The sequence below is a fragment of the Diuraphis noxia genome, unplaced genomic scaffold (assembly GCF_037042655.1).
Source record: "Diuraphis noxia isolate RWA-SAM2 unplaced genomic scaffold, SU_Dnox_SAM2 contig0003, whole genome shotgun sequence".
In the NCBI taxonomy this organism is placed as follows: domain Eukaryota; kingdom Metazoa; phylum Arthropoda; class Insecta; order Hemiptera; family Aphididae; genus Diuraphis; species Diuraphis noxia.
In genome coordinates this window covers 24,417,271-24,482,518 of record NW_028301713.1, presented here as the reverse complement: position 1 = coordinate 24,482,518, position 65,248 = coordinate 24,417,271, and the positions used below count along the sequence as shown (strand labels likewise).

Genomic DNA, 65,248 nt, shown 5'->3' with positions numbered 1-65,248 from the left:
CCATGAATTTAGTTAAAACTATATTTGCAATTACTACTCCAGTTTCTAATTACCTTCAATCTAAATCAATTGATTTTATAGAAGCAATTAATCTTGTTGATGTTGCTAAGAACCGTTTAATTGATCTTAGAGATGATGATAAATGTCAAAATCTGATAAATGAAGCAAAAAGTTTCGCAAAAGACCAAAACTTAACAGAAAAGAACTTTAAAGAAGTAAGGTTGCGTAAAAAAAAAATTATGCCTGGAGAATTGTCTAGAGATGAAATTTCTTCTACTGCTCAAGATGTATTTAGAAGTGATGTGTATTTTAAAGTGTTGGATGTAATTATAAATTCTATTGAATTTCGGTTTAAAGACTCTAGAGAGATAATGAAAGACCTGTGTCTACTTTCACCTGAACGACTTCTGTCTTATAGTAAAAAGAGTAGTAAAAAATTGCCTGAAGATGCTTTTGACCAATTAGCAAAATGGATACATGGTATAAATTTACAAGATTTAAGAGTAGAGTATTTAACTTTCAGTAGTAGCTTACATGAATTGGTAGTAGGACTTGAACCAAAACAATTACATGAGAATGTTAAGTGTATACAAAGTTCTGAAGATAGTGATTCTAGTATCACTAGTTATGAAGATGACAGACAAGTAGTTGAAAAAAAGTTAGTGTAGAAAGAATTCTTCATATTTTGTCAAGTTACAACTTGATATCAGCGTTTCCCAATTTGTACAAAGCTTATAAGTCACTTGGTACAATACCTGCTTCTTCTGCTTCAGCTGAACGTAGCTTTTCAAAGGTAATACTAATTTATTAGTTTATAAATATAAATTATATAAATATAATTATAATATACCTAATATTAATATATTATATTATATTATAATTACATAAATTCTGTATTGTACATACAATATGTGTAAATTTATGTAGACATGAATTTTGTACTAGTATAAGTTAACAACAATTAACAAATACATTTTTAGAACTAAAAAATTTTGTTTTAGGTAAAATTAATTAAAACTCGCCTACGTTCCACAACTGGACAAGACCGACTTGAAAGCTTATTGATTTTGAGCATGGAAAAGGATATTGAAATCAATTTCAATGAAGCCATAGATACGTTTGCCATGACTTCAGATGTTTTAAAAAAACAGTTGATATTTAAATAATTAATTTCATATTTTTAAATTTGTTGTAAGTTATTAAATACATATTATTATATACATAATCTAGATTGCTGTAAAATATGTTAATAAGTATAACATTATAAGAATAAAGGAACTGTCTCTCATCTCCTAGAATGCAATTATTTTATAATGATAGGTACCTACATTTTATTATTATGTTTTATTTTCTTTAGTTTCTTCAAAAACAAAAAAAAATAATATTACAATACCTACCTAATTATAATATGAACCTACTATTATACAGTATAATATACTATTTATTCTATAAGTAACCTACCTAAATTTATTGGTAAAAATATATATTAATATATATATATTAATTGAACATAAAAATATTTTAAATATATAATAGGTACCTATAGCCGGTAAGTGGGTGGGTGGGTGTGTAAATTGTAAGTTTGCTTATCGGTTATTTTAGGTTCGTTTCGCCACTGGTCCGCATAAAGTAGATATTATCTTATAACATGTTGATTAACAATTATCAGTCATACTAGTCACGGAAAACTAAAATTTTGAATAAATACACTATTATGGTATGTTATTCAAAACTTACCAATTTTTACCCGAACAGGTTTTGAGCTATCTTTTTGATGCTATTTTATTTAAGGTGACTGATAACACATTTCACCTAACACGATTATGACAGTAATTTAGAGTATTTAGACATACTCTATTTCCAACATATTGATTGAAGCAAGATTATAAAAACTTAATAGGTAGGAAATTTCTGAATATTCACTGATAATATGATACGCTAAAATCTGATCTATATTACTAATATAATATTAATTAGTGTATAACTTCTTTTTAATTCTCGAAATACTATTTCTTTTTTCAAATGGATTTTCCTTGTGATATTTGTAATAAAACCTTCACTACGAAATACTCACTAGACATAAAAAAAAGTCCACAAATAGTAGAAAATATTATTCTTGAAAAATCATATTTTTCAAAATGTAATAGTTGCATTAATCTTAATTTTAAAAAGAAAACTCTATTTATTGATCATCAATTCTGAGAATGGCATGTCGATCAATAAGGACATTTTACAATTTAATAATATTACAGGTATATTTTTAAGTTTTTTCACTACGATAATATTTGTTTAAGTCAGATTTCTATTCATATTTCAAAGTAATTATCATTTCATATATTAAGAGTAATTAATGGATTTAAGATTCTTGGTTGAGCGATGAATGTATTGGTTTTTTTTTATTTTTAATACAGTAAAAATGCTTAGATTTTCTTCAGCATCTTTTCTGATAGGGAAGTCCGAAAGTGAATGTAATTGGTACTTTTGGGTGGTCAAAAGCAAAACCACATCCGCTCAAAATCTTTTTTCGGATATAGTCTGTACCAAATAAGAGCGCACCGGGCGGCGCACGAAAACCGGTCGAATTTCGCGCATGACAGAGAACGCTACCGCCGCGCGTTCCAGCGCCGCCAGGGTCAACTGTTTATACAGAGTGTTGTATAATGTCACACCATTTTAACGGTACTAAGCGGTAACACGTCTTTTTGTTTTTGATCGTATTCGCTGTTTACGTTTGATTATGGTTATATTAGACTTTATGATACATTGACTACACAACTGACAACTGACTTAGTCATATTTTTTATTGTTTTTTTACACAATTGACATATATATTATATACACATTATTATCATATTTATATACATTTAATAATTTTTTTTTCAAGCTTGCGTGTTCAATAATATGTTTAAAAAAAAATTAATAAAAAAAACAAAAAAAAATATGGTCTATTATTAATATACGCGGTAGCGCAATGTAATATGGTATTGTAATACGCGGTAACGCATTGTTACTACAACTCCCTGTATGCACGGCGGCGTCGCCGACGGCGGCAACTTCGTTGACGACGCCGATCACCGCCACCAATCACAGAGCAAATAGATCCGGCCAGGGGGGTCCGGACGTCGCTCTGCGATTCATCTGGATGCGCCATCGCGGTGTGCTCTTATTTGGTACAGACTATAGGTACCATTGATATTATATCATTGAACTCGAGTTAAATTGACTATAAATTTATGAAATTTTATAACTGTAAAATGATGCACGAATTGGAAAAAAAAGGTAAATATGTAAATTAATAATAAGTATAACATCACAGACTCTTAACTCTTATCAGTCACTAATTGTTGCGTGCGCGATACGTTATGTTAATGACACGATTATAAATAATAATTATTATTATAATTATTATAATTATTCTTTATAATCGTGGTTAGTGATAACGTCATTATCGTCATTCCAAAGACATTGTAACAACTCGAAACCCAAACAAACATTTAACTTATAAAAAATATACAGTGAATAATTTGGACATAAATAAATAAATTAAAATATGTATATTTTGGCCACAATTTTAAGTGCATAATGTTAATCGTAGACAGGGGAATTATAAGGTTAATTTATTCAAACTTAGTTCTTATATAATTTTAAATTTACTAAAGAAATTAATTTGGCGGTAAAAAGTTGATTTCATGGCATAATATTATCACGTATATTTTTAATATTATGATGTTCATTATTGATTATACTGCAATTTATACATTGTAAACTGAATTTTGCATGTTATTAAATTATTTCTAGTTTTCGAAAATCATTAGATTATTTTAGACAATTAAACATTCCTCAACTATTATCTTAAAGCATTTTCATTTTTACTAACTGTTATAATTACCTATTTTTTATTCAAAAATAACTTATTATATGTTCTACAATGAACATTATGCACTTAATATTGTGGCCAAAATATACATATTTTAATTAATTAATTAATGTCCAAATTATTCACTGTATATTTCTCATAGGTGAAATGCTTGCTTGGGTTTCGAGTTGTTACTATGTCTTTGGAATGACGGTAATGACGTTATCACTAACATCGAGTATACGCATGCGCATCATGAGCGGTGCATTCCTGTATTTAAACGCTCCTTGCCATAGACGATACTACGATATCCCCATGCCACCAATTTACAATACCTATGTCCCATTCGGGTCATTCTCATTCAGCATTCCCATTTTCCACGGAGCCATTGAACGGTTGAATGTTATTGTTCTGTACTTGCGTGTAACTATTTAGCATTTCACGTCTTCGCACTAGTTACTACTTACTAGTATAAATATTGTGGTATTGTACTGTTTAATTGTTGAACGTTGTTCCGTGAGTCAATCAGTCCGTACAGTACTTTAATGGTATTTTGAGTCTTGTATCTTTTGTGCTAGTGTACCTATCTATATTTGTAAAATTGCCTACTGCTAATATACTCAACTTCTTCTTCGATAAGCAATTTTATCATTTTATGTGATTATCCACAATTTTTTAATTATATTATACATAATATTTTGTATAAATAAAATTTATTGTAATCAGACAAATAGTAAGATATACCTACTTAGTAATCTTTTTTTTTTATGTTATATTAAATGAATAGGTACCTCGATTAATGTACAAAGCTACCTACCTAATATAAATATTAAGTTTTTATTAAACTAATAACATTAATACATACCTATAACTGAATAGCATTTAACATTAACCGTCAGTAAGTAAATATGTTCATATATTCTTCCGAGTAGTATACATGTGGTTATATAATAAATATTATATTGTAATAAAGTGAGCTGTATACATATCATGTGTAGGTAATATATAATATAATAATATGTATAATTTATTTAAACATTCCATTCAAAATACCTACCTATTTTATAATTAAATATAGCTCATATATTTTCACTGGATCGCCTAAATATTAAATAGATACATAAGTTAAATATAAGAAGAGGTAGGCACTTTCATTTTTATTAAATTTTAGATTAATTGTAGTAGTATGATTTTTATTTTTAAATATATAAAATGTTTATATATATACTGAGTTATCCATTTAACATATGACATTCATTATTTCAAAAACTAAAAATGTTTTTGTAAATATTTATTTTACAAAATTTCAAGGTGTTCCATGAGAACATTTTTTTTTAAACTATTATTATCTCATGTTAAATGGGTTATTCTGTGAGTTAGTAAGAAAACCCAGGAACTTAGATGAAGTAAATAGATGGAAATCAACAGAATTTTGTATGTTTTTATTATATTATGGCATAATAGTTACTAAATCATCATTGAAATATCAACACTGGAATATTTTTTTTCATTTAAGTATATCTATGATTATTTTATTAAGTCCTGATCATGCTAAATATATAAATTTTACACGTCAATTATTAAACAGTTTTGTGAAAGATTTTGAGATTATTTATGGCCGTGACCTCATTTATCATAACATTCATGGCTTAACACACTTATGTGATGGTTATGACGAATTTGGGTCACTAGATAATTGTTCAGTCTTCCCTTTTGAAAACTATACATGGGTAGCTTAAAGATAATGTTAAGGAAACCACATAAACCTTTGGAGATAGTTATCAAAAGATATAGTGAAATTTGTTCACTTAAGTCTAACACTAAAACTAAAAATTGTACACCATATTTTTCTGGACTTCATATTCATAGTCCTACATTGTCAAGTTCAGTAAAAGGAAAAAGAGTTTTCCTCTTTGATATTAAATAGCATGACTATTCAAACACATCTGGAAAGAGATTCATACTTTTTAACTCAAGAAAAAAGTAGTAAAAATTATCAACATAATTAAGAAAGAAAATTCAGTAGATGTAATCTTTATTTGTAAAATATTTGACAAAAAAATGAGTTATTTATCAAACCTATAAAATCTAGTGAATTTAATATTTATGCTGTTAACAATTTAAGTAAAAATGTTCATGGGTTTAATATCTAAAGATATTTAAAAAAAAAATGATTCTATTACCATGTAATAATGACTTGATTGTAATACCTATTATTCATTCAACCATTCATATTTAGAAACCTTGTAAAAATGTTTCATGCTCACTATTATATAGTATCAAATTATATCCTGAGTACTAATTATGCCATTTATTATAAAAAATATATTTAAAATCAAGCCCATTTATCAAAATGTTATCAATGTGTGTACTTATTTAATTAATATTACTGCCTATAATACATAATACATAATACATGTTTATTAATGTTTGTTTTCTGATTATAATAAAGAATAATATGTCTAAATAGTAAATACTTAGTTTATAATTTTCATCTAAAATAGATTATTTTTATTTTTTATAAGTGCTTAATGTATTATAATTACTAAAAATTGTATTTAATTATAGTTTTGCCTTCAGTTTCAGTTTTAATCATATATATTTGTGAATACATTTGGTAGGTATTTGAAATGTGGTCTGTAATGGAGTTCATTGATGATGAGTCAATTGAAGTGCTGGTACCACTACTGGCTAAACAAAAACATTTGTGTTTGGCCAAAAAAAAATTTAAAAAAACCAAACCAAATGCAATTGAGTTTGATTTTTTAAAGGCTCGTAAATTGGGAAAAGCTAGAGGTATGTACTTTATTTATAACTGATCATTATTGAGATAATTCATTATATAATTTATATTTTTTGAAGTCCAGATGATTATTATGTACTTATATATCTAATATATTTATTCAGAGAAATAATATATTTATTTTTATTTAGATAGTTATACTTTAGCTAGGAAAAAAGCTAAAAAGGCCGAGTATACATCTGACTTATCAACAACACCAACCAAGTACGAATTCAATAATATGAAACCTACATTAAAAACTAAAAAAAAAGGTAAATGTCAACAAAAAGAAAATAGTGTTTTATGGAATCCATCTTCAAGTGATTGTATTGGTTAGTTAATTTATGTTATTGCTACATTTAAGAAATTTAATTTTTCTCTAGTTGAATTATAAAAGTATAAAAATATATTTTTAGTTGATGACAAATATAATACCAATCGAGATTCAAATGTTAGTCTTATGGCAGAAAGTATTCTAGTATTATCTGGTAAGTAGTAATTGATAAAGTAAGGTATTTTATAACTAAAATATTATTAATCACTGACTATAATAATTAACCATTAATTTAAATATAGAATAAACAATTAAAACAATTACAATTCATTTTTACCTTATTTCTATTTCAAATAAAAAATGACAACATACTAAAATAATAAATATCAGATGATATTAATATGTATGATGTTAATTACATATTTAAAAACAATAATAATTAGTATATATGATACTTATTCTATAAAAAAAATTGTATTTTAAATTATATGAAAATATGAACTTGATTGTAACGGAATAAACCATTAATACTTTAATTTAATTTTTTTGTATGGCTTTTAACACAAAGACTTTAATAAAGTATAATGAATAATAGTATTTTAAAAAATGTATAGTTTAAAAAATTGTTTTCAATATAGGCACTCCAAGTTCTCCAGCTATACTGCTATTCCCTACAAGTGTTCCTTCAAATATATCTAACAGTATTGTCAAAGTACTGTTTTTGCTATAAAAAAAAAATTAAATTTCAATAAATCAAGTCATATAATAAATTGATTTATAATCAATCATATACAATATGTTTTATATTATTTATAATATATTATTTATTTTATGTTACCTACTCACTTTGTTAATTTTAGTTTTAATTGTTCGTCTATCATATTTATATAATAAGTTGCTTGACATGAAAAAAAATTGTATTAATATTTGAATAACAAATCTCAAGTACAACAGTTAATTCCCTCAGATTCACATATTTTTAATTTAATTTATTGTTGCAAGGTCTAGAGGGGATTACACATGTTAATGATGAATGTTTCATTGGTGTAATCAACACGTTGTCATCACCGTTTAAGATTTCTCATGCATGGATACACAGCAGTCCAATGAATCGCAAATATCTGCACCAGATGAAATATTTGGTAAGTAGTATATAAATTAATTTAAATTATAAGGTTAAATTTATAAATGTATAAGTATAATTTATTTTTAATCCTGTGACACTTTATAGAATTCCTTCAAAAAATTAATCGAACCATATGCAATATAAAATATGATATTAATTCATTAAATGAGAAGGTTGACAAATGTATGATATTATATTATTGGAACCAAGTTACTTTGAACATTCATCAACTGAAAAAAATGCTGAAGATATATTCCAAATGGAACTATCAAATCTGCCATTGGAAACAAAAGATGAGCTGGAGGATTTTGAAAAAAAAGTTACATCCAATAAAGAATTTAGAATTAAACTGGTAAGAATAAACTTCTGAATAATATGCTATGTACTTAGATTAATATTCATATAAATTATTGGTTGTCTACAGGTTGCTGAACTCAAACGTTTTTTGCGTAGCACATTGCCGAGTACTGTGCACATTATTATGAGAAAAATGTTTAAAGATGCATTGCTTGAAAAGTTCAGCTACAAGGTTTTGAAAAAAAGAAAGTATTCTATACCTTGGCTACATGAAAAGTCATTTTTTGTGAGAATTTCTTTAGTTTAATATAAGATTTCAAATTATTCTTCATGATTGATTAAACTATAATAAAAATAAAATAGAAACTCTTGATACAATTATTTGCTATAATTATACTATAGCATATTAAAATTATTTTTATTTTTTTAAGCAATAATAAATAATTAAAGTACAATTATATTAGGGTACTAGGATAACTGTTTTTAATGTTTTTATTCACATGTATAAAAAAAAAGTTTAAAAGTGAAACAAACAACCAAAATATAGTATAATAGTGATGGTTCTTAACATCAGATGAGGTACTGAGTATAAATCTACTGTGCCACTGTCAGGCCAAATAATTAAGTATAATAATCAAAAAATTTTCCTATACCAGTATTGCCATATTGTGTATTATTACTTTTATTAATTTTTTACTTGGTGATGATATTTTATAGTTATATAATATAAATACAATTTGCTTTGTAGCAAATAAATATATAATGAAAAAAAAACAATATAATGATATAATGTATTTAAAAAGTTTATATGGTTAATTTAGTTTTTTAACTAAATTTCATGATTTTCAGATGCAATAAAACAAATGAAAAAATTCATATTAAGCGATGCTGTGGACATTGAAACTCTTATTAGGACATTCATTTCTGGAACTAAATTCCGTGAATCAAAGAAAAATTTACTTATTATCTCTAATAATTAACTTATCATCTTAATATTATTATTTATTATTATGTAATAACTATTGAAGTATAATGTTGTTTTTTGTTTAAATACTATTATATGTCTTAATATTCAGGTCAAGGGTACCAGTATTAATATATTTATATCTGTTTTAAATTCTTATAAATAAAATCCTTGTAACTTAAAATAATAATATATACTGTTAATCATTCATCATGAAAATATGGATCTACAATTCTTGTTATTTAAGTTTTCATTTCTTTCCTATATATATATCATAGCAATAATCATTGGAATCCATTTAAATACAATAATAATTAATTGAATAAATAAATAAATAAATCATATACAGGGGTACAATTTCAATGAAAAAATTAATACAAGTCATTTATCATTTCAGTTACCTACATAGTCTTAAATTATGATCATGGAATACATGATAAGGAACTCTCCCATACCATCAGTAAATATTCACATATTTTATGTTTTTTTTTTTATTTTAATAACAAAATATGAGAATTATTAATATTAATAACAAACTATAATGATATTATAAGGGTGCCCCCTCCAACTGCGTTCATTAATATTTATATAATATATACATATATTAACTATAAATTTTAAATGTTTATAAAAAAAAAAGAATATTTACATATGGTAAACTGTTATTTGATTATTGTTTGATATATATAATTAATAGAATGTTAGGAGAATAATACTTTTAAAATAATTAAATTGTATGGTTATATAATTATTTTCAAAATAATAATATATTGATGTTATATTTTTGATATTAATTTAAATTCAAACTGGTGGCCACTAAACTACAACATAATATAAACATTAATATTTAATCAAAATAATATGATGGAATTCAAATGATTAAATAATGTCAAAAACATCATTAAAAAATTAATAACATAATATAAACAATCAAAAAATATTATCTTGCTATACATATTATATAGACAATCTCCAATCACTTGTTTGGAAAATTTTAACACATTTGATGATGAATTTAAGCAAATAAAATTAACTAAAATTGATATTTATGATGCACTGGTGAGTTTTAAATTTATGTGATGTTATAATCATAATTGTTAAAATAATTATAGATCTGATGTTACATTTATGTTATTAAATCATACACATTCAAAGGCTAGGAACAGATTAACGGAGGAAGATTTGGCAGCATGTATTGCCTTGCAATCAACATCATATCAACCAGATATAAAAAACCATTCAACCAATATGAAGCAAAAGATTTCTAACAAACAATAATAATTTAATATTTTTTTCACATTATTTCCAGTTTTACATAATTTTCTACATTATAATCATAAATTTTTCATTTATATTTTGTATTTGTATTTTGCTGTGTTAATAAAAATAATGGCACGGCTGAAAATTTTTTTTGAATTATGTCATAAATTGGCACGTAGAAAAAATCCTATTTGCCATCCCTGGTTTAAGCTAACCCAAGTCACCTTGTTGTGATCCCACCAGCACTATAATACTAATGCTATTAATGCTATTGTTCCCACAATAGTTTCAACCTACAAACTATAACAATTAGATATAGAGAATTTACGTGAAACAAAATATTGGTAGACTGACCAAAAATAGAAATTTGTATGTAATTGATTTATTAAACCACTTTCTAAGCTTTCCTGATTCCTTTAAGAACAATTATAAATTTTCAAAAATTCGATCTAGTGGCTTTTGAGTAATTAAGCTATTCAGCTCTTATATTTGTTTTAGGACATAATTTCTTATCAGCCATAAAATCTTCTAGGCTTTTACCTAATCTACCCAAACAACTAACGGCAACCATTTCAACAGGTTACAAAATAATACTAATTTATTTATATTATGATTTTTATAATCCAATGGCGACCAATGACAATCATTGATAAACTAAAAAAATTTCAATTTCCATCGTAAATTTCAATTTCACTTTCAAAAATATGAATTTTAGAAAATCTATTCTTAGTGCACCCCAATATGATTATATGAAGGTACTATGAAAAGTTCAAGTCTCCATCTGCCATCGTTTAGGTTCTGCATTGATTAGTCATTCAAATTAGAACTTTCCATTTTCCTCAAATTTTCTCCAATCGTTCGGGTTACGTTTCCGAACTTAAAAACTTTTTAAACCGTATTCATACTATTACGAACATTTACTAAACAATGAGTCAAATTAGTCCAACTGTTCTCAAGTCTTGTGATTAAAATACAGTTATGTTGAATTAATCCGCCAATAATTGAACTTGTTTTGGGAACTTTAAAACATTTGACAAATAACACATTATTTCAATGACAATGTATACACATTAAATATAAGCTAGTATGCTATACTGCTAAAGTATTTTTAAATTATAGCTAAAGTCTTAAAGTTAGGTTCTATTATTATAGGACTATTTTACCATAAATTATATCTATTAGATAACATTAAATCACTTAATTATAATTTGTCGTGCTTTCATTTTTTTTTTTGTGAATTTTGTATTCTCGTTGCTTTATGTGATGTTGGTGTAAATTTTAAGGCACTTTTTAATACTGGACTAACATATTAATATTAAAAGATTCGGGTAAGTATATGTCGCTCTGCTGTACAATAGGTTACAAAGTCTATAAGGTTCTATAATGAATTGTATACATTTGATTTGATTTAACAATTTAACATCATTGTATACGATAAACAAGTCTGAACGGAGAAGATTTGTCTGAGAGATTTATTATATTAACCGAATAATTCAGTCATTTATAGTATATACATTATACTATAAATTATTAATATAAATCATTAACTACATTAACTATTACAATAATTATAATATAAACTATAAAGTATACTCTAGAAATTTTTTAAGTACCGACAAAAAATATTTTTAAATTACAACAATATAACTAAAAAATATTACTCTTGATAATTTAATATGTGATTTCATCCAAATTTAAATTTAAAATAACTAAAAAAAAAAAACTGTGTTCATATAAATTTTAATTTTTTTTTTGTCGCAGAATTAACTATATTCATGTGAAATCTTGTATTTAATTTTCAATCCTTAGCTTGCTATTAATTTTTCTAGAAAACCACACGACTACTTTTGGATCTACACCTAAAATGATTTTACACAAATATTTTGACAAAGGTATACTTGAGAGTTGAGAATACATTTAGTTACATTTGTATTTCATCTGGTTCACAATTTAAGTATAATCTTACTTCTAATTAAGTGGAGAAATACATTTGTTTCTTTATCAAAATCAATAGAATTATGTTTTTTGATAAGTAGTAAATAATATATAGTTTTATATTTTGTATCTTATTGGTACATATTGGTTTGTATGAACTATACGAGAATTTATTATTAGAACAGATGATTCTCCTCAATGAGATCAATATTATTATTAAATTAAAAATATTTTATTTAGTTAAATTTAAATGTACTACTAATAATTAATTATTTACATTAGTAGTTGATATAAAATTTACTCCTAGGTGATTATATAAATTATCGTTATCAATTCCTGAACTTAATTTTAAATTTCATTTTTTAATTTGGTACTCAAAGTTGATTAACTATTCAATTGGACAAATAAAAAGTTTCCTTTATTTCAGGTATAATTTCATTAAATTCTATATTATTTAAAACCTGTATAGAAATTTAGTTTATTTGTACTCGATCAACTATGTTTATATTATGAACCAAATATAGTATCACTGGTATAATTAAACAATAGAATATCTATACAATCTATACAATAATATTAATCTATTTCAAAATAAATAATTTGTAAAAACGACTTAAGTATCATATATACAATTCCCAATAGTATGTGTATTTTATACTTTTGTAAAACGATTTTTAAGGACTATTTTCTTTACTACAAAGAAACATTTTAATAACTAGAAAACTATTAGATTTAAATTTTGATTTCAATACATTAAAATTATCAAAAATTATCTATTCAATAATTTACAGTAAAAAGGGGAAGTTTTCATTTGAAAAACAAAAGTTTGACATGTTGATGAAAGTAAATAATTGTATAATAGGAAAGGAGATTTAGAAAACATTTTTTTTTTATTTAAAAGAAAACATTTTAATCAAATATGTATAATAGGTAAGGTATAGTACATAACTAAATAAAACAGCATCAATTATAGAAAGGGTTTTATTGAATTTAGGAAATAAACTAAAAACAATAATTTGTTAAAATAAAATAATAATGGTTTGAAGAATTACCTAAAATAATCAAAACTTATAATAACACTTAACACTGTACAATTAAAATGAAACCATCCAAAGTGAATAAAAACAATGAAAATTGATTTTCTTACAAATATTTATAATCACAATATTACAAATTTTAAACCTAAATTTGAAATTAATAATTGAGTTAAGTTATCTTCAGTCATAGATGTATATAGAAATTAGAAGTAAACTAAAAATTAATTGGATTAAATAAATATTTACAATAATTAAAATTATTAAATTAAATCTTGGTTGTTATAAGTTACAAGATATGGAAGTATTTATGAAGATGATTTATAAAACTCTTTATAACTGTTTTCAATTTATTATCATTTGGTTTATTATAATAACTTCTATAGGGCTTGTTGAGGCCTAATATATGATACCTATACGTACATATTCACCTAGTTCATTCTTCCAATCTCCTAACATTGTTCCTGTTTAAACTTTATTGATAGAATCAGTATCAAAATAAACTACATCTCTGCTTAATATATCTAACATTATATAATCTCAATCTTACAATAGAAGTTACGCATACATAAAGCTACCTATTAAAATATTTGTATGATGACAATTTTCAACATAATAGTATTTAAAATACAGCACATTTATAACACAAAGGAAATAATAATACTTTTATTTCGATATTCTCACTTTAATAGTAAGTAAGTACAGATTTTTTGGAGGTAAAATTGAAATAAATAAAATCTTTATCATCTTGTAGGTGCTTATAATTATATTTTATAATATATAAGAGCACAGCAATTTCACACCAGAGTGTCCGGTCGTGTTACAAAAGTAGTACACATGGCATTTATATATTGTAATTTATTAGCCAATTTTTTTTTTCTAAAGTAGGTAATAATAATAAAAATATATATCAATGCTTTTCAGGCCGTAATAATATTATTAGGCATTAGCTAGAGACTAGGTCCGTCGGACAAGGTAGGCACCCATATATTTTCGACGACTTCCTGACGCCACTGTCGTATTTTTTTTTTACAATTATTTCTTGGAATGGCAGAGGAGCAGTGTCGGCGTCTCTCACTTATTATTTGATACACGCCGCTGATAATATACTGTTAAACACATTACACGTCGACCATTAAACAAATATATATTTCTAACTATATAGACGATCCATGTACAGTCCTTGTCAGATGAACGGCAGCGGCGATGCGATAACGAAAAACCAGGAGTTCTCCGTACTTGACCGTCAGCCGAGTCATATATTTTTATACAATTATTATAATGAACAAATTGTTGAGGGTTGAAACACATCACTAGTTTGGGCTACACCTGCCGAACAGCGCCGTCTCGTCGCCGCCGTCTCAATTTATCTGGCGACGAATTGTTATTATGTTTGAACAATCACAATCCAAGGTTACTCCCCTCTGCCATGTACACGCATCACACCTCCGTCTACCGACCGGCGGCCAGTTTTAATAAAAATTTCCGTGCACGTTTCTGATCCAAACACAGGACACATGTTATGTAGCTGCTCGAGCCTCGTATATTCGTATGCCAGTGGCGAAAGTAATAAAATAATATTATATCTCCACCACCACCACCCCCAACACCACATCACAATGAATGCCCTTCGTTACGAGGTATTTTTTTCATGGATGGACGGAGAAGCAGCTGTGGCAAAGCAGTGAAACGCGTAAACGACAAAAAAATATATCCCTACCTATATAGAAAACTCATAATATAATAATATTATTATAATGCTTTACCGGTCACATTCCAAGGTTACTCCCCTCTGTCCCCGAACAAGCACCACAGTACAACACTAAAATGCCGACCAGCGACCGCCGACCGGTCTTGATAAACATTTCTACGCGCCTTTGATTCACACGCATTATTTACTGCAGCTGCCCACAGTAGCAAGCGTACATACCTAACAAAATAGTATTTCTACAAATGCACGATAATGCTCTTTGTCCTGGTAGAAGATTTATAATATTATTATATAGGTAGCTACCTACTTGGATATTTTTTCTCTTTCGTATAGTATTCTTCTCTTATCGTTTGTATACTGTTCAAACTGCAATGGTGATTTAAAATAATTACAGTCCAAAGTGTTGTTTCGTTTTATGATGAGAGTAGAGACTTACTTAGAAAAGATTTTTCTAAATTTGGGTTTTAAAGAAATCCTCAAACAAGGTTTTTGAGATTCGCAGTACAAATCGAAATCATTTTTTTTTTTTTTTTTGTTAATAAATGGTTGCCATTGATTATTCTAAGGTATTTAAAGTAAAATACGTCACGAAACCTTATAAATTTATAAAAGAGTAACCAGAAAATTATTATTATAACGCAATATAAAAAAATATAATATAATATCGTATTTCAAAAATACTTTGTGTAAAGCAGTAGAATTTCCGCGATTCAAAAGTTATAATATGTTACATTGTGCTGTTAAAATACGATATTGAAGCACATATATATATATTTAATAAATATAAATACTTTTTTTTATGTTAAATGTTAAATGTTCCACTAAATGCTACAAAACAATAACATGTAACAACAACTAACAAGTAATAACTAAAACATTTGTAACCTATTCTTTTTATTCATTTTTTATATGTCGGATTATTACATCTAATTATTATAGTAATAACTAGGGCTCGGATGTCGTTGCACTAAAAATTTTATAAAATTGATTGCATTATGTCAAAATTGCACTTAAAAATTGCAATAAAAAATATTTTGTACCCAAAAAAAAAAAATATATATTAACATATTATTTTATGAAATGGATTAAGTCATTTTATTAAGTAATATTATAAAGTTTTATAAGATAGGTTTTGAACGAGTATATAATAAAAAAGATTCAAATTCAAATTCTTGTCAGTTGTCATTAAAAATCTGGTAAATTGTGCAGTCTTCTTATTTTTTTAGAAATCTACAAATAATTTTATCAAAATTTAAAACTTTTTATTTAAACTATTAGATTCTGAGCGGGGCGATGAATGTATTGATTTTACTATGATGTGTTTTTTTTTGTCTGTCATCACGTTTTGGGGCAGTAAAAGTGCTTCGATTTTCGACTTCAGCACCTCGATTGATTAGCAAGTGAATGTGGTTGGTACTTCGGAGGGTCGAAAGTAAAAAATTCTAAATACTTTTCTAAATAATCGAGAAAAACAAACTAAAAATTAAGGGAAAACGGGAAATTTTACGCACACTCTTTTTTCAACAAAATTGATTTTGGTTTTTGATGTAACTTTAAAACAAATGACCATAGATCCATGAAATTTTCACCGAATGTTTATATAAGTATATTCTATTTACCACGAAATTTTCAAAGAATTTCCACTTAAGTTCAACTATTTATAGGCATATGCAATTTTCGATCATTATTAGTTTTTTTTAAAATTAATATAGATACAAATTTATTTGTTAGGTAGAAAAGCTTGAAAATTTAATACAAGCCTCTTAACATATTGTTTCAATAGCAGTTGATAAATAAAAGAAATTCATAGTCACTATCTTTTTTTATAAACATTCAAAGTTTGAATTATGACAAAATACGTAAAAATCACAAAAATTCACAATTATTTTAAGCTAGAAATTAATAAATTTTCTTTTTAAATCTAAGATTTGAAAATTTTTAATAATCTATAATATATCCTAGACAGATAAACCGTCTTCGCTCAGAATCGTTTTTCGTATACAATGATAATATTATAATATCATTGGATTTAAATTGAATTCCATCCATTACAGTAGGTAACCAACTTGTAACCTACTGTACAGCAGAGCGACATCCACGACTTACCCGCCTTTTTTTACGCTTACCAATACATATAGACAATCCATATAATACATAATTATGCACCTACTATGTTTTTGATTTGTTTTTTTAAAAAAAAACCTTACCTTACCTTAAAAATTATTGCACTATATAATCTAACCAAAAAAAGTGAAAACATAAAAAAATATATAAAATTGTATTGAAAATGACGACAATCAACAAAATTGCAATAAATTGAAAAAAGGTCAAAAATTGCAAAAAGTTGCACTTAAAATGTTTATATATTAGTTGGTACTCGTTTAAAATAAATTACTTATTACCCATATATATTTAGAATTTAAGCTTTAAAACAATAGGACCGACGAACACGAGATTAAACATATTTCATATACCTCAGTGTTTTACATATTAATAAATAATAAATAGTTTTTTTTTATACAAAATTGCAATAAATAATTAATAGAAAATATAATAAAATTTTTAAAATAATACAAAATGCTTAATTTTTATTATTTGACTGACTTAAAATAGGCATTTAGTTAAATGCCTAGTTATTTTATTAAATTGTATCTATTACCGAAAACCCATTTATACTCAGAACAAAATTTAAAATTCTCCGTGTTTTCAAAAATGTTTGGGAAAACAACAAAAACGTTTTAGAAACAGGAATATTTCAAAATCGGTTATCGACAAACCTAGAAGTTAGATTTGTTTTTTTAGTCTAACTCAAAACAAAAATAAAACTATAGATAAGCGATTTCGGCAATGAATATTTTTATTATCATTTTATAAACACATGATAAAAATAGGTATTCAAAGTATTTTTATTTTTTTTATTTAAGTTTATACCTACTTGTAATTAAAATATTACAGTTTCCAGTTTTCCACTTTCACTGTATGCTGTACCTATAATATTATTCTTATTCAACAACCTATAAATACTGTACCATATACGGGTTTCTGCCCGTCATATTTATTAAATAAAATAAAATATTATATTGAACTTTTTTTTAAAGTGGTTTTATATCAATAAGAACTTCTTAAGATTATATTGAATTATTTTATGAAAAAAAATTGATTTGAATGACAAGAGACAACTTACAAGTCATAATATAAGATTTATGACTGATTAATGATTATTATTTATCATATTATATTTATCTATAATATAGTGATGATATCGCGTACTATCATAGTATCTTCATTTTTTAGTATCATACAATATTTGAATAACATTTAAGTGGACGTTATACCCGCATATGTTGTCTCTGTCTTACAAGTGCGTAACATGATAAATTGTATGCTCAGATCACATTTAGCTCCGTGAGTTTAAAATTTAGAATAAATTGATCTGTTATAAAAATTAAATGTGACATTATTTTCGAGGCCTTCTCATTGGCTTTTTATTATATTTTAATTTTAAAGCGAGCTATGAGTATTTTAAGATATACAAACAATTTACAATTTTTAATTCGCTTTGAAATTAAAATATAATAAGAGGCCCACGAGAATCTAGGTATAAATAGGTTCTCAGTAACAGATACAATTTAATAAAATAACTAGGCATTTAACTAAATGCCTATTTCGAGTCAGTCAAATAATAAAAATTAAGCAGTTTGTATTATTTAAAAAATTGTATTATATTTTCTATTAATTATTTATTGCTATTTTATATAAAAAAAACTATTTATTATTTATTAATATGTAAAACACTGAGGTATATGAAATATGTTTAATCTCGTGTTCGTCGTTCTGTTCAATACTCCGATGCCACTGCTAGATAAGTTTTACGAGGTATTTCAAGGAAGGGCGCAGGAGTTGTGGTGACGTAATTTCTCACATATTTAAGAATTGAAAATTATAAAATGAAAACACGAAGACGACCAAAATGTTCCTACGTCCTACCTATTTAGCTATATAACGATTCATATAATATATTATTGTTATGTTTTAACAGTCACATTCCAAGGTTACCCCCCTATTCCTCGTACATGCACCACAACACTACCGACTGACAACCGGTTTTGAAAATGATGTCTACCCTCTGATTCACGCACATGTGCTACAGCAGCTCGTATACCAGCGGTGAGCATTTCAATAAAATAATATTATTTGATATTTCCAACACTACATCAAAATAATGTTCTTTGTTCGGGTCAAAGATTTATAATATTATGATATACTTAGAGATATTTTTTCTCTCTCATATCGTTTTCGCTCTTGACGTTTGAATAGTATATTAACTACAATGGAGATTTATAAAAGCAGCAAATACCAAAATACTTGGTAGTTATAACAACAATCGATGTAACGAAATGCTGTACCATATATTAAATGGGTTTCTGCCCATCATGTCTGTAAAATTAAATTAAATTAAATTAAATATTAAATTGACTTTTTTTTTATTTCAGTGATTTTATATGATTGTATTATGATTTTTTAATTCATCAACAGTACAATAATAAAAATCAAAGATATTATAAAATTGTACAATGACGCATACTTTAATTTCCGTAAGGGTTTTTCCACCCACCAAAATAAATAATTTATAAGCAAAAAAAAAACTTGTAGATCTCGGAGACTCGACGAAAGCGAAGCTTTTTTATTCAGTAACAGAGGTGATCGAACCGAGAATAATTGTCATGCAGTGGAACGCAGTTATTTACACTTAATCTAATCTAACTTAAAATACTAGATTCAGTACTAATTTGAGAATTTTCATTACATCAATAATAAAGTTAGAATTTTGAAAAATAATGAAAATAGAACACTAACATCTCAGGGTACCAAAGCTCTACCATAGGCCTCCATACCTACTGATCGCAATGCTGCCTGATTCAATCTCACTTATTACCTATTGTTGTATGCACATAATGCCTAGCTGATAAATATTCGAAACAATTTACTGAGATGAATTACCCTTCTCCCCTACAAAAAAAAAAAAAAAAAATTAAAGCACTTATACAGTTTCTGCTCAGTGACAAATATTACATATAGGGCATTGTTTAAAAATTAAATGCGTACGAAGCGTGTATAAATGTATAATTAAACCTTAAATCTTATTTTTATATGGTACCTTCATTTTTACCTGCCGATTCGGCGTACGGTTGCAATTTTTTCATTAATAATTATAAACAAATTTTAGGTACTCAATTATTTATTTAATATAGTTACTTTATATATGCTATTTGAATGTAATTTATTCAAAGGAAATGAATGAAATGACCACTATAATATTGGCTATAAATTATTCAATTAATCACTAAAATGTCATTATTATCCTAATATGATAATGAATGCAAGTAAATTGCAAATTCTATAGAGTTTTGTTACCAAATAAAAGATTTGAATTGTACCTATACACAAATATATTCATGTATTATGTATAGTTTAGTACTAAAATAATACTATGCTTAAATAATAAATTATACCATAATAGAGATTATTTATTGAATTCTATATTATACTCATGACTCATGTATATATTATGTAGGTATGTATAGTTGTAATATATCATTTATATATATTATTATTATTTAGTCACATTAATGTGAAATATCATGATTTCTAGCTTCTAGTTATTAAGAAGTATGGTCAAATACTTTTATAATAATTTTAAATAATCATCAAATTTATTGTATTTATTTTATTGTGTACAATAACGATTATACGATTTTCTGCTGATTAAAGTGTAATAAAGCTTTGTTCCAAAAAATGTACATAACAATTCTATGGAAAAAGGACTTAGTTTTTCCCAAATTTTACCCCGTTACCGCGTAAGTACAACATTAATATAATTATAGTGTGTGAACGAACGTATATAGTGATTTTATGTCACCCGATTGTCGGGTAATAGGGGGCATCCCTGTGTATTGGTAAAGATAAATACTTGTGAGCTCGGTGTGACGGTGTGCAAGCATTTTCCATACCTGGCCAGTGCTTCTCTCCGTGTCAACCCTTGACCACACTGTCTAGGACACCAATGGGTTCTCAAACTGCTACCTGTTGTGTACACAAAGGAGGGTATGACTTACTATACTCGGTGCTATCCCATCCATTGTTTGATGGTCTTCGTACTGTTTTCGTCGAAAAAGGTTTCACGACGTACCTAAATTCTCAAACGGCTCCGGTATTTGACAAGAATTATTTATTTTTTACTTTGCATATTAAATTTTAAAAAAACTCACAAAAACACATATGATGTTAAATTGTTAATTTATTAGCTTAAAATATAAATAAATAATAAGAATACAATATAATACAATACAATAATTGTTAATATACATGTTAAGGCCCAACAAATGAACAATCTTAAATACATTTTATAAGTTTAATAATAAATATAAATTTATTTTTATTTTAATACCTAAATATTTTGTATTACTTTTTGTTTAAATCTCTAAGTTTATGAACAGATGTAGGTAGTTTTAAAAAAATTGTGATGAAACGAAAATACGTGATTTTTTAAATAATGTCAATTTTTATATAAAGTTTAAAAAATAACATATTTTAGATACCACTCTTCATTTAAGACCATTTAAAGAAGTCTAATGGATGTATGCATTGTGAATGAATATTGTTGTCAAAAAAGGGATCCGTTTGGGTATTAAACGTAAAACAAATTTCTACATCTAGTTAGCGTAGTTAGTTTTGTTCATGACATATTCATAAGATATAAAATACATATGTACATAAAATATGTATCTATTATGCATATTATGTTTATAAAATATAATTAATAATGAAACAATTGATCATTAAATTTATCCAACTCCCTTTTTTAGAACATTTTAACTTTTAAGTGTGCTATCCTAAAAAAAATGGCACTTTAAATCATATATTTATTTTCTAAAGTAATATAAACGTCTTGTGTTCTATTCACTAAGTAACTATTTGTACCTATATGAAAGATAGATATCAATTAGAATCTCTGAATTATTATGATATCAAGTATATCATAACATTGGTCGAAATACATTATTGCTGCTTTTAATGATAGACAATCAATCGTTCCCGACCACAATTTTTATCACATCTACATTGATAGATTGATTTACCAAAAAATAACTTAAATGGCAGAAGCTATACCAAAATAAAAATTTAAACAGGTTCCAGGACTGTTCTGTTATTAGTCTGGTTTACTTGCTTTATTTTAAATACAGATTGAGGATCTTAGGAAAATTTTTCCAAACAATGAATTTCCTTTAAAGTTAATTATAATTCATTTAATTCACTATGAAGAATAATATAATGCAAGGCTCATGCAGTCAAATTATTTTGAAGTTAAACTTCTTTACGCAGGGTAGTGAGGAAAAAAAGCGAACGAGCGGCCGTACGAACGCGAACACGGACATGTCGTTGTACGCAGCCGCGGATTGTCGTAGCTGTATTTTGTAAACGGTTATGGGTTGTGTCATTAAACGACAGTATTTTTGGTTGGGTTATTAAACAAAGAATAGTTAATCAGCAATAATATTAATGAGATAAATATTTAGATAAAAACGGAATGATCGTCCGGGATGATTTCATAAGGTCGTCGGGGCGGCGGTGCGAAGCGTATCAGTACGTCATGTACATAATATGACATAATAATAATATTACATTATTACGTATTATAAATTATAATGTTGCGGTCGGTGATATAATATTATATAGTCTATACAAATTACTGATTGTAAAGTAGACACATAATATCTAAATAATAAATAAATTCCAAAAAATCTTGATATTAATAAATTAATCTCATGATAGCGATATGCCCATAAAGTTTAACTTTAAAATGTTCTTTTGATTAAATGTTCAAGAACAAATTATTACAAAACGTTCTTCTGATTAAATGTTCATGAATGTATTATTATTATTATTTATTACAAAACATTCCTCTGATTAAACATCCAAGAACGAACAATGTTATAACGTTTATTAGCTATATCGTTTAAGAACTTAAAATTTTTAAATGTTTTTTTGGCGAAATATTCAAAAACATAAACATTTTTTATGTTTTTCTAATAAAATGTTCGGTAAGCCATTTAATTCATAACGTTATATCTATAACCGTTTGTTGAAGATAACTTAATTTAACGTTTATCGCAATTAAAGTTCAAAAACAAAGTATGGAACCGATACCGTACCAATATTTAACGGTTAAGGTCACCCTGGTCGGTGACAGCCGATGCGGTTTCGACGACGACGATGATAATAATAATATCATACACACGCAGTCGCGACTTGCGATTTAAGGTCATGGTCGTGCGGCGAGGCGGTTTTTCTATTGGCGGGTGGGTGGAAGTGGCGACGGCGGTTTGCGTTCCCGTGGAGGCCAAGTTGTGCACGTATCCAGTGTGCTTTTAGCCATTGTTAATATTGTTATTAAGTAATAAGTAGTTTCTATTTTAATATTTTAAATTTTAATGGTTACTTGGATTTATTTACGTACTACGTACGACTGGATTTAGTAAAAATAGTAGGTATTTTTATTTTACCTAATGATTATAATTTACAATATAATATTACCGAAATAATAATCTCGAGTTCGAACTAGGTTATTCACCGTCGTTGTTGTTCGCCAATCCGTTCGGTCGACGGTCGTTCAATCATTAGCATAAAAAATATAATTTACATTGTTTCTTTTCTTTCTTTATTATCCTCATTATCCCTGCAGTCTATCCATGCCTTTCTTTCTTTTTCACTAACTCACGTGTACCGTTCAAAAGAAGTTTAACTTCCCGCGCGCATACTGGTAACACACACTGTTTTTTTATTTTATGATCTATTTACTGAAAAATGCTATACGTTATGCTCAAACTTCATTAATCATAATTTCCAATACAGAATAATCGTGTTGATAAACTTAAAAAATGATTTATACATAAATATAAGTATTTATACATACCTAATAGTACCATCAAATATAATTAATTTCTTAAATTGAAAAATAAATGCATACTACTATTATTTTAGTATTTTTAGACATTTTTTATATTAAATTTATTTTTCTAACACTTTCAGCAATATGTACTAAACTATCATTTGTATTAACAATAGGTATTAAAATATGAAGTTCAATATCTGTTGATAAATTAAGATATTCACTGTCTTCATTACCATTTAAAATTTCTAGCTCTTTCCTAACTTTTTGGTGCTTAATTTTTTTTTATTTGTCATAGATTTTAAATTCAAAAAGGTAGTTATTACATCTACCTAGATTTATTTAATTTGAACATGGTAGAAATTGTTGATCTCATTAAATTAATATATTTATCAATTATAAATTATGAGAATTTTGAGTGGTACTGCTACATTACTTCTCTCATCAAGTCTTCATGTCTTGTATTTGTATATATATAATACTTGATATATAATATATAATATATACCTAAATTATTATAAATTATTTATCTTATTTTGAATAACATTTATAAACAATGAAAAATTTTAAATTTCATAATAATATGTACATCCCGTTTCCTATACTTAAATATGATTATAATTTAATACTTATTTATTTATTCGTATGGCTTAACAAATCAACATTAAAACAAATATTTAGTTTTAATGATAATAAAAAAAATCAAATGATAAAATAAAATATAAAACAACAGAAATTAAGTTAAATTGATCTTGAAAATTTTTAAGGATATATAACATATATAAAATAATATAATATAATGACGCGTGAACAGTTTTCAGTTGTACGTCCAGTTCCTTATCCACTTTACTGTTTCCGGTGTTATGCCGTGAATTCCTTCGATACCTAGGTTGAATTTCTTTAATTGACATTCATTTATAATATGATATACTGATATATGGTTTGTCTATCGTCGCCGCAATCGCATGCTAGGCTGACTTGGAGTCGTTATTTAAACATCATATCAGCACAACGACCATGGCCTATTCAAAGACGATTTAGTACAGACCACTCATGTCCAGGCAGTTCCATACCCATAACTCCTTGATTTGGGTCCAGCACCAGGTTTTGGTTTTTGATTGGTATAGTAGAATTAGTCCATTTATTGCACCAGTACTTATTAGTTTCAAATTCTGATCTTATTAGGTCTTTGGCGGTCTTCCAAGGTGGTTTCTTTGATTTTAGTCTGAGTGTTGGTTTGTCTTCTAATCTTTCGGCTAGTAGTGAATTCCTCCTTTCTTCGGATTTTTTGATAATATTAATAAGTTTCTACTTTCTTCGTAGGTCTGGTGGAGCAATATTGGTTAAAGCTGGTAGCCACTGTAACTGACTGGACTTCACTCTCTATGCAATTGTGTATTAACCCTCCACAGGCAAGCCTATAAATTCCAACAGACCAGACAAGGGTGGTCACGGGTGACCAATGTAATTTTATATTAGAAATAATCAAACTTTTTTATAAATTCTCTTTATTTTTAATTATCATAATTAATACTAATATGCATACTAAAGTATAATCAATGGTAATGTATATTTATAAAAAAAAAAAAAAAAACAACTTGAATTTATAAGTGGTTGAGATGACCAAATAGTTTCTTGGTCTTTTCCCAAAAAAAACTCACGATCTGTAAGCTGGAAGCTTACTGAGGTATAGCAGATAAGCAAAAATATATCAGGCAAACGGTGGACTTATCTATAAAAGGGTAATGGATAATCCGGTGCATAGTATTTAATGTTATAATCTAGTTATTAATGTGTTATCTTAGTCCGGTCACCCGTGACCGGGCCTTGCCTGTAGAGGGTTAACCTTCTTTACATGTGCACTATTGCATAGCGTAATTGTGTAATTTAATACTTAAATTACATCTGAAAAACCTACCTATAATTTGTAATAAACTTTATATTATTTTATATTCCTGACGATATACTATTTACTATCACTAATTTTAGTATCAATTAATACACAAAGGTAAATTTTTAGTCATTAAATAAATAAGGCCAACCACTAGCCAGCCTGGGAAGCCAAAATAGTGGGAGTGATGCATGCATCACGGGTTGACCCACCGATATCAACTTTAAACCTCATTGGTACTGAGGGAAAGGGGAGCCCCATCGTACGCCGGTCCGGCATGCCGTTCCGGGCTCGATGCCCCTCAAGGTTGAGGCTGAAACGCGGTGGTTGTGAGACCAGCGCTAAATAGTAACAAAACCACCCTACCTTGGTAGGAGGATGCACCCTAAGGCATAATCTAACCCGAATCAGAAAGGTACAAACCTTCTGGTCCGGTGCTGGTGGTCCCTATGACGAACTGGGAGAATGCCTAGCGCTATTCCGGACATCGGAATCTCATAACTAGCTCCTTGAGCTAATACACGGTACGCAGTTGTAAGGCCATGGCCATAAACCCTAAAGGATCATGTTCCCGAAAAAGGATGCTTCCGCTAGAATACCTTCATATCATAATTAATTATGAGTTATGACTATATTTTAATATATAAATTAATATTGTAATAAACCTGCGAATACCATTGATTATATATAGGAATAGGACTCCTTTAAAATATTGAATATGGTACATACAGATTTTTAAAGAAATTATACATTAAAAAGTTAATAAAAATCACAGCATTTTCATTTGAAAATAGAAATAAGTGTCACTACAGAAAGCTGTCACCACACGAGGACGACAAAAAAATTATTTTAATCCTACAATAAAACTCAACAAAACCCACAAGTTATAGTGATGCTTATCTAGATATAATTATTGATCCTCATTCCCAGAAGTTTATTGACGTTCGATGAAAAGTTACTCCTCTGTACTGACAGGTAGTAATTCTACAAATCGTAACGGCTGGATCGGGACTTGGCCTATAGATATCGTAACACTCATTTTAAGTACACGTGACTGACAAGTGGAGATAAGATACTATTTTCTTACTGTGATTGAAATATATTTTTTAATAATTATATATATAATCTAGGTAAGAAAAAAAGAAAATGTTATTATATTGTATAGAAAGTTTAAGAATACCTATTATTGGAAGTACACAATTTTCTTGTTGATATATGAGAATTATATAATATTATGGATTTCAATAAGTTCAATAGATAGTCATGTGTTGCGTTGATCACTTAGCCTTAGCGTAGTTAAAAAATAAAAATATAATGTCACAAATCATAAGTTGTGGAGTATGTAGAAAATGGTTCATTGAAAGTTCAAAGAAATGAAGGGGGACTGACGTGTGGCCAAATCGAAGAAGGCAGATTGATATCGTTAATTTCCTACAGAGATATAAGGGTGTGAAATCATCTGGTTTTGGTGAGTTGGTTGGAGATATATAATTTCATTTTACGATGAGTAGGTCCAAGACGTAGCGAAATAAGGTGTTAGCGTTTCCTAGTATATAAGCCATAAATTGGTCATACAAACCCAGCGGTTGTGGATGGCGTAAAACCGCAGAATTGTTTTTTTGGGAGCGGCATTCGAAGGGATAACGTATATTTGAAGAATTTGTTGACGAATGTCAAAACCTGATTCTGTTATAGAATATTAAAGTTGTCTAATATTGTTTATAAGAGGAGAATGTTGTAATTTAAATACCTAAAGAAAATTGATCAATCGAATTTAAATATAAGATGTCTGGATTTGCAGAACATTTTTAAAAAGTTAAAAAACTGCTTTTTTTAACAAGAAGTATTTTCAAATTTAATGCAAGCATTTAGTCAAAAATAATTAAATTAAATTAAATTATATTATAATTGTATAGGTAATTAATCATAATAACATATTATATTATAATAATATAATATTGTAATTTTTGATCAGGGGCATACTATAGGCAACTCATCTTACGAATTGGCCGTGACCATTTGCCGATAAGAGGAATTCCTTATCAATAGATGGGTTTATAATAATTCCTTAGTGCTGGGCTAGACAGTTGTTACATGTCCTAAAATGTAAATTAAACCAGAAAGTCCTTTTGATATTAACGGTGCAAACTGCAAGTTTCAGGTTAAAAAAAACTAAAACCTATTATAAATTACATTAATGATTCTTCAATAATCTTATTTGACAACTAAACCTATTACTTTGTGTTAAAAATGATTCTTATTTAATTATACTATTATTATAATTTCTGTCAGTTGAATAATTTTTAATTGTGTGTGTCCAGCTTAAATTTTAAAGGGCTTCTATATGTCATAGCAATAGAGTTTTAAGTATATTCTGCAAATCCAGACCGTTTAGATTTAATATAAGTTGATTAATATGAAATGTTTTGTGTCTATGAAGTATATTAATTCATTATGATTTACAGGGGTCAAATTTTAAACAATTGATAGATCATGAAAGAAAAAAAACATTATGATATTCAATCTTTACATTCTAATATGCAAACCTTAGCGTATGAAAACTGCAACAAATTTATTTTGGCTGCCGATATAATTGGAAAAGTAATAGATATTTAAACTAACAAATATAATATGTTATATATAAACATAATAATATTACAATAAAATACCAAATACATTTTAATTTTTAAACTTTGTATTTTTGTTGTAGATGAAAAATGATTGTAAAACTATAGAAGGGAAAATGGAATTGCTTTTATTAATTCACAAGGAATTCTTGTTACGCTCAAATAATTGCCTATGTGAATCGCACTTGAATAAATTGCAAGTTGAAGATATAAATCAGGTAAATTTAGTTTGATATGCTTATATTATTTAATTTGATTATTAAAATATTTAAGAGTAGGTATTTCACAAATATGATAGAGAACAAGAGAACAGAAGAGTATCAAATTGTCTCAATGTGCAAAAAAAATACTCAAATAGTCACTATGTTCTTTTATCTATAATTTGATCAATTTTCTACCTAACTTTCTCTTCATGTACAATCTTTCATGTTATTAAATTATTTACAAATCTTAGGTTATAATGTCAAGTCTTAACACAAGTTATTGCAAATGATATTAAAATAATAAGAATACAATCTTATGGTATGTAATTTATTATTATATATTTATTTATTCTCGTATGATATGATTCAGCCTTTAGTTTAATTATTTAATTTTTAAATTGTTGTTCCACTAAATATTAATTAGCTAAATAATGTAAATCCTGAAAAATTTGAAGAAAATGTATAATTAAAATATATCGTATCGATTGTAAATGAAACAAAATTTTTTTAAATAAGGGTAGTTGTATAATTATAATAATATAATAGGTATTTCGTATTACTTTATTATAGGCACCGAATAATATGGGTACCCAATCATATCAGTTTATAATAACTTGATTTAATTTGAAATTGTTTAATTGAATAAATTATATTATACTTCACAAATGTATGTATATAAGCAATATATATATATATAAGTATAAATATATTAATATATATATAATAATAATATAAATATATAAATATATATAAGCAACTCCAATAATAAAATCAAATACAAATAATAGTAATTATTAAGAAAATGTGTTACAGTACCAACCTATTTATTAGAGTGGTCAGTACAAAGTAGTTTTCATCAAATTACAGTTTCTTAACTTTAAAATTATTGAAATATAAAGTTGTTCTATAATTCTTACCTGAAACTTGCCTAACATTACTCCATACTGAGTTGACAAAATTGATTAGAATACAAGAAGTGAATCCTGGTGTTTGCTATAGTTTTGGGCTCTTTAATGATATAATTATGTATAATTTCTCTAATATAAGGCCAAAATAGTATTTAAAAATATAGGTATTTTTGAAATAAAAATTTTGTTTCAGTAGATTTAGACCTATAAATAAGTATAAAAACTATTATGAACCCCTGAACCTATGAATGACAATGGACATTACTCTAACATTAACAAGACATTCAAGCCATTTGATATTCAGGATTCTCCAAATAGCTCAACAACTCCTAGTCCATGTCATTCTTTATTTGGATATGAGAATACAACAGCAATATAAAGTTATAATGTGGGTGATTCATCAAAGTATAAAATAATAAAATTGAATTACTGTAGCTGTTCAATATCTTCCTTCACTGAATCATCATCATCACAGTCACAACAAATAGGCTTAACAACTAGGCGTTGAATTAAATTACCAGGAGTAATAAATAAATTTTTATGTATTACTTCTAAAATGTCCAAACAATTTTGAATTTTGTATCTAAAATTTTCAATTTATGTTTCAGCATTCAAGTAATTTACTTCACGGGCATTAACTAACGTGAAGTATGATAATGAAGGAATTAATATTATTACTAGTTACTACTTTGATTGAAAAATTAGACAATTCTATTTTATTTTCAACAAATATTACTCCGAACACTACTGTAGCACATTATGAAAATGATGAACCAAGAAATGCAGAAGATAATTTAACTGATAATAGACAATATAGATCTGAATCGGTAATTTAAAAATTAAAGTTAAATTAACCGACTTATGTTTTATTATTTATGTTTTAAGATTGTAACAGCAATGCGCTTGATGGACAATGATGTTTCTAAGACCTTAAGAAGAACAATGCAAAACAATATTTACTGATCACTCGTTTCAAATTTAGTTTAATGAAGAAAAAACAGTTTTCAGCACTGCAAAGCAGCATTGTCATTTTTGGTAAACCATATAATATATATTATTTGTTTTAAATTAAAAATATTGTCACTATAATTAATGACTTTATTCTTACAATATTCATTAGGTATGTTTAAAATCTTAAATAATTTAAATTGTAGTGTTTCTACAAACCTACAAAATTAGGAGAGCTTAAATATTATACCGAACATCAAGACTTAAAACAATCCACATATTTTAATAGTTATAAATCGGATACCTAAAAAATGTACAATGTATTGCCAGTAGAAGTTAAACAAAGTAACTCTTTTAAGATTATTTAGCTAACAAGTACACTAATGCTACTCATCGTCATCATATACAGCTTAAGGGACCATTGAGATCCAACATTGCCATCACAAACTTATTTCATTCTCTCCTATTGTACACATGTCTAACTGAGCCCTTTCTTGAAGTACTCTTAGATCCTTCATGACTGAGTCCTTCCGTCTTCTTCTGGCCCTGCCCAGAGGTTTTTTACCTGTCATTTCCACCATCAATGCTTGTTTAATAATTTGGCCATCCCCCTCCATACGTGTCCTAACCATTTGAGTCTTTTGCTTCTTGTATATGAGAGAATATTAGATCTTCTGTATAGCTTCCGTAATTTGTTATTATGTATTCTTTCAAATCCATTTTGTATCTCTGTTATATAGAGGGCCATACATTTTTCTTTCAAATGCAATTACACTCAGGTGGTTTTCCTTGGTGGTTGACCATGTCTCACATCCATATGTTAGGATCGGTCTAATGTAACTGGTGTATTGGGTTTTCTTTGATTCATAAGATAGATGCTTTGATTTAAATAGTTATAATAAACTAAAATAACACTTGTTAGCACTTTTAATTTCATCATGCAATAATATTTGTACTGTTCGTGTTTACCCCGAGATATGTGAATTGATTAACTTTTCCGAAGGTAAGATTATCTACCTCTAGATCTGAGTTATCTGACTCTGTTCGCAACATACACATATATTTAGTTTTCTATTGGTTCACCTCTAATTCCATCATTTTGCTTGTCTTCAGCAGTTTTCGAGTGGTTTGTATAACATCTTCTCTTGAGTTTCCCATTATGACTATGTCATCAACATTCAGTTCACCGACGTTCATTTTTCGATCTTCTGACATATCCCTTATCACTTTCTCCAGGGCTAGGTTGAATAATTCTAATGCTACTACGAGAACAAAATATTCTTATACCAAATTTATAAGACCATTGTATTTATAATATTAATTTTTCCCCACACAAGTTTTTCTCAGTAAGGCCCTGCAATAATCTTTTGATATTAATTTAAATAAAATAAAAATAAACGATTTAATTTTAATTTATTAGCATGCATTTATTGTAACAAGATTATACGCTGATAAATACTATTTTAATAGTGATGTTATAAACTTAATTTGGAATTTTGGATTCACTGACCACCGTGCATTATAATAATTCGAATACAAGTGAAATACCTATTATATAAGGAATATTACTATTGAATTGTACATTGTTAATGTAAGTACCCAACCCATGCATTACCCAATAATTATTCTAATTATAATATTTTTATTAAGAATAGCTAAGTACTTACATATCTATAATATGCACCTATATCTATATGTATTATATATATATAGGTTAAAAATAGTTAAGGTTTGAATTTAAAGGCAATATAATAAAGTCGTATAAACTCTGGTTTTTGCATCCAAGAAAAAAAAATAAAGAATTAAGCAATTACAACATTTGTTAAAAAATTAAATAGATTTCTACCTTAAAAATTTAACTATCGTGTTCAAAAATAATAAATTAACTTTTTAACAAATAACTTGTAACAAATACTTAATTAATTTTGATCATAATAAATCTCATTATAAATTTTTTATAAATTCAACTTGTTTTAAACTGAATAATATTATATTATAATAACAATAATTATTAATGTATCAACTTCACTTAAAATTGTTATTGTATAATTATTAGTTCTTTTATATTGTTTTGTTCCTTTGATTGGTATAGCAAACTATCAAATAAATATTGATATTTAAATGAATAAAAATTGAAAAGTAAAAAGCAAAGGTATTGATAAGTAAAAGAGAAAAAAATGTTCATCCATTAGGTATCTTAGAAATTAAATTAGATATATTTTAATTTGAAAATTATTTTTCTATTGGTATCAAAAAATAAAAGGCTTTTGCCTTTAAATCTAAACCCTAGTTACAATAGTACCTAGAGGTACCTATAGTATTGTTATTTAATTTGTTTACAGTAATAAGTATATAGTAATATCATTGATTATAGAACAGTCTATTCTATAATCAATGGTAATATTATACTATTATAAACATAGCATGTCTAGATGTTCATACCATAAATACAATGTTTTACATAACTATACGCCTGTATATACCTATAATATATATGAGTAGGTAATTAAAATTATTTATTTTAAACCTATTCTAGGTATGAATCAAATATTAATTATTAAAATATAGGTACTAGCTGATCCCCGTGCACAATAAATTTTGAGTGTAACTTAATTAAGTTTATAATTATATAAATCTGAAAATGTATTGAGCACGGGGATCAGCTAGTATATTTTAATAATTAATATTTGATACATGCCTAGTATAGGTTTAAAATAAATTTATAATAAATAATTTTAATTACCTACTCATATATGTGCATATAAGTCTTAAAAGGTTCAAAACTTTTTAGCTGATAGTTTTTAAAATGCCAAAGCCAAGTTGTAGTTTTTTTTTTATAGAAAATCAAAGGAAAAAACATTTAGTTAGGAACTTTATTGATATGAACAATGATTTGGATATTTATTGTGTTCACCAAATTGAAAAGTCTACTACTGTGAATTCAAGAGAAATTGCTCCAGAAAATAATTAAGATTTTTCTAACAATGACCAATCAATGATGTCCTTAAACACTAATTTATAAGAGTATTTTTTAACACAGCAGTTGTGTATTATTGAAGTTACTCAGACTATAAATGAACCAATTTCAGACAGTTTTACAATTTTTAATTTCAATCAGAATATTAATATTACTGATGCAAATGATTTTCAGAATGTGTGAGTATCTTTTATATTGTTTCTTCGAGACTTCTTAGGAACAGTGCAAAAACCAAAAAGCTTTTAAAATTACTATCAGTTGATAATTTGGAATGTTTAAAGTTACTTCCCATGGGTACCAAAACTCTTTTATCTACTCTTAGGCCAGGTCATGTTGAAATCAATAATATTGGAGGCAGACAATATATTTATTTTGGAATTTTAAAAGGGTTAAAATATTTGTTAAATACTATAGCTATATAGAGTCTGTCTGAATCTGAAATTGAGTTATTGGTTAACATTGATGGCCTTCCTATTAATAAAGGAGTAATATCGTTTTGGCCAATATTATGTAGTCCTATAAACTCATCAATATAGAAGCCATTCATTATTGGTGTTTATTTTGGATCAAACAAATTATATTATGTCAAAAAATATCTTTTCCCATTTATTGATGATTTAAATGATCTCATTCAAAATGACCTTCAATTTAATAATATAACTTTGAAAGTTAAAATTAAAAGTATTATAGCTGATGCACCAGCTCAAGCTTTTTAAAAACAAATAAAAGGCCATTCTGGTTATTTTGGTTGTGAAAAATGTAATGAAAAAAGGTGTTTATTTGTTAAGTAATATTTGTTTTCCCTATGATAATGCTGAACTGCGTACTGACGAGTCTTTTTTGTAACGCACTAATGAGAAACATCACATTGGAGTTACACCTTTACTTTTAATACATGGTTTTGAATTGGTTTTTTCCTTTCCTCTCGACTACATGCATCTCTGTTGTCTTGGAATAATGAAAATAATATCACATATTTTCCTTGTTAGAGGTTCTTTTGTTCCTAGCTTAAATGGTTCAGTTCAACTTTCGAGAGATCAGACTCATATGATTAATAATTGCATGAAAATAGTTGTAAAATGGATGAGTTCAGACTTTTCTCGAATACCTAGTGATAAAAATAACTTTATTTACTAACTCATATTGTTTTATATATGGAAAAATTTGGTTGTAACAAATACATGTAGAACTATTAAGGTGCATAACAAATAATAATAAATACTTAAATAATATTTAATATATTTTTATGTACGTTACAATTTATAATATATGTTCCCATTCTTTTTTATAATCAATGTAATCATTATCTTTTACATGAATCTAATACCTTTTTTAATACTCTAGAAGCAGTTTATGTAAATTTTTCACTGCCTGACAAAGATAAGCTATTACAAGATTTACAGAAATCCATGCAAATAAAATCATTATCGATTTCTAGATTATGTGAAAGGCGGTGGTCGTGTCGTCTTTAAAATTGTAAAGCAGTATGTCATAATAGTTTTGGTGTAATAGTAAATATTTTACAAAATGAAATAAATGAAGATACGAGTATGAACAAAGAAATGGCTCAAGCAATTGGTAATAATTTAATATATTACAAGTATTTTATATTAATATATGTATACTACATATACTATAAATTATAATAACTTGAGTAGGTATAGTATAACACTATAGTCTATAAAACATTTTGTTCAAAGGTCTTCTGTACACATTAAAAAAAATGTCATTCGTATTATATTTGTTATTTTTGAAGAAATCTTGGGAATAATAAATATATTGAGTAAAAAATTGCATCAAGAAGAAGGTAGAATTGGAAATGCTGGTATTGAAATTAGTGCTGTGATAAAAACAATTAAAAATATGAGAAATGAAAAATCATTTGATGTCTTATGGAATAATGGAATAATGTGATACAGTTTTTATTAAAACATAATATTGATGTTTTACATAATACACCTGAACCTGGTTAGTAAAAAAAGTTATCAAATATAATAATATTGTTTTAAACATAATTATATTTTGGAATTTACTTGGTATATATTTAATTATTATTTTGAAATTGTATAGGTGTAATTATGTCATCTAAAAGAAGACGAAAAGAATCTATTCAACTAAAAAGTTTTCATGTTTCTGTTACAACTGGCGCTGGAGGAAATGACATCTGTAATCAAGGTGTTGACATGAATAAAACAGAAAACAATAAACAATATTGGCGTTCTCATGCATATCATGCGGTATTGGATGCAATTATAGGCCACTTTGAGTTTAGGTTTTTAAAAGTTAGGTTTGGAGATTGAAAATTCAATAGATAAATTCATTAAATTAAATATGAATAAAAGCATGATGTATGACACAAGATCGTTTCGGTTATCTTTCTGTGTTGCACTATTACACATCGAGAGAGATATTGTTAATAATCTAGACCTCAATATTATACTAGACAAATACTCAAAGAAAGACCGCCGTATAGATTTAATATTATTGTAAAAAATGTGAATAAAATATATATCATGTAGAAAATATAATAACATATAAATTGATATAATATATAATTATTAATAAAAAAATTAAAAATTAAATAAAAAAAAATGAATTTTAAGTGATTTTTTGTTCTGGTTCCACATCAAGTATGACTTTTTTTGTTGTTTCCGTTTTTAAAAACAATTTATGTTGTCCTCTGTAGAACCAGAACTATAGTTTTTGTTTTGTTTAGTGGTTAATATAGGCAAATAGTGGTGTTAGGTCTCATCCAGTCAATAAAAATCTGGAGCTTAAGCACCCCCTAATTCAAATGTCTAGTTGCGCCAATGTCAGAATAGCTAAAAAAGGCAAAATATTTTTTGAATTGAAAATATTATACAATACCAACATAATATGTTGTTATATAATAAAATGGTATTGTAACCTAACCAAATATATATTATAAATTATTTGGTTAAAATTTCAAGTAAGTATGTATATAATTATTCATTTTTGAATGTTTACAAAAACAAATTGATATTTTTTAAAACATTTGCAAATTTTTCAAATTTACTTAATTTTATATTTTGATTTTCCATCGAAATACAAACAAGTTAAAATAATGATAATTTATTTCCTTTATTTAATTTTAACTTTAAAAAGTGTCTTTCAACAAAACATAACCAGATATCATTGTAAAACCAATTCATACATCACTCTTTATCTAATAAATTAATAGTATTATTTTAATAGATTTTAAATTTTATCTAATAAAAAATTTATGTTACTTTTAATTCATTATTAATGATGATGAAGATTGGGTTGACAACTAATAATTAACATTATAATAATATACATATATGCTTTTATTTAGGAGTTATATATAAATATTAGTGTTTTCTAGTTTTTTTAGATGCCATAAGAAACAAAAACTATCGAGGATATTATACGATCGTACACTATCTTGGACAATTGAAAAACAGTTCAAAGAATATTTAGGAGAAAAATTCTGCGACTTAGAAAATTAATTGATGAATAGCATTTTAATTAATTAATAGTTATGATTATGTATTTTAATGTTAAATTTTTTTTGATATTATTTATCATTATAATGTAACCTATAAAATAATTTATACTTAAAATATAATAGCATACATCTTAACTATATGCATTTATTTAAAAAATGGAAGTTGTATTAATATAATACTACAGTGTAATTAATATTCTATATTACTAAATTATAATTATAATTATGTATTATCATTTTTTTTTAAATATTTAAATGTAGGTATGTAATATATATATTCGACATAACTTACTGTTATACTGTCTGTTTTATTATTATTTTTTGGTATATTACTTGAGAAATCATTCATAAATACAAAATATATAATATGTTAATATATCAAATAGCTAATATAATAGTATATTTAAGATGACATTATATTAATATTTTATTTTATAGATTATGTTTGTATATTTAAATTCTGAAAATCATTTTGGCATGTATCAAATATTAATTATTAAAATATACTAGCTGATCCCCGTGCTCAATACATTTTTAGATTTATATAATTATAATACTTAATTAAGTTACTCTCAAAATTTATTGTGCACGGGGATCAGCTAGTACCTATATTTTAATAATTAATATTTGATTCATACCTAGAATAAGTTTAAAATAAATAATTTTAATTACCTACTCATATATATTATAGGTATATACAGGCGTATAGTTATGTAAAACATTGTATTTATGGTATGAACATCTAGACATGCTATGTTTATAATAGTATAATATTACCATTGATTATAGAATAGACTGTTCTATAATCAATGATATTACTATATACTTATTACTGTAAACAAATTAAATAACAATACTATAGGTACCTCTAGGTACTATTGTAACTAGGGTTTAGATTTAAAGGCAAAAGCCTTTTATTTTTTGATACCAATAGAAAAATAATTTTCAAATTAAAATATATCTAATTTAATTTCTAAGATACCTAATGGATGAACATTTTTTTCTCTTTTACTTATCAATACCTTTGCTTTTTACTTTTCAATTTTTATTCATTTAAATATCAATATTTATTTGATAGTTTGCTATACCAATCAAAGGAACAAAACAATATAAAAGAACTAATAATTATACAATAACAATTTTAAGTGAAGTTGATACATTAATAATTATTGTTATTATAATATAATATTATTAAGTTTAAAACAAGTTGAATTTATAAAAAAATTATAATGAGATTTATTATGATCAAAATTAATTAAGTATTTGTTACAAGTTATTTGTCAAAAAGTTAATTTATTATTTTTGAACACGATAGTTAAATTTTTAAGGTAGAAATCTATTTAATTTTTTATCAAATCTTGTAATTGCTTAATTCTTTATTGTTAACAAATGCACAATTCAATAGTAATATTCCGAATATAATAGGTATTTCACTTGTATTCAAAATTTAATAAAAAATGTTTTATTAAAATATTTTCCAAATAATTTAACTAAAATATTTCCTAAGTTTACATAACTTTTAAACAATAATTAAAAATATTTCTTAACACTTTTTACTTATTTAGTTATTTATGTAATACAGGATGGTCTGAAAATATACATTATTTTAGTAAATAAATGTATGGATGTTTTTAAATATAAATACAACACGTAAAATTATACAATGTAAAAAAAAAGTATTGATGATAGGAGATAATACAGAAGTTTTGTCAGTGTCTTACATAATATGTTACTTACAGATATCTAGGGGGGTTCAGGAGGTCAGCTGACCCACAAAATTGGCCTCTTTGCGACTTTTGTCTATTTTTAGACTTTGGAATGGACTCTTGGACAAGTTGGCCCGTTGGAGTTACTTGAAAAATGAATACCATGTATATTCCAAATTTACAATATTGCAATTCATAATTTATATTTTAAATTATATCGTTTTAATAGAAAGTTGAGTAAATCATATTTTATTCCGTACGTTTGTTGCGCTGATAAAATTAGATTATATTCATAAATCGTAAATAAGTCTCTATCTGCAGTATGACTAACATTATTGGGTATATTGTGTCTATTTATAGTATACCTATATAGATGTTTATTGTGTGTGCCGGTTGCGACGTCCATTTGCAGAACTAATAAAACCATCTATTATATATTTATATATATATATATAATCTGATGTAAATCCGTAATAGGATAATAACCAATAAGTCTATGTCTATATCCCTCCCTGGATCACATTATCACAATTGCAGTAATCACTAATCGCACCAAACTCAATTGTTCAACGTCCATCATTTGTCTCGATTTTTGTTGACGGAAAAGTGTAAAGTATATTATGATTATTTATTATATGATCTTATTAATGTGTTTAGTAATTAGTGGTTTTAACTGTTAATAAATAATAAATCGATTACATCGTGAAAAAAATAACTAACTACAAATATGAAACCATTGGAACCGTGTCAACCACCCCCAAAGAAAACTCGTCTTTCCGGAGGGGCTAGAAAACTTGTATGAGCAAAAGAAAAATCTGTAAGAGGAAATAAAAGTATTTTATCTTTTGTTCAATCTTCTAAAAAATAAGGTATGTACCTACTATGTAGTAAGTTCCTACTGTATTATACTTAATTAGAAAACGGATTTTTAGGTTGTTTAATGATTAAAATGTGATGCTAATGTGCTCAAAAAAAACTTAAAATATTTCTTAATATTATTTTAATAGCCATGTAAAATATGCTATAAAGTAAAAATATGATATTATTTTTATTTTTAAATAATTTATAGATTTGTAAAAATGTATAGTAAGAAATATGTATTGTATATTTGTATAAAGGTCGCCACACACTGCAACGGTGGCGGTAAAATTCTTTTGCCTTGGTGGTGCAGCCGCGGTGGCGGTAAAATTGAGTCCGGCTTCATTTTGCCGTAACCGCCATCGCCATCGCCACCGCTACGGCTGCAGTGTGTGGCGACCTTAAGACTTCATTACATTTTACAATATTTTAACCGTTCACCTAAAAATTTGCATTTACATGCATAATTTCTTTGGTTAATTATTTACTCGGCTATATTTCTGAAATTTACCAAACTGATATTGATCAAGATGATTTTATTTCAGAGTCATTTTGTTGTGTTTATTATCATTTAAATAAGGGCTGTGAAGCTATTTCAATAAATGATGTTTTGAAATTTATGATATGCTTTCGTCCTATCCAAATTTATGTACCCTGTATAAAATTTTTTATACACTGCCTGTCAGTATTGCTGAAAGAAGTTTTAGTCGGCTTAAATGTATTAAGTAATTTTTATGCTCTATTATGTCTGAAGAAAAATTATCAAACCTTGCAGCACTTAGTATAGAAAAATGTACTGCAGAAAAAGTCAAGGCTGGGCAAGTTAACTAATTATTTTAACTCGTTAAGTTAAGTTAATACAGAAAAATGTAGGTTAAGTTTAAAGTTAAAAGTTAGTTTTCTTATTTATTTAACTCGTTAAAAGTTAAAAGTTAATTTGAAAAAAAAGTAACTTAACTTAGTTAAAAATAAGTTAATTTTCTTTTTTCATGTACAATAAATTATCATACATTTTTATCAAAGCTTAACAAATAACACAATATAATGGAAGTCTGACTATTTTCAACAAACATATGTAATTGTATTAACTACAATAGGTACTAAGTAAGTACTACTTACATACTTCAATCAATTATAAAATCTAACAAAACAAATAAATTATTTTAATGTATTTTTTTTACCTACACGTTTTCCAAAATGATGGCTTAATTATTTATTATTACTTAATTAAAACATTTTTTTTCTTTTAATAGGTACCCATTAAATTAGTGAATTGTAATTATTAAATTTGTTTAGTTTTAGGATTTAATTAAATAAATTACACATATATATTGGATACAAATAAATTTATAATGTTAATTAATAATTATCATTATTCAATAAAATATTTATTGAACTTCAACAATAATGATATTTAAAAATTCTTAAACATGAAAAATTAGTTGCTTAATAGTTAATATGTTTAAATCATTCTGGGAATTCCGCCTATTACAGCCTGTTATAGGATATAAACGGGTACTAACAGGTAGACTATTAATCATTACAATCATTACCAATTTATAAATATAAAATAATATTAATAATAATCGACCTACTGTGTGGCTAGTTTGTTCATTTATTTATAGTACCTAATTACATTAGACCATTGGGTTTAAATTTAATTATTTTCTCTGCAGGCCAAGTTATCCATGTACTTGTAATTTATGTGAAATTAAATAATATATTTTTCTTTTCTCAAAATAATGATTACCCCTATTATATGGTCCTATAACATTTTTGTTTTATAATAATATATACATATTTTCTGCGAATAAGCAGAATAAAATAAAATATTATTATATAATACTATTATTATTACTCGTAAATCGTTTCCCAAATTTTATATCGGTAGATAGTTGTACTTATACACGTTATTCTAATATCTATTGAAATTTAAAATATAGAAATAATGCAAAACACTCACATTCATATCGTAAAGTACCTATTTGGTTATTCCCACAATTATTATTTTTATATACCTATATATAATATCAATAAGTTATAAAAATCAAAATATAATTTTAAATATATGAAATTTATATTAGGACAAATTAATAAATTAACTCGTTAAGTTAGAAGTTGTTTAAAAAAAAAAGAAACTCGTTAAGCTGGAACTTACTTTTGAAAATAAAAGTAACTCGTTAAATAACTTAGTTAAAAGTAACTTAACTCTAACTTTTTAACTCGTTAATGCCCAGCCTTGGAAAAAGTTGATCTTGACAAAGTCATTGAAACATTTGCAAAAATGAAAAATAGAAGAATATTATTATAATAAAATAACTGTAGGTAATATAAAATATATACTTTAATATTTTTTGAGCATATCGTGTTTTTTTTTTGTTACAAAGTATTAATTTCTAATCCAATTTCATCTCTAATAAATGGCCTCTTGAAATGGCTTGACCCACAGTTCCCAAACTGTGGATTCGCCCCTGCTTACATATATAGTGGATAGCTATAAATTGCATTGATATGAACATACATATTTTAACGTTAAGAGGACGCTACATCCGCATACGTTGTCTCCGTCTTACAAGTAACATAGCAAATTTTATGCTCAGCAGATCACGTTTAGCTCCGTTAGTTTAAAATGTAGAGTAAATTGACCTCTTACAAAAATTAGAGGTAACATTGTTATCGAGGGCATGACGTAGGCTTTTTATTATATTTTAATTTTAAAGTGAGTTATGTGTATTTTAAAATTGTAAATTGTTTGTATATCTTAAAATACACATAACTCCCTTTAAACTTAAAATATAATAAAAAGCCTACGTCATGCCCTCGATAATAATGTTACCTTTAATTTTTGTAAGAGGTCAATTTACTCTACATTTTAAACTAACGGAGCTAAACGTGATCTGCTAAGCATAACATTTGCTATGTTACGCACTTGTAAGACGGAGACAACATATGAGGGTGTAGCGTCCTCTTAATAAAGATTAAGATTACCTAAACAATTTAAAGTGTAATAATAAATTATTATTGCCGTTTTTGCTGAGATAATTATTGATATTGTTGATGTTGATAAAGGTATCTGAAAATAAAAATAAATTATTAACCGCTGGATTAGTCACATAAAACAAATTCAACTCATAAAAAAGCGGTTTGCTTTATTTTTTAATTATTACTTATATTATTTATTTGTGTGTATCAAAATTATTTTTAGCCCAAAAGAACATGTTAAAAAATTTTTAATACAATCATTAGGTATTGAACTGTTTGAATAATTACTGAGAAATAAAAATCAGATTGTAAAAATTGTTTGTATTAAAAAAAAAAGGATGCACCTTTCGTGGTGACAAAATTATAAAATCAATAGTATTTTAGATATCCATTTTGACATTTACATATAATATTATTTGGTTACAATCTATGTTTATAATCGTCTACCATGTATTATGTTTATATCTATTTATTTATACATCCATAATATATTAATATTTAATAGTTCATAATAAAAATAATGTTAAGCTAAGATTAATGGAACATTTGAATACATTGTAAAAATAACAAGAAAAAGTTTTCTTATAAAACAAAAAAATATTTAAGCTATATAATAATATACTAGGTGTTAAAACATATTATTCTGTTTCCATATGTGCTCCTTATTACTGGCACATTCTGTGGTATCCCAGGTGTTAGATTCTATCGATATGTGAGGAATAATATTTTCAGCAGCACCTTCTTAAGGAACTGCTGTTATCCAGACATTTAAACATTTAGTGAATGAATACGAGTAGAAGAATTCTGTTTTATCACTTACTACTTAGATAATAATTGCATATTTTACACCTAAAAATATTATGAGTAAAAGGATTTTCATAAATGAGATAAACAATTTAGTTATTTACACTGAATTAGGATTTTAGGTATTTATTAATTTTAATATATTTAGCATTATGTATTATAATGAAAACATTTTTTTACTAGAATTCTATATCTAGTTGTTGTTATGATGTTATGCAGCTGTGATGTATACATAATTTATATCAATGAAATAAAATTGTTAATTAATGAAATGTTGAATAAATAAAATCGTTAATTATATTTTTTAATACTATTGAAAAATCTATTTCACTTTTTAGTAGATGATGAATATTTCTGATAAAGTACATTAATTATATAATGTAAAAATATAGAACATACTGCAAAGATTAAGTTATTAAGATATGATACAAAATGCTTACGAGAATATATTATTTTTCCAATGTGAAACCTATATCTTATCTTAAAATTAGATTACGAAAGATCCAATTATCTCGATAACAAAGAGAAAATTACTTCATATAGTTAAAAAAAAATTGTATTCGATGACAAATTTCTAGACATTTAACCGAAATACAGACTTTTTTACAACAACGACACATGGGGAACAAAAAAAAATTATAATATGGAAAAATAAATATTTATAACAATGAAGATCATGGTTCTCAAGAACAATTTGTTAAACAGAAAATTTTGCTGAATGGAAGTTTCACTGAATTTTGAAAGCAAACGTAATATGAAACATAGGTACTTGGAATTTAACTAACGAGATTATAGGTAGAAATGAAACTAAAAGTTATCACTATATAAAATATGATGTTGAAAATTATTGTTCAATTATATAATATGATGATAAGGAAATCGCCAATGGATTTAATTGTTATTTTTGTAATGATGATAAAAACATTTCTATAACCTGATCAACCATTTCTCGTTTGGAATTGAATCTTTTTAATACTATTTGAAGAAATTAAAAATTAATCAATTAAAAGTAATGATAATTTATGGACAGTGACAAGCAATGAAGTAATTAGAAGCAATTTAAATAGTTTAAAAAAATATTTTTATTTTATTTTTATTCACTTTAATATAATCGTCTATACAACGTGTATAATATCATTCATAACACAATATTTTTCGTAAGTAATTTTTTCTTTTATATATATTGATGTCTCTCTCGCATATTTGATACTCGTCGACGATGGAATGAAACACGTCGATTTAACATTCACATTCCGAGATTACGCCTCTTCGTCCCGTACACCCACCATTTCATTACCTACCGACGACCCATTTTGATTTCTATGCACCCTCTGGTCCACATACATGTGTTGCAGCTGTCTGTATGCCAGTGGCAGGTGTAATAAAATAATATTATCTCCACCACCATCACCGTACGGTTATTACATTACGACGACGTCCTTTGTTACGAGTTATTTCACCAGGCACAAACTAGACATTTTTCCATAAGGGGGTCAATATTTTTTGGCGCCCTTTCTGTTTTTTGTACCCAATACCACTCCTCTCTTTATCTGACAATATCTATAAAAATAATACTACATTTCACAATGTATTGTCTGTATTAGTTAAGCATTATATTTTTGTTATTTATTAATATAGGTATACAATATACATCTTAAAAACTATATTAGGACAAGTCGTCTATTTCTATGGTTCGCTGCTTAGTGCTAAGTCTCTAACTCGATAGATAATAATATTATATTGGGACATATCATTTTGTAAGGCATTTTTATTTTATTAACCGCATTGGTTTAACCTGACCGTATTGGTCCACTATTATACATAGTATTGTCTGTAGTTGTGTTTATCAAATGTGCGTTCGATACCCGTGTTTAGCATTCCTAGATTTCAATTTATTAATAGACGTCTTATTGTCTATCTTGTATTATTGACGAATATTTATAAAATTTCGGAATTTAATTTTTGTTATACGATCGTTAACTTTATTATATTATGGAGTAGGTACCATATAATATACAATTAGGATTTAACCGGCTTGGGACAATTATATTACACACCATAATATTTAAAAATAATAATCAAGGGGGCCAGTCCGGGGCCACTGACACTTCTTAAGGGGCCAGGTCCCCTAAGGACCCCCTCCCTTGGCGACGTGCCTGTATTTCTCGGAAGGAGGGAGTAGCGGTGGCAGCGTTTCTCGCATATTTGAAACTCGCCGCCGATGAAGCAAAAGTATAATATATTAGATTCTGAGCGGAGCGATGAATGTATTGATTTTACCATGATGTGTGTTTTTATTTTTAATTTTTTTTTTTTGTGTCTGTCATCACGTTTTGGGGTACTAAAAATGCTTCGATTTTTGACTACAGTACCTCGTTAGATCAGAAAGTGAATCTAGTTGTTACTTTGGGGGGTCAAAAGTAAAAAAATTCTTAATACTTTTCTAAATAATCGAGAAAAACCAAACTAAAAATTAAGGGAAAAACGGGAAATTTTACGCACACTCATTTTTCGACAAAATCGATTTTGGTTTTTGATGTAACATTAAACAAATGATTATTATATAATAAATATAATTAATTATGATTATTAATAATCATTAAAACAAATTTTCACCGAATGTTAATATAAGTATATTCTATTCACCATGCAATTTTCAAAAATGTTCGACTTAAGTTGAACTATTCATAGGCATTTTAAATTTTCGATCATTATTAGTGTTTTTTAAATTAATATCGATAAAAATTTATTTGTTAAGCAGAAAAGCTTGAATATTTAATACAAGGTTTTTAACATATTGTTACAATAGCAGTTGAAAAATAAAAGAAATTCATAGTCACAATTTTTTTTTATAAGCATTCAAAGTTTGAATTTTGACAAAATATGTAAAAATCACAAAAATTCACAAAATATTTTAAGCTAGAAATTCATAAAAAATTTTTTTTTTAAATCTAAGATTTGAAAATTTAATACAAGATTCCTTACAAGTTTTTCAATCTTTATCACAAATAAAAATTCCACCGGAAATTCAAATTAAATTTTTATGAGCATTTGAAATTTAAATTTTTACAACATTGGAATTTCACTTTTAGCGATTTCTTTATTTTGGTGTAACTCTAAAACAAATGACCGCAGATACTTGAAAATTTCACTGAATGTTTATATAGGCATTTTCTATATTTGATAAAATTTTCAAAATATTTAGATTTGTTTTGAGCTGTTTACTGACATTTTAATTTTTCAACTTTTTTAGTTTTTTTTTTTTCTATAAATATCGATAAAAATGTATGTGTTCGGTAGAAAAGCTTGAAAATTTTATACAAGGCTTCTTACATATTTTTACAATAGCAGTTGCAAAATAAAAGAAATACATAGTCACAATTTTTTTTATAAGCATTTAATAAGTTCAAATTTGACTAAATACGTAAAAACTTTTGACAACATATTATGAAAATATCACGAAAATTCACAAATTATTTTAAGCTAGAAATTCAGGGGATCCGGACATCGCTCTGCGATTCATTTGGATGCGCCAACGCGGTGCGCTCTTATTTGGTACAAACTATAAATAAATACATGGTTAAATAAGATTTTATCCAACTGGTATCACCCTCTTTTTTATTTGACAACGAGCAACGAAAACGAAATCACCAGTGCATGGTATCCTGATACTCAGATCGCCGTTTTGTTACACAACTTCCGCTGTTCGGGTAGATTCAAAAGGTGTACCGTGTAATTCGACTATTGATTAACAAGAATGTGACCAGTCAAAACCAAAAAACACAACCACTTGTGCATGGTACCCTGGTACTCAGATCGCGGTTTTGTTACATTTATACCCGCGGCGGTGGTAGATCATACGATTTTAGTAGCACAAAGACCGCCAGGGAAATCATAATTAATAATAATTTGAATAATTATAATTATATGGGTAAGTATTAGGCAAAACCATGGATGTCTTTATAATATTAATGCAATTGCACACGTACGAACCTAGCGCATCTTACCCCGCCATCACCCAACTACCTAAACTACTACACGGGCATACTCGATGTACTTGAATATTCAGGTGAACAATGGTTCACAATCAGTGAATACCCCAAAAACGTAATCACCAGTGCATGGTATCCTGATACTCAGATCGCGGGTTTGTTACACAAATTTGGCAGTTCGAGTAGATCAAAAGGTGTACCGTGTCGCTTAATTATTGAACAATAAGAATGCAACCAGTAAAACCAAAAAAACACAACCACTAGTGCATGGTACTCTGGTACTCAGATCGCTGTTTTGTTATGTTTATACACGCCGCGGTGGTAGATCAAACGATGTTAGTAGCACAAGGACCGCCAAATCATAATTCATAAAATTTTAATAATTATATTATATTATATAGAATATGCCTATCGCTTTAGTGGTCTATAAAATCAACTACAATATAAATAAAATTGTTCCTAATTTTTTCTGTTGATTCATTCACTGACAATATTTCTGTGAGGTAAGCATTATACCAGGTTTTTGGTAAATTTGTTGCACTTCTCTATTAGTTCTTCTCTAATTGGGGAATTTTAGCTGATTAATATTATATTATGTTTTATGGTCAGGCCGAGGTGCACGTCATATATTACCCATGTAATATTACGATTTGTGGTTTATATTTATATTAAGGATCGTGTCGCCATATTGTTTAAGTAAGACACTATCGCCTTAATCATCTTGTTTTGGTGAACGTAGTTATTATAAATTTGATAGTAAAAAACATGATTAATTACGACCGGGTTGGCTATACTTGTTGATCTGTTAAATAAATACCTAAATTAATTCGGATACCGTTATTGTCGTAACATTATAAATTATATCTATGTGCTGTGATTGTGAGACTCTGCTACTGGAAAATCACACGGTGATTATTTTTCTTATTCTATTGCTGATAGTTAGGTATTCTTCCACCTAAGGCCCCTAAAAGGTAGTCCTCCACTGGTAGACTATTTTAGAATGGAGGGTGGGGGGTGGTATGAATTAATTTGCTATTTCTTATTTATTTATAAGAATTACGCCTTTTACCGTGGAGGGTAGGCAACTTAATAGTCAGCGATGAGATAAATAATTTAGTTATAGATGGGGTAGAACAGTGGTGCCAAACCCGCAGCCTGCGGGCCACATATGGCCCGCGAAGGTATTCTATTAAGCCCGTAACAAGTTTTTAAATTAAACAAAATATTTTAAAAAAAAAGTAAAATTAGGTATATTAATTTATTTTATAATAGTATTAGTAGTAATAAAATAAAAATATATATATATTTGGTGGCCTGCTCGAAGATGATTGCTTACCAAAGTGGCATTCTGAACACAAACGTTGGGTATCACTGGGGTAGAAGAACGATGAAATTAATATTCTGGGAAGGGGGACGCTATGTAGATCGGCTCAGTGTGGTACCATGATTTACAGAATTCACAAAAATTGAGTAAATACTTAAAACTAAACTTAAATTTACTATGATGCTGTTGAGTGATGCAAATGGTAACTACACTGGGAACGGATACTGAAAGATATAATTTAAAAACTCACACGTAGTTACTGGTATTGATTAGTATTTATTTGACTGATAATAATAATAATAATTTCTTTCACAGTCAATAGGCATTGCTAGTATGGTTGGTCACATTGTGTGGCGACGCTGGTCGGTCGCTCTCATTTGCTATCTGCTTTATTTCGCTCACTTCTGTTGTCACGGCTTTTTTAACCAGCTGCTTCTCGTTTCGCAGTCTACGACATCACTTGTAAACCATCGTCCACCGATAATTAACCCTTCCATGAATCATCTTTCACGAGAGTCGCCGTCTTTGTTTACAGGTAAGAGCGATTATTATAATTAATTGATTTATAATACGCATATATATAACTATAAAAAAACTATTTTTTCATGGTGAAACTGTAGGCTGTAATACTAAACAGCAAATTAATTATCATTCAAATCTTCGAGGCCAAGTGACTCGTTGTCTTCTGTTTCTTGATGTTTATTTCTCGTGAAAAATAATTTGTTTATTTTGCTTGGTGTCATTCATGCCATTTGTACAGTGCTCGGTGAGATTTTAGTAAACATTTATTTGTGTATATACCTAATATGTATACATTTACAGCATACCATTGAAATAAAAGGAAGATATGGGAGATACTACCACTATCATGGATTTTTCAGAAGAAAATAATGAGCCAGGAGGACAACAATTGTTAGAAAGAAATACTATTTCTCAACCTCAAAATGAAATTAGTCTTACTTCCAAGTAATATTTCTTGACCATTAAAACTTAATTTTTCATTTCCATTAATATTTTTATTTATTTTTTAAGTGGTACTAGTACCACTCAAAGTAGAGCAAAATCTAAACTACAAAGAGAACCTTTACCAAGGAAACAAAGTCTTTTAAGGTGAGTTGACAAAAATTGTATAAGACAAGATTTTGTTTTTACAATTATTTTTATAAGATTTAGAAAATTGGCTTATCGTGTTGAAAGTGTTTACATAGTATAAGAATTTTACAGAGAGGAACAAAATACTGTTGTAAATAATTTCGGACCACCAAGACAATCACATAGAAAAATTAAACTTACTACAACCAATGAGGATATGAGTTATGAAAACATGCCGAGGATCCAAACTGTACAATTTCAGAGGGAAATTCCTACATTCATTGCCAATGACAATATTCAAACAGCCAATGAAAGAGTTATAGTACCAACAATTACTAAGGTAGTAGCTAATAATAATATAAAAGGGTCTTATAGTCAAATTTCTTACGAAATTCTATGACTCGTTAAAAATATTTTAAAGGTTATTAGGTAGTTCATTGGTTTAGTATTGTGTAAGTACCTATAAGTTGCAGCTTTATTTTAAATAGGATTGATGATAATATAATTTATAATTTATTAATAGGTTAGGGTTGCTATACATTCCAGTTTGACTGTCTGGTTTATACGTCTGTATATCGATTTTAAATACCATATCCCGAAAGTGTTTTAGGGTGATTAATTATCCCAGCATTGAATTTCTTAATATTTTGTAATTCATTAAAAGTCAAAAAAAAAAATAATATTGTTTCGATAAATTATAAGATAATCGAATTGATTGTCTATCATGATAGCCGTATATCATTTACACCTCATCTGTTTACCTGTCCAAAAATATCGTACACCATCGATAGATTATCGTCTGTGAATTATCTGCACCAAATTATCGAACATCAAATGTATATTCTGAACAATAAAAGGGTATAAAAAATGGTATTACATGATGTATAATAATTAATATAATATAGAGAGAATGAATAATTTATGATTTTTAAACTTAAGTAAAAATAAAAATGATAAACATACATTACTATATTAAGTTCAAATTTTGACAAAATTCATCTAATCTCAAAAATTTAATTTTACAACATTATATTTATACATGGTATCACATTATACCTATGAAATATTTGAAAATTTAATATTATGTAAATATTATTTAGAAATTTTAAGACCAAAGTTAGAAAACAACTTGCGCTTTGGGTGTATACCTTTTTTCATTTCTAATGTTAAATTATATTGAGGCAAAAATTATGTAGAACTTATTAAACGGCCAATGCGCAAAACGATGTATAACTCAAAAATCGAACGATGTTCAATTTTCTTACAAAAAAGGTCAAAATTAACAAAAGTGATGCGCAAACGACAACCGATGGTTAAGATATATTTTAAAATTATTTTCCTAACTTAACACCTATAGTGACCATAATTGACAATTCATTGTTCTTCTGTATGTAAAAAAAATTTTTTTACTGCTTTGGTTATATACGGCGGTGGCGTATTTAAGTTATAAAATTAAGGAAAAACTAATAATCATAAAATTGAATGTAGAATAAATTAAAAAACTGATATAAACATATGATATTAAATGGCGTGGATTTAGGTGGGCTATTATGGGTGCTCTGGCACTCCATGACGTTGTCTAAGCTCTAAGCCACCAATAAGATATATTTGTATTATTAATTACGTAGTCTAAAATAGATAGGTATAGAAAGAGCAATGAATTTTATAATGTATTATTATTATTATTAAATTTTATTATACCTATATCTATTTAATTTGTATCTAGGGTCTTTAAATTTTTTGAATTTAGCAGTTAATATATTTATGCCAATTGCCAATTTTAACAAGATTTAATTAAACTTTCAATATTATCCCCAATACTAATAAAAATGTATTTAATATATTTGCTATATACAGTAAAACGTCTATAACAGAATCGCTTGGGACCAAACATTTGTCCATTTTTAAGAGTTATCCATCATAGAGAGGTAAAAATTGCGTATATTACCTATATGCACGATGCACCGAGCCTATTGACATGTTTCGTTATAAGGAGGATTCCGTTTAATAGAGGGTCCGTTATAAAAAAGTATTACTGTATATTATTATAACATATACAGGGTATCTCAGAAAGATCTGAAAAAATAGTTATGCTAATTAAACGTATGATAAAAATTATTAATATTATATGATGAGTAAAAAATAATTAAAGAAATATACTCATATTATCAAATTCTTAAAAATCCTATTTTTAAGAAAGTTATTACGTTCCAAATTATTTAAGCAAAAAAAATATTGAATTTAAAAAAAATAAACTTCATGACTTGGATAAATTGTTTTACCATTAAAATTGTTCTTATAATAATCAGATTCACAAATAGGCTATTATGAATTCATCCAAAAAAGATTTTATCAATTCTTAAGATTTTTATTTTCAACATAAAAAAAAAATTATACTAAAAATGTAGACCAAATGTCTCTGAATTATATAGAAAAAACCATTTTTAAATATTGAATACATAAAAAGTTATTCCACATGTCAAATCATTGTGAGACTCTACACTCTACTGTACATTTTTTTTTTGAATTTTGAATTTTGAATATTACCAAAACAAAGGTTATTAGTTATTTGGTTATTGGATATAGTACATTATAAATAAGAAGGTATATATTTGTTATTTTATATTTACTATAGTTTTATTTGAATTATCTAAAAAATATGTATTGGAAGTATCTATGTTTACATTCAAAGGAATTTGATGCTTTATTGGTTAAGCCCTTATTTGAAATTATTTACTGCAATCAGTGCATTCCTAGTTTCAGTAATATAATAAGCAGTTATTGCAATAACAAATAATGTATTTAATATATTTCTGTAGATCATATTCTGTTTTTTTAGAGACACTTTAAATGGTTGTTTAGTTTATTTGTCATACATTTTTTCCCCATTTTCTATAGTAATAATTAGTCCTCTAGCTAGTTATCTAAGGGTTTTCCAAAGTTTTAAAATAACTGTTAAGTTTTTAAGTTTTTATGTCAGCATACTATTTGTTTTCTCCCTTTGGTGCACGCACAACATAAGACAAAATGCATTTAAGTACGCAGAATGTTTTAATAGGTAATCTTAGAGTAAAATCACCCATTACAAAAAAAAAATAGATAATAATATTTTTGAGGGAGTAACATATTATTATATTAATATTAAATTTTATTGTTTTTTGATTTTGTACTTATTCTTTTGTATCTTGTGAGAAAGAACATTGTAGGAATATTCCCCATAAAATAAAAGGTATGCAAAAAAAATTCTTTCATTTTCATTATTTTTATATGTTTATATATAATTATATAATATTTATATGATTCTTTTTTAACATTTTAAATATAAATTAATTAAATTGAATGAAAATTATGCGCACTTTGGTTACCTCTACGTCTTGAACAATATTGTAATGGTTGGAAATTGTCAGCTAGTATTTTTAATAACAGTGAGTAGTATTATGATTCTATGTTATTTAAAACCAGTATTCTGTATTTATTATTTTGAATACAAAGATCTGAATGAAACCATAGGTTATCATCACGGATTAAGATATATATCTTAGTCCGTGGTTTTCATAAGCGTGCACAGACTTTGTCCGCAAGGGGTCTATATTAAAAAGATCTAAACCAATTAACAAAGATTCTTGTACTCATGACTCCTAGTGTAGTAAAATATAAAATTATAAATTTTATGAAGTACCTATTTATTTAATTCAATATGCAAATATAAAATAATCTAGGTTAGTATAGATAAAGAAAAGGTCAAAGGCTACAGGAGGGGACATGCCGCTGTGCGCTACGCCATCCACCCCCTTCTACGCCACCAACCATGCACACGTCTATGGGCTCTAATATCGACACAATGTATTATATTCTTATAGTCTAAAGACTATCCCAAATATATAGCCTAAAGAATCTTTATAAATTTGACTATTGAATGTTATATCTCTAAAATATGTATTTAACTCTTTTATTTTTAATTTGTACTTTATAATAATTGTTAATAATTTAAGCTGTTTTTAATATTCAAATATTTTTACAATGAATTATATGCTTGAATTTTGAAGGAACACAAATGGGGAAATATTATAATACGTTGTTCCGTTAAAAATTGCTTCAACGCGTATTCAAAGGGCTATAGTTTCTTTAGCTATCCTAAAAATATCGCACTGAGAAAAAAGTGGATTAAAGTATGTGGATTAGATGAAGATCATACCGAAAAATTTAATAGTGGCTTAAAAGTGTGTCGTTCACATTTTGAAGATTATTGTTTCACAAATTTGAACAAAAAAAACAGATTAAGATCTGATGCTGTTCCATCTTTATTTTTATGTGACAGTAAGAAACATTTTATAATTTTATTTTATATTAACTTATTAACTTTTTAAATTATAAATTAGCATATTATACACATATTTTAGATAGGTTTTTATTTGTTTAATAAATATAACCTAAAATCTATCAAGTATGATAAATATTAAATTACAAGGTTTCTTTTAGACAATTTTCTGCTTGGCTGTATTTAGGCTCTACACTAAAAATCACTACAGTAAACCCTCGTTATTCGTGGTTGAGTCGGCAATAATATTTGAACATTATTATTTCGTTAAGTATAATAGCTAAACAATTATATATTCAACTATATACACTGTATGCACTGACAAGTATTACATTATGTTTTATTTTATTTTCTAATATTATTAATTTGTTCAGTGGTTTTTTCATCATTCATAATATATGAATTATAGATAATGAATAAAATTATATAATAAATCATGAATGGTAAAAATAATAATCAATTAAATACATAATTGTAAAAAATATTAACCTTATTGTGATTTTTAAAATTAAACACTGTAAATAAAACCTAATCTCCCTTTTTACATTGCTTTATAGTCTCGTAACTTTGCTGAAACGTAAACCCCACCGATAACGAGGAATTAATGTATTTTTTATTTTTAACCATTAACTGAGCTTCCAACTGCCAAGAATCAAATTTATTTAAATTTAACTATAGAAAAATTAAAATAAATATTAGATCCATTCCTAAAATATGATGTATAATTTTAAAAAATTTAATAGATGCAAATATTCCATCAACAAGTTCAGCATCTTTATTATCTACTTCTTGTGCGGATGTGGAATCTGAAATAACTCCATTAATGGTATGATTTGACTCAAGTATTGGTAACACTATCATTTAAAGTATAATTAATTATACATTTATATATTATAATATTATATTTAATTATAAGAACAATATATTTTTATTTTCTCTGTCTTCATTAGTTTTATCAATTTTAGAAGCCATTGAAAGTCCATAACTTACTGGGAAACAACCTTCTTATTTTTCTCTATCTTAAGCTATTCCTGCTTGTCTTTCAAAAAGTAAAAATAATAATATTATTGTATCAGAAAAATTTTCTTTTTTCTTTTTGTAAAATTGAGAAAAATTACAATTTGAATGATATAGTTAAGAACCTGTTATGCATTAAATACTATTAATTTTTGGATTCTAGTGTCATGGATGTATTGGTTTTTGAATGATATGTTTTTTATACTTATTTGTAGGTTTCCTCTTTTTATTATTAAAAGATAATTTACAATCTGCATACAATTTTTATTACAATAAGCAAATTTAAAGAGAAACATTATTTTTAATTATAAAGTTTTTAAATGAACATAGAAATTGTTAAATTAATAAAAAAAAAGTTTAAATTATGCTTATGTGCCAGTTTTGAAAGTATAATCATATACTACTGTAAATATAATTGATTTTAGTTCTTTTAGATTAATGATTATTATTTTAGAACCATAATATATTTATGTATGTTAGCAGTAATGCCAGTAATGTATGTAATACATTATTTTATAAAATTACTGAATTTCATACACTGACGCTAACATTAATTAAATTAATTTAGGATTTTGAAACTGATAACTAATAATTATATAATTTTTGAAAATATTGCTAACATACTTAATACTAAGTCATTAATAAATGATGTAGGTTAAATAGTAAAATCATTATTACCTTATTATTTGCAGGTTAATTCTGCGAAACCGGACTCTGATACTGCAGTATTGAGAACACATAAAAGAAAATTCAAAAAACCCAAAGATAATAAAGCTGATAAACAGTTGCCAACAAAAAAATTAAAGAATGCATTGTTACTTGGTGCGTAAAATTTTTTTATTGAACTGAATTTTAACTAATGATTTATATCCTACAACAAAATCAAATACAATTATTAACTTTAATAATAAAAACACTAGTTCATAATCACAGTTCTGTTGTATTTATATTGATATATATATATATATATTTAACTGTGTTAAACAACAACTGAAAATCTATAATTATTCATCAAACCATTTTAATTTTAATAAATTCAATATTATTTTCAAAAATCTTATCTTAATGAAGGCATCAAATTTAAAACTTAGTTATCTATACTAGTTCCATATTATGTAGTATTAATGTTATTAATTTATTCTTTGCTTAATATAGTAATTTTTTCACTTAAAATTCTATTGAAAATATCTACAATGGTTTGAAATTCAAAGAATCTTTTAAAAAATAATTAAAAAATATGTTAAACATATGAGATCAATATTATTTTAATTTTAAATTACCTAAATCAATCACTTTCTGAAATCTGAATCAAAAATTGTTAATTAAATCGGTAATCAATTATTTACATCAAATAATAATAAATAAATTAGGTAATAAATATAACCTAAAATCTATCAAGTGTGATAAATATTGAAATTCAAGGTTTATTTTTAATTACTTTCTGCTTGGTTGCATTTAGGTCCTACACTAAAAAATAATACACTATAGGATAATTTTACTAAAAATGTGAAAATTATTAAGTATTTAAAAAGTGCACTATTTTTTATCTTTACTCATTAACCTATTAAATTTATTCCTTGTATATCAAACACACTTAAAATGGCAAAAAGCAGTTAGAGCTAAGCAACAGTTTAACATCATTGAAGGAGAGCAAAATAGTTAAGGTCTAAGCACTTGAATAGTGTTATAGATATAATCTAGCACTTAATTTATATTATAATGATTAATCTTGAAAAATACAACATTGTGTTATATACATTTTTAATTAAACCTGATTGTATATCTTATATCTTTTATATAAACAACTATCTTCAGCAAATTTATGATAGAAAAACTAAAGTTAAAATAATAAATTTTAAATCACTACAGCTGTAAAAAAACTAAAAAATATGACAATAGTTTAAGACGCTATAATATTATGTAAATTCAATAATATATACATATGATAAATATTATTTAAATGTTTTTTTTAAATTTAATACAGTTAATTATATAATATATTTATAACTAAAAAATAATAATAATAACTGATTACTATTTTATATATTAGTTCCTTTTTTTAAATATAAATAATTATTTTGGGTCTTTAACTGCTAAGGATCAAGTTTATTTGACTAAAGACAAATTAAAATAAATATTAGATCCATTTCTAAAATATGATGTTTAATTTTAACAAATGTAATAGATGCAAATATTCCATCAACAAGTTCAGCATCTTTATTATCTACTTCTTGTGCGGATGTGGAATCTGAAAAAACTCCATTAATGGTATGATATTTTGACTCAAGTATTGGTAAAACTATCATTTAAAGTACCTATAATTAATTATACATTTATATATTATAATATTATATTTAATTATAAGAACAATATTTTTTTATTTTCTCTGTCTTCATTAATTTATCAATTTTAGAAGCCATTGAAAGTCCATAACTTACTGTGAAACAACCTTCTTATTTTTCTCTATCTTAAGCTATTCCTGCTTGTCTTTCAAAAAGAAAAAATAATAATATTGTTGTATCAGAAATATTTACTTTTTGTAAAATTGAGAAAAATTATAATTTGAATGATATAGTTAAGAACCTGTCATGCATTAAATACTATTAATTTTTGGATTCTAGTGTCATGGATGTATTGGTTTTTGAATGATATGTTTTTTATACTAATTTGTAGGTTTCCTCTTTTTATTATTAAAAGATAATTTACAATCTGCATACAATTTTTTATTACAATAAGCAAATTTAATGAGAAACATTATTTTAAATTATAAAGTTTTTAAATGAACATAGAAATTGTTAAATTAATAAAAAAAAAGTTTAAATTATGCTTATGTACCAGTTTTGAAAGTATAATCATATACTACTGTAAATATAATTGATTTTAGTTCTTTTAGATTAATGATTATTATTTTAGAACCATAATATATTTATGTATGTTAGCAGTAATGCCAGTAATGTATGTAATACATTATTTTATAAAATTACTGAATTTCATACACTGACGCTAACATTAATTAAATTAATTTAGGATTTTGAAACTGATAACTAATAATTATATAATTTTTGAAAATATTGCTAACATACTTAATACTAAGTCGTTAATAAATGATGTAGGTCAAATAGTAAAATCATTATTACCTTATTATTTGCAGGTTAATTCTGCGAAATCGGACTCTGATACTGCAGTATTGAGAACATATAAAAGAAGATTCAAAAAACCCAAAGATAATAAAGCTGATAAACAGTTGCCAACAAAAAAATTAAAGAATGTATTGTTACTTGGTACGTAAAATTTTTTTATTGAACTGAATTTTAACTAATGATTTATATCCTACAACAAAATCAAATACTATTAACTTAAATACCTATTCTTTCAGATAATACAGATAAGTGTTTTAATACATCCATGTCAATTGATAATTTTTCATCCATTGATTCAAATCTCAAACAAAAACTTAAGACAATTTCAGCTAATAATTCATTGTCCATTACTTTGGAACAAATTCAGAATTCCAAAGCAATAAAACCATCAGTCAATTCATTATCAAAAATATTGGATGAAAATTGTATAGCTAATAGCATACAACCAGTACTCAAACAAAACCTCTCCTCAAGAACAAATAATAGTTATCCATCTATTGGTTTAATTCATAGCCTCCCATCCACTTCAAGTTCGGTTTATAATGTATCCGAGAAATGTTTGTTACAATATAAACAAGAAGCAACTTCCAATTCAAAAATTCCAGATAAACTATCTTCTAATACTACAATCACCATATTTAATTCATCTAAATTGCCCGAAATAAAGATTCCAGTTGTTTCAAAATGTATTTCATTGGCCAGAAAAACAAATACATATGACTTAAATTCATATTATGGAAAAAATACCTCGCAACTTATAATAATTGAAGGTATCAAAGATAACAATTTTAAAGAGGAAGATAATGGATTTATTTTTGAAATAACTAAACATATCGAACTTCCTAATTTATGTTGGAAGAGTGTATATTATATCTCACAAAATGCAACATCTTTTTATCAAAAAGATAATGACTCTAAAATAAATTTGAAGGAAATTCATTTTTTTAATAGTCTTGTGCCAGTTATTAAAATACATGACCAAAAATACGAATTTAATGATCCTATCACATCAAAGAATAAATTAAAAATTCTTTTAGAAGTAATTAATTCTATTGAAAAAGGTCCTGATATTGATCAGATAAAGCAGAAAAGAAGTATTGAATTCACTTTAAAACATATAAAATTATTTTTTTGAAGCCGTATCATTAATTTAAGTCATTATATTCATTGTATTTAACTATTTTTAAATATAATTATTAGACATAAGTAATATTTATGTAAAAAATCTAAAATTATAAACCATCACTATTTACTTTTCTCACTTTTTAAATTAATGTGGGAATTCTGTAATATAGAATTTTCAATATACTAGATTATTTTTCATATTATAGTTTTCTGTATTTCATACAGAATCTAAATTTAAATTGCTTAATGTCTATGTAAATATTATATATTATATCATTTTATTGCTTGAGATATACAGTCCTACCGGCTTTTTATAATATAGTAAGTAAGTATTTGCCATTTGGATCATACAATTAAATTAATGAATATTGAATTGCAAATCTTTTTTATTACTTTTGGTTTTCTACTTTTCTACTATTCTTAGTTTAGTTCGTTTAAGATTTATCAGTTACACTTAAATATAAAACATGGTAAACGAAAAAAAAAAAAACCAAAAACTTAAAACCAAAGGTATAAAAGACCAGGAAAAAAAACCATGAAAATAAAAACCAAATTTTTATATTTTGCCAAATATTATTATGTCATATTTCATTAGACATAAGTTTTAATTTTCTAATTATATATATAATATCATAACTAGCCACTAGGTAATACTTACAATAAAATGATGCAGGTGTGCCTGACGTATGTATAATCTTAACAGTCTAAATAAGTCAAACAACTTTTAGGCCAGTATAGCCCAGTATAAGTACATTTTTAATCTTAATGATAGTTTTATGCCTCTATTCTACCTTTATGACCATATAATATACAATATAATATACACAAATTATAGCCATACATAGGTACAAAATATAAGATTTAAGATATAGAATGTTAATTGAATGATGTTAACTAAAATTTCCCAACACGGAAATACTACTCCCAAAACATAGCAAGACAAAGTTAAGCTGTTTTATATATTTTTAAATGTGAACAATTTAAATATTATTTTTAACTATTCAAAATTTACAAATTTGGTTACGAAAGTATTCAACAGAACTTATATCTAATGAAATATGACATAATAATATATGGCAAAATATAAAAATTTGGTTTTTATTTCATGGATTTTTTTTCGTTTGGTGTTTTATCCCTGGTTTTTTATTTCTTTGGTTTTTTTCCTTGGTTTTAATTTCCTTGGTTTTTTTTCCGTGATTCATAAAACATATGGTGGATATTATTAATGACATTGCTAATATAGCTGTGAGCGAATTAGAGTCTACTCGTTACCATATTGGTTATATGCGGTTACAGATACTGGTTTATGATAAATAACATTTTTATCAATCTGATTTGAGCCAATTTTTGAATCAATAAAATTATTAATTTCATTTTAATTCATTATTTATTTATTTATTAATATTATTTATTTAAAATACTCATAGAGACCAGTTAACAAATTTAGTGATAAAAAAATACTTGGACATCAAAATGTTTCACGAAATAAAAAAAATGAACGAACAATCAAAAATTAGATCAAAGTTCACTAAATAAATTTTATTTAAACACCAATAATGTTTTTTACCATTAAGTTATTTAATTTTACTTTGACCAATTAAATGTAAACTATCGAATATGTTATAAATTATAAGCAACTTAATACAAAATACAAATTATAAATAATATCACTTTCCAGATTTTTCCCTTCGATGTGCGCCAAAAATTGCGTTTTTCGTTATCACTTATGGTTGATACCACACCTTAATTTTAACTAACCATTTTGGTAACTAGTATGCTCGACTTCGATCATACTTGAATACAATATGGTATGTCCACGGACTAAGATATACAGGACTGGAATTGACATGGCCGGGGGGTAGTAGAAGGCCGGTCCTCAAATGTTTCTAATGGTACAGGTGTGGTTACTAGCGCATTCTAGTAGCGTATATTGGCAATGTACTAAAATAATTATTTTTGAAATAATAGTATATTAATATAATTATTGAAATTGTATTTATGAAACCTAATCTTAGTGGTTACTGACTATTATATTTTGTAGACGTATCATCAGACTTAAGTGACTGTAAAAGTATGGCCATACAGTATTTAGTCAAGGCAGTAGTTAGATAATAGATATTATTAATTCAAGTCATAAAAAAACCTTAAATTTTAAGTACATTGCATTGAATATCACACAAATACTTTATAAATTCTAATAGTTTCATCTGTACCATATGCATATTAATTATTAATATGTCTATGATCTATACCTACATAAGATCATTTATGTTATGAAATATCAACATTTTCAAACTTTAAACTGCTTCAGTAATTTGTACTAAGTAGTAAGTATCAAATAAATATACCCTTAGTTATTAAAATAATTTATGTTCATTTTAAAGAAAACATAAAATTTAATAATTTTTCAAAAAGTTTGCCGGTGTACATTGTACAATGAATATTATGATTAATGTTTAATTTCTAAAATAGATGGCGCTAGGTACTACACAGGGATCACTGATAATGTTTTCGATACTATGTAGTCCTGTATATCTTAGTCCGTGGGTATGTCCTATCTATGTATATATTATATATGATTATTTTGTGTTTAGTGTATTCATCAGTAATCTCTTATCATAAAATAGTTTTGTGCAAGCGCAATGATGACTTTGGGCTCGAACCACAGAATAGATTAAATCAGAAGGGACACTTTCAATGTAAGCAAAAACGTGGTGGCCATGTTCCCTTTGGCTACTGCTATGTACTGACGTCCCGCTGAGACATCTAAACACGCAGATACACGTAGATAGGTATAAGTGACCCTGGGGCGTATGATTTCGCCAACCAATTATATTGTGTAGGACCTCAATAGTTATATCGAAGGCCAAACTTCTAGCCTTTCCAAAACATTACCATAATTGGAATTAAATATACGAAATATTAAATATGAAATCGTAGTCTTGGCAGGCGTATCTAGAGATATGATTAATGTCGTCGGGTTATGGAGATTACGTATCGCGAATAACCAGGATGTGGCCGACCGGTCGCATGGGCGTGGGAAGCTGCGATATTAAAATAATACACGCGTACGCTTTTGCACGACTCGGCCATGGACACATACGTATCTTATCGATAGGAGAGGAAATGCAGAGAGTAGGACTATCTGGACTATATAGGAGAGCCCCGATTAGACCCAATTCAGACGTGAGCCACCAGAGTCAGAACAAGCACCTTCACGCCAGACACCAGTCCAATTTAATTATTCGGACTTAGAATATTTTGCAACCAAATCATTTTGTGCAGTAAAAGTGTTTTATTTACATAGTAATCAAATAAATATCTAATAAATTAATCACAAATTAAGTTGTTATACTTATTACACCCAAACCATCTACCTCAAAACCAGTCGTTTGTCCTCCTGTATGCTGGGACGCTACAAATTTGGCGCAGTCGGTAGGATTTTCCATCAACGGGAAGATGAAAATTTTTTGTTTTCAACTTCACGGAGGCAACTCACCCAAGAGTCACGTTTGGAGGACTGATCACCTTCCAGCAACTCCGGGAAAAAGAGAATCTACGTAGCAAACAGCTAGAGCAGTCAGGACAACAACAAGAGCAACAATGGAAGCAACTCAAGCAGTGACAGTATTGTGAGTTGTAATTTAAGTTTTGGGGTATTTATTTATGTAGGAATTTTAATTATAAGGCTCTGTCACGTCTCCTTTGGATCTGTTAGGACCATCGTATAAAATTTATTGTGAAGGTGTATATATATATATTATCTACTTAAAGAAATAATATGGTAGGTAATGTATAAAAGTGTAGGAAAATTTTGAGAAATATATATATGTTATCTACTTAAAGAAATAATATGGTAGGTAATGTATAAAAGTGTAGGATAATTTTGAGTATATAAAGGGTATATGTACCGATAAAAGTGTTATAAAGAGAATAAATGAGTATAAAGTGAATTTAAATAAATTTTATATGAGGATAATTTTGTGGTATAAATTAATATGAAATGAATATAAGTGAAAATAAATGAGAATAATTTTCAGATATAAAAGTGAATATAATATAATTGAGAAAATAATAAAGATGATATATATAATTGGAATTACGCGCGTAATGTCATATAATGCAATGTCATATAATAGATTGAATTGAAATAAAGAGATATTGAGTTAAAAAATAATTGAGAGTTTATTAAATGGTAGTTAAACCATAATTTTTGTGATTTTGAGAAATATTGATATAAATAGATAATTGAGTTTTAAAAAGAAGAAATAAATGAGTGAATAAATATTTGAAATAAATGTGCGCACATATACATATATAAGTTGAATTAAAAGAGAAATACTAAAGAGTAAAATTGAATAAAGTGTAATTGAGAAAAGATATATAATAGAGTAGCTTAGGGGCCCTAGAATAAGTATTATTGTTCGAACATCGGAACAACTTCACGTCGGGCCGATATTATCGGCGGGTGCTATCGTGCCGTCGGCGTTGAAGTTCACCGAGCACCCTACCCCTCCTACATCGGTAGACAACTCGTCGCGAGCTAGGACAGATTCGCCGGCCGGTGCTGTTTGTTTTCCGCGGTTGAGACTGACGGACCATTTTCCTCAGCTCCCGCCGACTACGCCAGCGTGCTTGGTTCTCATTTTTGGCTAACGTGTGTCTTATTATTATAATTTCTACCACGTGTCACCTGGTGATCGGTCGCAGCATATCTTGTATATATTATACAAATAATATACACATATACCCGTACTTATTACTCTCTGCGGAGATCGCACAGTTGTGTACCGCGTGCGCGGTGCTGGAGTCACGGTCACTCAAATTCATATTTCGCCATCAGCCCTGGAGCTTCCTGTCCCGTGACCTGCCTGCCTGGGAAGTGTACCACCCGTTGCCGTCACTTATTGCCATTCAATCAGGATATATTATAGCTCGTCGGAGTGGAGACGTGCGAATGTCGCTGTCAGCCGTCAGGTCGTAACATTATTGATTTGTATTCATTCTTAATTTATCGATTATTATATCATAATCATTGTAACGATATATTTATATTTTGTATGATCGACCACTTGGGTCTGAAAGTGTATTATTATAGTATTGTGTATTATTCAGTATTCTTAAGTATATATATTGGGGCGCCCGCTAGGTAGAGCTTTTTTTATGTATTATATATTATAATCATGTCACGATGTTGATATATATTATTATTATTATATTTGTATGAGTGTACACACACATACGTGGTTAATTGTATTTATAAATATTGTGTATTCATTTGGTGACCCGAATCCCTAACGCCGCAAGTCGATATAGCCAACCGCCGAACTTGTAGGAGCTATCTCGGCGATCAACAATTATATTAAATAAATTAGTGAGGAATAAATCGTAGTGAATTTTGGAGTATTGGGTAATAAATATTATAGTTACTATTGGTAGGTAATTAAATTAAGAATTCTAAAATAAATATTTTGAACAGTTATAGAATTAATAATAAATAGTGGTTATTAAATAAATAGTGATAGAATAGTTAGCGAAATAAGAATACAATTTAGGTATTAAATTTTAGGCACATAAAATAAATAAATAATTTTATTTAAATAATTTTACTAAATGAATAAAATATACATTGATGAATAAAAATTTGGGAGATACGT

At 26.6% G+C, this 65,248-nt stretch overlaps 3 protein-coding genes and 1 pseudogene across 4 annotated transcripts in view; all 4 read left to right on the top strand.

Moving 5' to 3' along the window:
• Positions 1–1,166, top strand: part of LOC149057098 (zinc finger MYM-type protein 1-like) — a 2,522-nt gene extending 1,356 nt beyond the window's left edge. Inside the window, exons 1-3 of the mRNA XM_089224823.1 lie at positions 1–624; positions 660–793; positions 1,002–1,166. The exon at positions 1–624 is cut by the window's left edge and continues 1,356 nt beyond it. Of these exons, the coding sequence (XP_089080949.1) occupies positions 1–624; positions 660–793; positions 1,002–1,166 (923 nt within the window). The remainder of the gene's footprint in view (positions 625–659; positions 794–1,001) is intronic.
• Positions 1,167–6,406: 5,240 nt separating this feature from the next.
• LOC149057097 (uncharacterized) lies at positions 6,407–9,349 on the top strand. The gene is made up of 7 exons (XM_089224075.1): positions 6,407–6,652; positions 6,791–6,970; positions 7,055–7,126; positions 7,915–8,054; positions 8,144–8,390; positions 8,463–8,621; positions 9,185–9,349. Exons 1-5 carry the CDS (start codon positions 6,487–6,489, stop codon positions 8,180–8,182), a joined length of 597 nt encoding a protein of 198 aa, XP_089080201.1. The 5' UTR covers positions 6,407–6,486; the 3' UTR covers positions 8,183–8,390; positions 8,463–8,621; positions 9,185–9,349.
• An 18,807-nt stretch (positions 9,350–28,156) lies between these two features.
• LOC107167922 (vacuolar protein sorting-associated protein 51 homolog) lies at positions 28,157–30,564 on the top strand. The gene is made up of 5 exons (XM_089222452.1): positions 28,157–28,241; positions 28,546–28,681; positions 28,791–28,925; positions 29,162–29,229; positions 30,427–30,564. The coding sequence occupies exons 2-4, from the start codon at positions 28,574–28,576 to the stop codon at positions 29,198–29,200; spliced, it is 282 nt and encodes a 93-aa protein (XP_089078578.1). The 5' UTR covers positions 28,157–28,241; positions 28,546–28,573; the 3' UTR covers positions 29,201–29,229; positions 30,427–30,564.
• LOC149057096 (uncharacterized) lies at positions 30,073–37,414 on the top strand (annotated as a pseudogene). Its single transcript, XR_016190905.1, has 7 exons — positions 30,073–30,223; positions 30,448–30,645; positions 30,704–30,853; positions 30,939–31,111; positions 35,088–35,321; positions 35,444–35,711; positions 35,814–37,414. The product of XR_016190905.1 is annotated as an uncharacterized LOC149057096 (transcript).
• Positions 37,415–65,248: the final 27,834 nt, after the last annotated feature.

Excerpts from the sequence above, each read along its gene's own strand:
- LOC149057097 (XM_089224075.1), top strand. The coding sequence starts at position 6,487 with ATGTGGTCTGTAATGGAGTTCATTGATGATGAGTCAATTGAAGTGCTG. Across the intron at positions 7,127-7,914 it reads AAGTATTCTAGTATTATCTG|GTCTAGAGGGGATTACACAT; the intron begins GTAAGTAGTAAT and ends TATTGTTGCAAG. Across the intron at positions 8,055-8,143 it reads TGCACCAGATGAAATATTTG|AATTCCTTCAAAAAATTAAT; the intron begins GTAAGTAGTATA and ends GACACTTTATAG.
- LOC107167922 (XM_089222452.1), top strand. The coding sequence starts at position 28,574 with ATGAAAGAAAAAAAACATTATGATATTCAATCTTTACATTCTAATATG. Across the intron at positions 28,682-28,790 it reads CTGCCGATATAATTGGAAAA|ATGAAAAATGATTGTAAAAC; the intron begins GTAATAGATATT and ends TTTTTGTTGTAG. Across the intron at positions 28,926-29,161 it reads AAGTTGAAGATATAAATCAG|GTTATAATGTCAAGTCTTAA; the intron begins GTAAATTTAGTT and ends TACAAATCTTAG.